This window comes from Schistocerca cancellata, chromosome 8 (assembly GCF_023864275.1).
Source record: "Schistocerca cancellata isolate TAMUIC-IGC-003103 chromosome 8, iqSchCanc2.1, whole genome shotgun sequence".
In the NCBI taxonomy this organism is placed as follows: domain Eukaryota; kingdom Metazoa; phylum Arthropoda; class Insecta; order Orthoptera; family Acrididae; genus Schistocerca; species Schistocerca cancellata.
The window spans coordinates 418181211-418253299 of record NC_064633.1 but is presented as its reverse complement, the minus strand read 5'-3'; positions in this window follow the sequence as shown (position 1 = coordinate 418253299).

Below are 72089 nucleotides of genomic sequence, written 5' to 3'. Positions count from 1 at the left end.
CATGGTGAGCGCTCGGCTTACATTAACGTCACTAGCTCCGCAAGGCGAATACATAGAATTTATCTACATCTACATCTACAATTATACTCCGCATGCCACCCAACGGTGTGTGGCGGAGGGCACTTCACATGCCACTGTCATTACCTCCCTTTCCTGTTCCAGTCGCGTATGGCTGGTGGGAAGGACTGCCGGAAAGCCTCCGTGCGCGCTCGAATCTCTCTGATTTTACATTCTTGATCTCCTCGGGAGGTATAAGTAGGGGGAAGCAATATATTCGATACCTCATCCAGAAACGCACCCTCTCGAAACCTGGATAGCAAGCTACACCGCGATGCAGAGCGCCTCTCTTGCAGAGTTTGCCACTTGAGCTTGCTTAACATCTCCGCAACGCTAGCACGCTTACCAAATAACCCTGTGACGAAACGCGCCGCTCTTCTTTGGATCCTCTCTATCTCCTCCGTCAAGCCGACCTGGTACGGATCCCACACTGATGAGTAATACTCAAGTAGAGGCCGAACGAGTGTTTTGTAAGCCACCTCCTTCGTTGATGGACTACATTTTCTAAGGACTCTCTCAATGAATCTCAACTTGGCACCCGCCTTACCAACAATTAATTTTATATGATAATTCCACTTCAAATCGTTCCGTACACATTCTCCCAGATATTTTTCAGATGTATCTGCTACCTTTATCTGTCGGAGGGCCTACGGGTGCATGTAACGATGGATGTTATTGCCTCTGTCGATGTCTGCGATTACTGCGTCTGTCATACCTAATAAAACAAACAAACAAACAAACACTGTCCGGTCAGGCCCTGAAGTCCCAACAGTACTGACTGGCAGCCGTGTCATCCTCAGCCTTAGGGGTCACTTGATGCAGACACGGAGGCGCATGTGGTCAGCACACCGCCCTCCCGGCCGTTGTCAGTTTTCGTGACCTGTGCTGTTACTTCTGAATCAAGTAGCTCCTCAATTGGCCTCACAAGGGCTGAGTGCACCCCGTTGAGCCAGCCGAGGTGGCCGAGCGGTTCAATGCGCTCAGTCCGGAACCGCGTGACTGCTACGGTCGCAGGTTCGAATCCTGCTTCGTGCATGGATGTGTGATGTCCTTAGGTTAGTTAGGTTTAAGTAATCAAAATATCCACGGGTGTGCTGCCGGTCTATAGTGTCCAACGGGCACAATATTTCGGCGATCATACATGTCGCAGTCATCAGGTGAACTGACGGACTGAGCTCCTGTGAACGTGCCGGCACGGAGATCTGTACGCTATGGCTGCTCAGAGGGAACTGGGTTCGCTCGCGGCGGCGGCCGATTTAAATACCCTCCGCCCGCGGCGCGCTCCCTCCGCCGTCCGCGCCACAGTCGCGCGGTGGAACAGATTGCGACAGCGTCTGAGATGACGTCGGTGTGATGGCTCTGTCCGCCGTGGTCGTCACAACTATAGTTTGCTCGATTTACTCTTGATTAACCCAATCGCTGGTTCCCAAGCCTTGCTAAGATTATAGCCACAGTCACGGTTTATGAGGTCGTCGTTGGTGCGAATTTCGATGGCCTGTCTAACAACGCTGTCCCAGTATCTCGACGTCTGTACCAGAATCCTCGTGCGGTCATACTCCATGGCGTGATTTTTTGACAAACAATGTTCAGCGACCGCCGACTTGCTCGGATACATCAGTCGATTGTGCCTCTGGTGTTCACGGCATCGATCCTCGACGGTACGCATAGTCTGACCAATATACGACTTGCCACATTGACACGGAATCTGGTACACGCCGGCCTTCCTCAAACCGAGGTCATCTTTGGTGCTCCCCACCAGTAATATGGGCTTGGTAGTAGAAATGAGAGAAAGACTAACTGAGTTCTGCAATAAATTTCAGCTAGTAATACCGAATACTTCGTTCAAGACCCACAATAGGAGGAGATACATTTGGAAAATGTCGCGAGATACGGGAAGATTCCAGTTAGACTACATCGTGATCAGACAGGGATTCCGAAATCAGATACTGGATTGTAAGGCGTACCCAGGAGCAGATATAGACTCATATTCTAATTTGGTAATGATGAAGTGTAAGCCGAAGTTTAAGAGACGAATCAGGAAGAATAAATATCCAAAGAAGTGGGATACGGAAGTACTAAGGAGCGAAGAGGCTATGGATACTGAGATAATGAATAGCTTAGTAGGGGCCAGCCGTTGTGGCCGAGCGGTTCTAGGCGCTTCAGTCCGGAATCGCGCTGCTGCTACGGTTGCAAGTTCGAATCCTGCCTCGGGCATGGATGTGTGTGATGTCCTTAGGTTAGTTAGGTTTAAGTAGTTCTAAGTCTAGAGGACTGATGACCTCAGATGTTAAGTCCTGCAGTACTCAGAGCCATTTGAACCATTTTTTTTTAGCTGAGTAGGGAGTTCAGTTGAAGAGGAATGGAAATATCTGAAAAGGGCAATTGCAAAGAAAAACATATAGGGTGAAAGTTCTTGAATTATATGAAATAAAATCGTCATAACTTCTGAAGGGTTTGCGTTGGCCGCGGGGCGTGATGGGAATTAGTTTGCGCATGGCCACTCGGTTTAGCGACGAAGCCCATTTTTATTTGGATGGATTCATCAATAAGCAAAATTAGCGCATTTGGGGGACTGAGAATCCGCATTTCGAGATCGTGAAGTCTCTTCACCCTGAACGGGTGACTGTGTAGTGTGAAATGACCAGTCACCGAATAATCTGTGCGATATTCCTTGATGGCACGGTGACTACCGAACGGTACGTGAAGGTATTGGAACATGATTTCATCTCCATTATCCAAAGTAACTATGATTTCTACAAGATGTGATTCATGCAATATGGAGCTCGACCCTATCGAAGCAGGAGAGTGTTGGATGTCTTGGAGGAGCGCTTTGTGAGCACTTCCTGGCTCTGGGGCACCCAGAGGCTACTGGCAAGGGATTCGATTCGCCGCCATATTCTCTGGATCTGAACACATGCGACCCCTTTTTTGGGGAGGGGGGGGGGGCTGTATTAAAGACAAGGTGTACAGCAACAACCCCAAAACCATCGCTGAGCTGAAAACAGGTATTCAGGAGATCATCGACAGCGTCGATGTTCCGATGCTTCTAGCAGGTCATGCAGAATTCGCTATTCGTCTGCACCACAATATCACCAATGATGGCAGGCATATCGAACATGTAGTATCTTGAATGTGATTATCTGTAGTGACGTTTAAATGTTGAATAAAGTGTGTGCACGCCGTAGTTTGTAACTAATTTACGTTTTTTTGATATAGTTCAGTAATTGTCACCCTGTAGGTACAAGACAGGTAATTGCGAAGAAACCACGGGTAACAGAAGAAGTAATTCAGTTGATCGTCGAAAGAAGGAGTAAAAAGACGTTCAGGGAAATTCAAGAAAACAGAAACACAAATCCTTAGGAATGAAATAAACAGGGAACCCAAGGAAGCTAAGGCGAAATGACTGCATGAAAAATGTGAAGAAATCGAAAAAGAAAAAATTGTCGGAAGGACTGACTCGGCATACAGAAAAGACGAAACAACCATCTGTGAAATTAAAAGCAAGGGAGGTAGCATTAAGAGTGCAATGCGAAGTCCACTGTTAAATGTGGACGAGAGTGCTGGTAGGTGGAAAGAGTACACTGAAGGCCGCTATCGCTATGAGGGGCGTGGGTGGGGGGTGGGAATTATCTCATGACGTGATGACGTGATGAAAGAAGAAACAGGAGTCGACAGGGAAGATTAGGGGAAATCATTATTAGAGTCAAAATTTAAAAGAGCTTTGGAAGAATTAAAAACTAGTAAGGCAGGAGGGATACATAAATTTCCACCAGAACTTCAAAAAACATTGGGGGAGTTGGCAACAAAACGACTATTCACTCTGGTGTGTTGAATGTATGAGACTGCCCGCATCTCGTGGCCGTGCGGTAGCGTTCTCGCTTCCCACGCCCGGGTTCCCGGGTTCGATTCCCGGCGGGGTCAGGGATTTTCTCTGCCTCGTGATGGCTGGGTGTTGTGTGCTGTCCTTAGGTTAGTTAGGTTTAAGTAGTTCTAAGTTCTAGGGGACTTACGACCACAGCAGTTGAGTCCCATAGTGCTCAGAGCCATTTGAACCATTTTGTATGAGACTGGCGATGTGCCATTACACTTTCGGTAAAATATCATTCAGACAATTCCGAAGATAGCAAGAGCCGAGAAGCGCGAGAATTATCGCACAGTCAGCTTAACAGCTCATACATCCAAATTGCTGACGAGAATAATGTACAGAAGAATGGAAAAGAAAACTCAGAATTTGTTATATAACAATCTTTTTGGCTTCAGAAAGGTAAAGGTACCAGAGAGGCACTTCTGACGTTGCAGTTGATAACGGAAGCAAGATTGAAGAAAAATCAGGACAAGTTCGTGTGATTTGGAAAAATGTTCGACAATGACAATGGTGCAAGATGTTTGAAATTCTGAGAAAAGTTGGGGTAAGCTATAGGGAAAGACAACGTTGAAAATAATTAAAGATTTTGATAATATGTACAAGAACCAAGAGGGAAAAAGAAGAGTGAGAGACTAAAAACGAAGTGCTCGGATTAAAAATGTGTAAGGCAGGGATGCAGCCTTTCGTCCCTACTGTTCAATCTATACATTGAAAAAGCAGTGATGGAAATAAAAGAAAGGTTCAAAAGCGGAATTAAAATTGAAGGTGAACAGACATCCATGATAAGATTCGCTGATGATATTGCTATCCTCAGCATAACTCAACATAACTCAACATCAAAATTAGTGATCAGGAAGTAGACGCAGTTAAGGAATTCTGCAGCTTACCCGGCAAAACCATCCTTGAAGGAGACTAGTGCTGGCAAAAAGGGCATTCCTGGCCAAGCGAAGTCTACTATTATCAAACATAGATCTTAATCTGAGGAAGGAATTTCTGAGAATGTACCGGGTGATCAAAAAGTCAGTATAAATTTGAAAACTTAATAAACCACGTAATAATGTAGATAGAGAGGTAAAAATTGACACACATGCTTGGAATGACATGGGATTTTATTAGAACCACAAAAACCAAGTTCATACAATGTCCGACAGATGGCGCTGGACAGCAAAACGTCAGTGACTGCTCATGACAATCGTGTATAAAAGGAGCTGTAAAGAAAGAGAGAATCAGATGCATACCGAGTTAGTATTCGCTGCTCGACTCGCTGCGACACATTGCTACTGTCACCGCGCACGTCACGCTATGGCTGTACAGCAGTTTGCCGCCGCACTCGACGTTCTCCTCCACGCGTTGGGGTTCACCGGCCGCCGCCCACGTCCGCCACGGCGCAGGCGAACGCAGCAGCATCGGATGGGCCTCCAGTGCTACAATTGCCAGCAACTGGGGCATGCCGCGCGGGAGTGCACGAACGCCGTCGCGTGCTTGAAGTGCGCGGCGGCTCACGACACTCGCCGCTGTACGAAGCCTCGAGGTTCGGCCAGCAGGTGCGTGAACTGTGGCGGGTCGCACGCCGCAAATTCGCGTAGCTGCGGCTACCTTCGGGAGTTTCGCCGTCTGTCCGCCGCACCACGTCCTGCGGCGGCGTCCACGACCACGTCGGCCGCCCCGCCCCCCCGCTCCGGCGTGGGGTGCGAGCCGCGCCGTCTTGAAGCCGCCACCGACCACGCTATGGCCGGCTTCCAAGCCGCCTTTGCGGCCGAACGGGCCGCGCTGAAAGAAGAGCTCACGGCCGTCCATCGCCAGCTCCAGCAGCTGCGCGATGAGCTGCGAGCCGTCAAGAAGACGTCGGCGGTTTCCGCCGCCGCCCCCCCCGTGCCCCGGCCGGCGGGGGTCGATGCGGCCACGCAGGCACCTGCCGACCCGTCCCCTGCCGCGACGCAAGTGGTTGCGCCTATGGACACCGAAGATGTGCCGCCGCAGCCGTCCCACTCAGTTCCGACGCCTGCCGGCCACCGTGCTGTGACAATGACCGACTCATCCCCTGTGGAGCAGCCGCTCCTCAAGAGGTTGCAGCGCCCCAAGAAGACGTCGGCGGTTCCCGCCGACGCCCCGCCCGTGCGTCGGCCGGTGGGGGTTGATGCGGCCGCACAGCCGACCGCCGCTCCGTCCCCTGCCGCGCCGCAAGTGGTTGCGCCTATGGACACCGACGATGTGCCGCCTCCGTCGTCCAACTCAGTTCCGCCGTCTGCAGGTCAGCGTGCTGTGGCAACAACCGACTCCTCCACGGTAGAGCAGTCCATTATCCAGAGGTTGCGGCAACCCCGCTTTCCATCTGACCACGAGTTGCAGCCTTTCCTTCAGGGACTAGTGACATCGCTCCAGGACGGGTCTTACCCCTTCTTTGACCACCCGTACCCCTACTCTCTGACACGTGTTCGGCCTCCCCTCCCCCATCACCCTAATCGCTTTACCCAGTATCAGCTCAGGTGGCTCAATTTCTTGACCAAGAAGGAGTTACTCCTCATTGACAAACATCCCATCTTCTCGAACGATGAATGGCAACTATTGGCCGAACTCTCGGAAATCCATGTGACGGGCCGTCTCCCCGCCAGGTATCGCCAGTACTGCGGATAGCCCTGCAGTGCGAGGTCATCATCATCATCCGTCAGCGTGAGTCATTCTCCCCTCCGGCCAGCCATTTCGGCCGTTCGTTTTCCGCCTCTCTAACTATTCCTCTGCCTATTCTTTCGTCTTTCGCAAAAAAAAAAAAAAAAAAAAAAAAAAACAAAAAAAAAAAAAAAAAAACCAGCACAAGTCACGTAGAAGAAACACCCGCCATGTTCTCCCTTAGCATCACCCCGCCATTTCCGAAGGAGAAGCGCGTACGCGCTAGAACTTCGTTCCCTGAAGAGGGTCCATCCCTCAGCAATGTGCGAAGTGGCTGAGAGAATCAGATGCGCCAGCAGTCGCAGCATGTTGACGTTACCTGAAAAGGCGATTTTAGTGAAGCTGTATTATCACAATAGGGAATGTGCTAGTTCAGCGTTACGATCCTATCGCCATAGGAAGGGGATTCGAACGGGTAAAGGTCCGTTGACAAATGCAGCTGTGGCGAGAATGATTTCGAACTTCGAAGCCACGGGTTGTTTAGACGATAGACCCCGTAGTGGCCGACCGAGCACAAGGCGTAATGCTGCTGAGACAGTTCAGGAAGAAATGGAGACAGTGGCGGGTTCGTCTATGCACGGGGAAGCCAGCGCTCGTGCAGTCGCACGTCGCACCGGCATTCCATACACTACTGTTTGGTTGGCACTTAGGCGTACCCTCCGATGCTATCCGTACAAAATCCATCGGCATCATGAACTGTTACCTGGCGATTTAGTGAAGCGGAGGGCATTTGCAGTCTGGCCGTTTCAAAAGATGGCGGAAGATGACGATTGGTTGGGTAACGTGTTGTGGACCGACGAAGCTCATTTCACGCTCCGAGGGTCTGTCAACGCCCACAACTGTAGAATTTGGGCTACCGAAAATCCTAGAACTGTCGTGGAAACTCCACTGCACGACGAGAAATTCACGGTATGGGTTGGATTTACCACATCTACCGTTATCGGGCCTTTTTTCTTTGAGGAAATGCGTGATTCTGGTTTTGTAACTGCTACCGTGACGGGTGAGAGATTCGCCGATATGTTACAGAAGCGCCTGGCTGATAAACACCTGCTGGAACGTACGATGTTTATGCAGGATGGCGCTCCACCCCATATTGCTAGACGCATGAATGATCTCTAGCGCGCGTCGTTTGGTGATGATCGTGTGCTCAGCCGCCACTTTCATCATGCTTGGCCTCCCAGGACCCCAGACCTCAGTCCGTGCGATTATTGGCTTTGGGGTTACCTGAAGTCGCTAGTGTATCGTGATTGACCGACATCTCTAGGGATGCTGAAAGACAACATCCGACGCCAATGCCTCACTATAACTCCGGACATGCTTTACAGTGCTGTTCACAACATTATTCCTCGACTACAGCTATTGTTGAGGAATGATGGTGGACATATTGAGCATTTCCTGTAAAGAACATCATCTTTGCTTTGTCTTACTTTGTTATGGTAATTATTGCTATTTTTGGAGACATTTTTTGAACTTTTGTATTTTTTTGGTTTCAATAAAATTCCATGTTATTCGAAGCATGTGTGTCAATTTGTACCTCTCTATCTACATTATTCCGTGATTTATTCAGTTTTCAAATTTATACTGACTTTTTGATCACCCGGTATGTCTGGAGCGCAGCATTGTATAGAAGTGAGACATGGACTGTGGGGGGACTGGAACAGAAGAGAATCGAATCGTTAAGTTGTGGTGCTGCAGAAGAATGTTGAAAATTAGGTAGATTGATAAAGCAAGGAATTAGGAGATTCTCAACAGCATCGGCGAGGAAAGGAATAAATGGAAAACACAGACAAGAAGAAGGGGCAGGATGATGGGACATCTGTTAAGACGTCATGTAATACCCTCCATGGTACTTGAGGAAGCTATAGAGTGTAAAAACTGCAGAGAAAGATAGAGATTGGAATACATCCGGCAAATAATTGAGGATGTAGGATGCAAATGCTGCTATGAGATGAAGAGGTCAGTGCAGGAGAGAAATTCGTGGCGGGCTGCATCAAACCAGTCGGAAGACCGATTGCTCAAAAGAAAAACAAAAAGAATATTTTCAGAGTCAATTTCTACTAGCGTGTCTTCGAGACAACGTTGAAAATAATTGAAGATTTTGAGGCTCTCCTATGTCTTGGATTGTGATACTCCGAGACTATAAAAATCGAAGCAAAAGCGGACTTGCTACGGACGATTTGGCCAAAACACGAGCGACATGGAAAAAAATCACACAACTTAAAATCACAGTTCAAAAGAGATGACAAGAAGTGTGCGAGTCAAAAACAAATGGTGAAACATCCCCTTAGAACAATTGTACATGACTGCTTAAACTGACACACAATATTTTTTTTAGCGCAACGCAATCTGACTTTCAAAAATCCCTACAAAAGAATGGCCCTGACTATAACATTAACCTATACCTTTCACAAATCGCTTACCTCACAAAAATCTTGGTTACTCGAACTACTGCAATACAGCGAGCGCCACTACTGCCAGCTAAATAAAAGATTCAAACTAAGGAAGGCACTAACTACTGATAGGCATAGTTAGCAAATGAAAGATTTAATAGAGAACAAATACTGTATTTACCTTAATAATGTTGAAAAATCATAATATACATAACAGATCATGACATCCAGTCTTAGAAATTTCCAAACTCCGCCTTCTCTCTCCCCACATCCACCACTGCTGGCGGCTCACCTCCAACTGCGCAACGCTACGTGCTGTTCACATCCAGCTGCCGCTGCCCAGCACTACAATGGCAGACAACAATGCAAACTAGCCACAGACTGCACACAGCACAGCCAGTGATTTTCATACCGAGCGCTACGTAACGTTGCCGATAAGAAAACATAAACAGCCTACTTACATAGCCCCCATGCTCCCCACAAAAAATTTTAAAAATAGTTTTGGGCAGTGGCCAATAATGATTTGATAAAATTTTTCATAATTATAATAACAAAGAAATCAAATGCACACACTTATTGATACAATGTTGGTCAAAAGCTAAAATTTTCTCACAGTCCATAAAGACAGTCCTGATCATTCATCATAATAGGAATTACAGTTTTTTTCACAAAGTCTCATTAGTAAAAGAAATTGCACACAGAAGTAGTGGATTTCCATGCAGTCTTGAAGAAGTAGTGTTGTCCTTCCAACAGAAAGACAGTGCTGACTCTTGACACGCAGACAGGCAATGGGCCACAACAGCGCAAACCCACAGCAGAGTCATTCGACGTTTTGAAGAATATTGGTAGGTAGGTCATCACAGAGTAGACCCACTGTAGTCCTGGTAAAGATTACGGTATTGGTGGGCCACCAGAGGCGCAGACCCACTGCAGTCCTTGTAGAAATAATGGTACTGGTGAGTCAGCAAAGGTGTAGACCCACTGTAGTCCTTGTAGAAATAATGGTATTGTTGGGTCTTCAAAGATGCAGACCCACTGTAGTCCTTATAGAGATGGCCAGCAGCCATCTGCTGCGACTGTGCAGGTGCACAATCACCATCGAAGAGTCCTGCAGAGAAGATAGCAAGTCCATGAACCACCACTTGTGCACTCACAAAGTTTTTGGAATTGTCCTCAGAGCCAGCAATGCTGTTATCCAGTCCCTTGCTGAATTATTAACACACGTGCAAACACTATCAGTCCCTACTTCTCACATATTGTGCATTACTATGACCAACAGAAATGTGTGCAAAGAAATGAATGCTTACAAGTTACTTAATTTGATGAACTGGTGTCAATTACAATTTTATAACATAAGAATACAATTACAAAGGTGCAAAATACATCATTAAAGAACATAACAATACAGATAACATTTGTGGTACAGGCTTTACAAAAGAATAGAAATAACATATACATCAGTGTTACAGGAATTATGACATGAGTACATACATAAAAGATCAGAATAACTTTCGAAACATCAACTTCACACATGAGCATTAAAACAAAACAGAATAAATAATGTCTAAACATCTTTACAAAGTAAATAACATATTATTAATGTCAGTTATATTTGAGGATAACAGTATTCCTCCTCATAGTGAATGTAGCTTAGTATTAGAAGAGGAAAAAAATTCTATGGAACAGTACACAGAGACAGGAAGAAAACAAATACACAAGGGTACACAAACACATAGTGGGATAACACAAAAGGAAAGGACAAGGTTTGTTTTCAGTGCAACATTTGGTACTGCAGTCCAACCCAAAACTTCATTCCATAGATCTTTCGTCTTATTTCAACCTTTGCTTCCACAAAAAAAATCCTATCCAAGCATGCTTTCTGTATTTTTCTCGCATAACCTCTCAATTCATTTCTTCAAATTCCTCAAAACTCATTCTCTTATAGGCTACCCCCTCTTAAACTAACTTAAATATACTGAGCTCAGATGCTAAACTAAGGAACGAGGCAATGCAGCAGCACAAAACAATTAATACAAACATCAATGACAAAAAAATTTAAATAGGCAAAGCAATTGCAATATTACAACTAATATAAGGCACTGTGCAGCAAACAAGAAAAATAAATCAGTAGTAAAACTAGCTTAACAGAGTAATACAAAGTCAAATTCAGTAACACTATGCCTGGCAAACAGCAGTAACTTATACCTAAACATGACATAGCTCAAGCAGAAAAAAATATTACAGTAAAAACAATAATGCAGACAAGGGAAATGTATATTCACATCTTAATGTCTATGTAATTAAATGGTGCACCACAAAAACTAATTCTAGAAAAAATTACCAAGTACTTGAAAAGAAAATTATAGATGCAGTTACTGTTATTAGTCCCTTCTTATTGTTCTCTCCATTCCAAGGGCTCCTTTTTCGAAGAATGTGGATCAGAAAATAATTATTTAATAAATCTGTTGACAGAAAGTGTTCACATTAGCAGATGCATTTAAGTTTATTTTATAAAACCAATGCTGCAACACAGCTGGAAAACAGGTATCAAATGAAATAAGCAATTACGCAAACCAAAGCATAAAAACATCATTCAATAGCTATGTGGCATTTCGTAAGTCAGTAGCTCTCAACTCTCATAGAAAGACACTTGTCATACTCAGGTGTGCAGATGTACGAATATTTCCCATCAATTCATAAGCATTTCAGTAATTAGCACAAAGTACAAGTAATCATATGTTTTCAAGTAATGAGTGTGTCATATTTGCGATGCTTTCTACATAGGAATGTCAATAGTGAGGTTAATGGTCTCTTTTCTTTTTCTCCACCTCTGCCTCTGAAAGGCGCACACACTAATGGCTTTCTTTTGTCAGACAACTACCTCTCAGCTGGGCGCCCAAAACGCATTACGTCAAGGTCACTTACCTTTCTTACTGAAATATTTATGACAGCAGTTTCCGCTACAGTGGCAGTCTCATATAAAAAAATTTCACCGGTCAAGAATTTACGTTGCAAATGTGTAGAAACAAAATACTATGAATATAACAGTGTTCAAAACGTTTTCGTCGGCATTGTGATGCATTTACGTATGTAACGTCCCCTTAGAAAAATTGTACACGACTGTGCTTAAACTGACACCCAATATTTTTTAGCGCAACGCAATCTGACTTTCAGAAATCCCTACAAAGGAATGGCCCTGACTAACATTAACCTGTACCTTTCACAAATCACTTTAAGGGGACGTTACAATGGTTCTTGTCCGAAAACTTAAACTGGTTTGGTTACTAACAGTTACAATTTTCACTGCAAGGCATGGAGTTCGGGAGAAGTAGGCATACAAAGTGCGATGAAGATAGACTCTCAGTGACGGAAGTACATTTTATTTTATTTCACAATTTATATAGTCTGGCACACCGATTTTTACCTGTAGCCACTACGTATAATGGGAAACATTAGTTATGTATGTATGTATTATTTCTAATTCTGACTAAAAATTATAGTATATAAATATTCTGAAATTAATGCTCCCTGATCCGCATGGTAATACCACATGCTGTAATAGATAATTTGATGTTGTTTACTTGATCGTTGCCGCTTGATTCCAGTGAAAACCCGTTTCTTTTAACATTTGCCGATTTCTGTAATGCAACTGACTTCGAAGGTGTGGAAGCGTACTCTGTATAGGGACTGTTATGATGCAGTGTATCGGGACTATCCATGTGTAACGTCCCGCGACTTGTTCGCTAGGTGTGTAGGATACATTATTATCGTGATGTCCAAACCTAGTGGCGTTACACGAAATGTTGAAGTGAGCTTTAAAAAAGATTTTGGCCGAGTGTCGTCTCATACCTTGTAATTCGTAAATTTTAGAATTTCCTAGTGGTCAGCATGTGATTTCTGTCTCCCCTGGTGCTACCACCTGCCAATACCAAACAATAAGTGGCCTTGTGAGAATCACCACAGCCTGTGCAAAAGTCTTGAACGTCCATGAGGGACGCTGCTAATAATGGTTAATTTTGAATATCATCTTTTCAATCAGTAGGCCTAAGGACTGGCAGTTGTCTAGCACGAGAACATCTGAAAATGAGAGTTGCAAAATTTTCGAATGTTCCGTTACAAAGGAAAGCTATGGAGTATTAGCCCAATTTAAATCTTGTACCACTGAAAAGATGAGTGAAATGCACAGTCCAGTTACATTAACGTGACCACCTCCTACGTTCGATGTCAAAGTCCAACAGCAACTCTCAGATGTCAGGTGGTAGCACTAGCAGTGGAGGGTATACTCGTGTAAGGCGTATCGGGGAGATATGGACAACAGTGCAGTCATTGTTGTAATTTGGAAACGGGGCGATTTATCTAGCCGGCCGCTGTGACCGAGCGGTTCTAGGCGTTTCAGTCCGGAACCGCGCTGCTGCTACGGTCGCAGGTTCGAATCCTGCCTCGGGCACGGATGTGTGTGGTGTCCTTAGGTTAGTTAGATTTACGTAGTTCTAAGTCTAGGGGACTGATGACCTGGTAAGTCCCATAGTGCTTAGAGCCATTTGAACCATTTGATTTATCTACGTAACCAAAGGTCATGATCATTGGATTTCGAGTCAAGGGTGGAAGCATTTCCGAAACGGTTCTTGAAAACTATTCGCCTGCAGCCGTGGTTGAAGCATACCGTGCATGGCAAAATAGCGCTATCCAAAAACGGTACTGAAGCAACACGGGCTATAGATGACAAGAGTGAACGGCGGTTGCGGAGATGTGTGCGGGCGAATAGACGTGTAACTGTTGAGCAACTGGTTGCCCAGATGAACCAAGGGGCTACCAACACTGTCTCCTTAATGTCGGTACAGCGAACGACTCTGCGTATGGGCCCCCACAGCAGGTACGTGGTTCGTGCACCCATACTGACTGCGGGTCATCAGCAACACAAGGCTGGAATTTGCACGCCAGTACCGCAACTGGACATCCACAGATGTCCTTTTAGGATGAATCAATTTTTTTGCTCCACGGGACAGATGGCCTTTTGCATGTACTGCGTGAAACGTCTGAAAGGAAACGCACTGCAACGATCGTCGGAAGGGTTGTAACGGTACCACTGGCCACCTTAAAAGGGCAATCGATGCTAACGTTAAACCTCTGCGAGGAAGGAATTTTTGAGAAAGTTGACCGTGAGATAACCTAATGGAAACAGAACATCAAACTGGGATTCGTTTCCGAAACACTCCAGCAGAGAATAAACAATAGTAAACGGTGGTTCTAGAACAGACGTTCTCTTATCACAAAAGCAAATTGTAACATTACATATTAAAACAGGTCGCTAGCCTAATTAGGCGTTCTTGTGTCAAGAAAAATGATAAAGCAGAAGGCAGTGCTAAGGCTAACCTAACCTTCCTTGACACACACGCTAAACTCTACCCATATATCAGTTCACACTAAAACACAGTAACCTAACCTTGCAGATAAATGTGCTACCAACTAGTAAGTCAGATAAGCAAATGGCCAATGAGATAGTAAACAGCAACATGTGCATCTCAACAAGACGTACCTTAAATGAACTAAGTGGAAGAGTTTATTAAGCCAATTACCGACACACATGAAATTAGTAGCGATACTGAACAGGGAAAAGCTTGAAATGATTCCGAATTTAAATGGGGCGATCTACTAATGATCATTATCTATAACTTTTATTACCTAATACAGGGTCTCTATGGCTGTGCATTAACCAACTTGCATTAGAGTAGATAACACAATAAACAGTTCTTTCTTAAACTCGGTTTGAAGCAACTAAACAGAATGCAAATCTAACAACACTGACTCTGAAGGAGCCTTTGCATTGCTTCATTAAATAACTAGACTGGAACATGAGAACCCTTCAAGTTTCATGCTTTGGAGAACCATGCTCATTGACAAAACTGCACCAGTATGTATGAGAAAAGATAAGTATTCTTATCATTGAATATTACTTAAGTAAAGCTCAACAATCTACAACTTTTTAAATAACAAATGTGCTTTCATAAGCAGTCTTTTGACCTACTCAAAATTATAATTGGCTGTGTAAATGACAACGCAATGTAAAATTCAAGTTCAGTCACTTTCTCATAATAAATTAAGAAACTCGGAATTAAATTCACTAGGATACGAATCCTGTACAGGTTTGTGATTTGGGATAATCATGGGTGTAAGATAGAGTTTTTAGTAACACCACAATTTTTATTAAAATCGAGCGAAGTTCACAAATACTTGGTCCATTTGCAGAGTACCAAATACAAAACAATTTAGTGGAAAGCTGGTGGCACTGGTGACGCAATTTGCAGTGGCTACTAACCTGACGGCGATGCAGTCATGGCAGTACTGTTGGCCTCGCCCTATTACTGATCTTCTTGGCGTCGAAATAATCTTTTTTTAGGGCCGAAGACCATGCCATGATAATGGTATAACCAAATTCAGCATTGAGGCCCATAAATACTGCCCTTAAGCTCTTCTGGCCTCAAAAATGGAAATGAGGCGTACGGCATTGTGGGCTGGGAGTCCCCCATTTGGGGAAGTTCGGCCGCCGAGGGCAAGTACTTACTGCATTCGACGCCACATTTGGCAGCTTGCGCGTCGGAGATGGGGATGAAATGATGATGAGGAGACCACAACATCCAGTCCCTAGCTGGGAATCGAACCCAGGCCTCTTGGCGTGGTATTCCGCCGCGCTGACCACTCAGCTAACGGGGGCGGACTCAAACGCCAGGAATATGAGCCACTGTGATCCGCTGCTGCTAGCGAGGTGTTAGCCACAGCACTGGCCAGCCCAGACTCCTTACTCGTCACAAAGGAGGAGTTGCCACTTTCGCGCCAACCACACATTTTCCACTCCGCCAGGCTACTTCCGTAGCTGCGGGGCTTCCCTACATCTTTCTCACGTAACCCTACGTTCCCTAATTATCGACCAAGTCATTTATAGTACATTACATAACAATCATTTCCATAGTGATTTAAATTCACAAGCCTAATTTAAATAACAAAGTTCAATAGTTCCATAACTGGTTCAAAATGGTTCAAATGGCTCTGAGCACTATGGGACTTAACTGCTGTGGTCGTCAGTCCCCTAGAACTTAGAACTACTTAAACCTAACTAACCTAAGGACATCATACACATACATGCCCGAGGCAGGATTCGAACCTGCGACCGTAGCGGTCACGCGGTTCCAGACTGTAGCGCCCAGAACCGCACGGCCACTCCGGTCGGCTCCATAACTGGAACATGTATACATAATCAAAAAATTTCCAAGACAGATAGAACATTTTACATAAGCAATACTACAAATTGACGTAGAAATATCGATACCGATAGAAAATAGGTCAAAAATAGGAGTTACAGGGTCTAGACCGGAGGGCATTCCCTGGGTGATCTAGGGATTCTGGAAGGAACAATGGCTCAACATAAGTAAGCATCTATCCTTGTGAACCATGTCCAGCCCTACATGAAGTTTGTTTTTTCTCAGAATGGTGGCATCTACTAGCAGAACAATGCAATTTGTCACACAACTCGCAGTGTACTTGCGTGGTTCGAAGAGCATCAGAATGAGTTTGTCATACTGCCCTGGCCAGCAAACTCCCAGATTAAAACCCGTTCGAGAAAATTTGGGGTCACCTCGATTGGGCTGTTCGCACCATGGATCCTCCTCAGCCGAGAAACCTAGTCCAGCTGGCCACGGCACTGGCGTCGGCATGGCTCCACATCCCTGTCGGTACCTTCCAGAACCTCACTGACTCTCTTCGTGCACGTCTTGCAGCGGTCCGCGCTGAAAAAGATGGTTATTTAAGCTTTTGAATGTTGGTCACATTAATGCGTCTGGACTGTGTAGATATTAATGTCAGTGACTTGGAGAAACAGCTGAAATAGTTAAAACTGAAGAAATCTCCAGGGCCCGATACAGTCTGTAAAATGTTTCTAAAATGAATTTTCGTCTGAGTTAGCCCCTCTTTTAATCTATCGTAGGTCCCTCGAACAAAAGCCCACGGCCACTAGTGGGAGGAAAGCACACTTCACACCCGCCTACAAGCTAAGTACTAGTAGTGATCCGCAAAACTACCGTCCAGTATCCTGGACATCGATTTGTTGTGGAAACTGAGCTCAAACAAAATGAGGTGCCTCGAACAGACTGACCTCCTCTACAACAACCAGCGTGGATTCCGAAAACATCGATCATGTGAAACCCAACTCGCACCTTACTCACATGAGACTCTGAAAGCCATGGATCAAGGCAGTCACGTAGATATAGTATTTCTCGATTTCCGAAAAGCATTTGGCTCCACTTTTCCACTTATTATCAAGAGCACAATCGTATACAGTATCAAGCGAAATTTGTGACTGGACTGAGGTTTTTTGGTAGGGAGGACGCAGCAAGTTATCTTGGCTGGAGAGTCGCCGGCCATGTAGAAGTAACTTCGGATGTGCCCCAAGAAAGTGTGTTGGGACTCCTGCTTTTCATGTTGTGTACTGTTGAACTTGTGGAAAATTTCAATAGTAACCTGAGACTTTGAGAACATTTAACTGTAATAAGTACTGTCTGAAATAAGCTGCATAAATATTCAGTCAGATTTTGATGAGATTTCAAAGCGGTGCAGATACTGGAAACTTTTTTTAACATGTTCTGAAAGATAAAATTTTGTACTTAACAAAACGAAAAAAAGTAGTATCCTATAATTATAATATCAGGTATTAACAGCTGGAATCAGTCAACTCATAAAAATATGAGGGACGATCAAAAAGTTTCCGTTTGAGCGCACTTCTGCAGCTTATATGCAACATAGCGTGACTTCGATGAGGGTACGTAAACACCGACATGTAGGTAAGGGGTTAGTGTGACACTCATGTCTTTCCTACGTGCTTGCGGTAAATGTGGAAACGTGAACTATGGCGACGTTATTACTAAATGCGACCAAACAGGACCATGTTCTCTTTATGACTGCCAAAGGGCGATACCGGTAGACATGAATGAAGAATGTGTATGGGGCAGCGTGTCTGTCGAAAACCAACTGCGATAAGGGATGATGCTGCCTCATGATAACGCACGTCCCCAGATCGGAAATTTCGTTACACTTAAGTTATCCTGCGTCCGGCCATCCTGAATTAGGTTTTCTGTAATTTCCCTAAATCGCTTCAGGCAAATGCTGGGATGGTTCCTTTGAAAGGGCACGGCCGACTTCCTTCCCCATCCTTCCCTAATATGATGAGACAGATGGTCTCTTCCCCCCCAAATCAACCCAACTTAAGTTACGCCAACTCAAGTGGAAGACACTCCAGCGCCAGTCCTATAGTCATGATCTTTCCCTGTGCGATTACCACGCCTTCGGTCCCGTAAAAAAGGCCTTGAAGGGTTGACGAGTCCTGTCGAACAAGGATATTACGGACTTCTTCACGCAGCGTTTTACCAAACGGGTACCGCATCTTCAACCTGGTATGTCGGTGGGATGATTGCCTGACTGCTCACGGCGATATTGCTTAGTTGGCACACCGATTCTGGACTTTACGGTCTCCCAACGGGAAGTTTTTGATCGCCTCTCATAGCTTGGCGTAGCACTTTATAGAATATGAAATGAAATGATCACATAGGCTCAGTCGTGGGTAAGGCAGGTGGACTTCGGTTTTCTGGTAAATACTGGGGAAATGCAGTCAGTCTACAAAGTAAATTGCTAACAAATTACCAGTGTGACCCATCCTGTTGCTCAAGTATTCGGGACCTGTACCAGATAGTGATAACGTATATAGAGAAGGGCAGCACGAATGGTCCCAGGTTTGTTTGATATGTGGGAGAGTGTTACAGAGGTGATGAAGAACAAACTTACAAACTTACAAGAATTGGCTTTAAATGACGAGTCTAGGAATAAACTACAACGCTCTACGTATTGCTCCCGCAGGGATCGTGAGGACAGGATTAGATTATCTTGAATCATAACTGCTTCGCTGAACGACCAGTTTGGTAGCTTAGAGGCCACATCATCTGTTAAACTAGAAAAAAGCATTCGCTACAGTTGTGATCTATTATAGTTGCAATCAATAGTGAGAAATAGAGGAAATTACTTACATCTTAGATAATCACATTAAACTTGCGACATGGACGGGACCAAACATTCCTTTTCTGTGAGAAAATGACGCAATTATCTATTTGACAGGTAAGCAGGAGCACAGGTCCACGATTCGTAGTATCTCATTTTTATCACATACAAATTTCCTCACCAGTCATCGTTTTTGTATTGTTTTTACCACTAAGAGGGTTCTTGTCGATACTACCTACACTGTTTATTAATTTTTAGGCAGTTTTGATGGATTGTAATCCACGATCGAACGGTTAATCGGTTATATTCGACCTACTGTGTACCCTTTAACTTTTGGCTAGGTGTTCAAGCCCATTCTTGGTTTAATGTCACATTAGGCTGGGCGGATATTTCTTGACGATTTTTATACATTACTGTTTGTAAAAAAAGCGAAACACACAGAAGACGTGGGTAGCAACATACTATGATAAGAGGACGTTTAGAACAGTGGAACCATAATACACTCCTGGAAATGGAAAAAAGAACACATTGACACCGGTGTGTCAGACCCACCATACTTTCTCCGGACACTGCGAGAGGGCTGTACAAGCAATGATCACACGCACGGCACAGCGGACACACCAGGAACCGCGGTGTTGGCCGTCGAATGGCGCTAGCTGCGCAGCATTTGTGCACCGCCGCCGTCAGTGTCAGCCAGTTTGCCGTGGCATACGGAGCTCCATCGCAGTCTTTAACACTGGTAGCATGCCGCGACAGCGTGGACGTGAACCGTATGTGCAGTTGACGGACTTTGAGCGAGGGCGTATAGTGGGCATGCGGGAGGCCGGGTGGACGTACCGCCGAATTGCTCAACACGTGGGGCGTGAGGTCTCCACAGTACATCGATGTTGTCGCCAGTGGTCGGCGGAAGATGCACGTGCCCGTCGACCTGGGACCGGACCGCAGCGACGCACGGATGCACGCCAAGACCGTAGGATCCTACGCAGTGCCGTAGGGGACCGCACCGCCACTTCCCAGCAAATTAGGGACACTGTTGCTCCTGCGGTATCGGCGAGGACCATTCGCAACCGTCTCCATGAAGCTGGGCTACGGTCCCGCACACCGTTAGGCTGTCTTCCGCTCACGCCCCAACATCGTGCAGCCCGCCTCCAGTGGTGTCGCGACAGGCGTGAATGGAGGGACGAATGGAGACGTGTCGTCTTCAGCGATGAGAGTCGCTTCTGCCTTGGTGCCAATGATGGTCGTATGCGTGTTTGGCGCCGTGCAGGTGAGCGCCACAATCAGGACTGCATACGACCGAGGCACACAGGGCCAACACCCGGCATCATGGTGTGGGGAGCGATCTCCTACACTGGCCGTACACCACTGGTGATCGTCGAGGGGACACTGAATAGTGCACGGTACATCCAAACCGTCATCAACCCATCGTTCTACCATTCCTAGACCGGCAAGGGAACTTGCTGTTCCAACAGGACAATGCACGTCCGCATGTATCCCGTGCCACCCAACGTGCTCTAGAAGGTGTAAGTCAACTACCCTGGCCAGCAAGATCTCCGGATCTGTCCCCCATTGAGCATGTTTGTGACTGGATGAAGCGTCGTCTCACGCGGTCTGCATGTCCAGCACGAACGCTGGTCCAACTGAGGCGCCAGGTGGAAATGGCATGGCAAGCCGTTCCACAGGACTACATCCAGCATCTCTACGATCGTCTCCATGGGAGAATAGCAGCCTGCATTGCTGCGAAAGGTGGATATACACTGTACTAGTGCCGACATTGTGCATGGCCCGCATCTCGTGGCCGTGCGGTAGCGTTCTCGCTTCCCACGCCCGGGTTCCCGGGTTCGATTCCCGGCGGGGTCAGGGATTTTCTCTGCCTCGTGATGGCTGGGTGTTGTGTGCTGTCCTTAGGTTAGTTAGGTTTAAGTAGTTCTAAGTTCTAGGGGACTGATGACCTAAGATGTTAAGTCCCATAGTGGTCAGAGCCATTTTGTGCATGCTCTGTTGCCTGTGTCTATGTGCCTGTGGTTCTGTCAGTGTGATCATGTGATGTATCTGACCCCAGGAATGTGTCAATAAAGTTTCCCCTTCCTGGGACAATGAATTCACGGTGTTCTTATTTCAATTTCCAGGAGTGTATGTGATTTAAATGGCAGAGAGGTGGCGTGCACGTAGGCCCGACAGCGCCCTCTTTTGTGTGGCCGGGCAGCCCAGAGTTGAGTTGTGTTGAGTTGTTTGGGGTAGGAGACCAGACAGCGAGGTCATCGGTCTCATTGGATTAGGGAAGGATGGGGAAGGAAGTCAGCCGTGCCCTTTCAGAGGAACCATCCCGGCATTTGCCTGAAGTGATTTAGGGAAATCACGGAAAACCTAAATCAGGATGATCGGACGCGGGATTGAACCGTCGTCCTCCAGAATGCGAGTCCAGTGAGCCCAGAGTTACACAGCGCTCAGTTGGTGCGGAGTCGTCACACGAAGTGGGAACGCGTAACCAAATGCCACTACGCCTTGCCGACATCACGGAGTGGAATATCGGCATGTGAGTGCGTTAGAACTGGGCGGAATGATTGGTCTCCGTGACAATGCAGCTCGTACAGGGCACGCTCCATCAACAGTGGCGCGTATGTGGAACCAGAGGAGAGAAGAGGCCCCAGCGCTAGATGATCACCATCTTGACCACTTGGCCGTGGCGGAGAGACCAGCTTCAGCCTTCTTCCACAGTGTTGGCGTGATGCTGGAGCACCGAAACGGGTGTGATCGTGTCTGCGTTGATGTGCGGTCTGGACTGGTGGCAGGCATGCCATTGCGTCGGCTTCCACTGGCCAAAAAACCAATGACGTAGATTGAAATGGGCGTATAAACGCCGATATTGGTGCCCGTGTGACAAAATGTAGTATTTCTGGGTGAGTCTCGCTTCAACAGGCCCTACAGTAGTGGCCATATGCGCGTCCGATGTCGCCGTGATGAACGCAGTCGGGCAGACTGTATTGTTGAGCAGTATAGCGGACAAATGCCAAGTGTGCTTGTACCACGCGTTCTCGCTTCCTACGCCTTGAGGGCAATCTCAATAGCACAGCTACCGCTACATCAGGGAGATATTACAGCCTGAGGCACTGCACAACCTGCAGGCCGTTCTACACCCCATATTTCAGCAAGACAACGCCGGACAGCATGTGACGAGGAAGGTGCAAGCCTTCTTCGAAGAACGACGTGTACCACTGCTTCACTGGTGAGCCCGTTCGCCTGACATAGGCCCATCGAACGTGTCCGGGATATGGTCGGTTGACAACTTGTTTATTCAGGACCTCCTGTAGCCACAATTGCTGCCTCGTGGGCAAACCGCGTGGCAGAGTATTCCCCAGCAGAATATTCAGCCGCTCTCTGATTACACGCCACGACGCCTAGCGGCTCTGATGGCAGCACATCGTGGTGCTATTCCGTACTGAATTTCCGCAGCCACAGTGTATGTACAGGACTGTAATGCTAATTATTTGCGTAGTGTCATGTCCCTAATCGGTGGAATAAATTTCATTGTGATCACATCTCTCGGTCTTGGTGTCTCACTTTTCCCAAACAACAGCGTAGTTTACAAAAAATTCTAGGCACACTCGAGGAATCATGGACCCATGGTTTTTGCTTACCTGACGAATCGATAATTGTGTCACTTATTCATAGATAAGGACTGCCGCAAGTTTAATGCCCTGATTTAACGTGTAAGTAAATTACTGTGTTTCTGACTGCTGATCTCAACTGTAATAGACAACAACTGAACGAATACTTTTTCTAATTTAATAGATCTAACTTGATAATGTGGCCGCTAAGCTAAGAAACCGGTCGTTAGATAAACTATTTAGAAGGCAGCTAAGCGGTTATTACTCAATATGTTTACTAATGGCTAGATTTGGCCGTCATACAAGATAATGCGTAAGATTAGATAAATTGCGCCACGCACGGAGGCAGTTAATCATTCTTCCGGCACTCCATACGTGAATGGAACGGGCAAAACGCTAATAATTCATACAACTGAACGTACACTCTGCCACGATTTCACAGTGGTTTGCAGAGTATAGATGCAGATGTTGATCTGTACGTAGCATGTAATGTATATTATTAATAAACGAGTTAAACGAAATCAGATATGTCAGTATTGGTTATAAAAATGTGAATTGCACAGGTGTTCAGTTTATCTGAAGACATTAAAATATCTCGATAACTACAAATTGGATACAAAAAAATTATAATTAAAATGTGTTCGTCTCTGAGGGGACATCCACTGATCTAAATTCAAACCTCCACCCAACAGCGTGTGTGGGTACGGGAGGAGGCATCTTTGAAATCTTAAATGGAAAGCCCCATTTTTATTGCGGATTCGGATTCTTCGGACAAAAATACATAATTTTTGTCTGAAACATGTTTTCGTTAGGCGACAGATGGCGCTGTAATCGGAAGAACCAAATGGGTAGAAAATCATTAAGTTTCAACGTGCTTTCCTATGACACTTGAATTAAACCCGCACCACCACGCTGCGAGGGTAGAATAGGCAATTATTTCATAGCTTTTAATGGGTAACTCCACTCTCAATGTCGTATCCCTCGGACAAAATGAAAAGGGGACTTCTCGACGCGCCATTGTGGCCGTGCAGTGAACTAACGAACTGCGACTTAACATAACAGGCAGTGAACTCCCATTAACATTTATGAAATGAAATAACTGCCTGTCCTACCCTCGCACCGTGTAGGGGGGGTGGGTTTGTTAAGGTGTCATTGGACAGTATTTCGAAACTTAGATTTTCTACCATTTTGATTTTTCCGATTACACCGCCATTTGCCGCTTAACGATAAAAATGTTCCACAGAGAACTTATCTATTTTTGCCTGCAGAATCCTAATCTGGAATAAAAAATGGTGCTTCCCATTTAAGATTTCAAATTCTCCCTCACCCCCCCCCCCCCCCCCCACCTTCACACACGTTGTGGGGTGGGGGGTTGAGTTTGGTTTCAGTGGAGGTCCTCCTCCGAGACGAACAAATATTAATTATAATTTTTTTTTGCAAAAACAGACACAATGTATGATGGGATACCGGAATCACTGGTTATACAATGTCAGTTATAAGCCGTCTTGATGTGACGCAGCATGTGAAGGTTGCTGTAGAGTGGACGGGTTACTCTTGTAACCGAAACTGCAAATCTGAGGATGGTTCTAGAGGAATCGAAACCGGTCATGTGAATAAACATTTTTGCAATCAAGGTGGATTATAACTAACTTTGTATACATTTTTTGGGTCCAGTGTGTTGGTTTAGAGATACTTCAATGTCTTCAGATAAAATGAACACGCTGTACACCCGATATAAGAATCCTGAAGACAGCTGCCTATGTTTAAAAGCATCATGTGAGAATCAACGCGTAACTGAAACGAACAATGACTATTATGTTAGCGCACAAATTCATGCTGTTTCTGTTTTGCATGTTGGTGTTCCAGTTTCTGTAGGTTTATTTATTAACTGTATTTTTTATTTGTAGTTGACTGTTGCTATTTGAGTTGACAGATTGACATTTTGTCATTTGGAGATAGTGGAGTTGCGAACGCTAGAAAATGGAGTACCAAGTGAAGAACTAGGAACACTTCCGACGTACTCTTCTGTTTGAGTACAGTAGAGGTGTGACAACAGCGGAGGCAGCCTCAAACATTTATGCCGTGTATGGGAATAGTGCCATCGGACAGCAAAGCTAGAAAATGGTTTTCTCTTTTTAAGGGGAATCGTTTTGAAATTAGTTCAAATGAAATGGCTCTGAGCATTATGGGACTTTACATCTGAGGTCATCAGTCCCGTAGGACTTAGAACTACTTAAACCTAACTAACCTAAGGACATCACACACACCCATGCCCGAGGCAGGATTCGAACCTGCGACCGTAGCGGTCGCGCGGTTCCAGACTGAAGGGCCTAGAACCGCTCGATCACATGGGCCGGCTTGAAATTAATTTAGGAAAACTTTCTCCATTTCATAAAGATCGTTTAAACGCATTAATCTACAATGATCCAACTTTAGTGTACTCGAGAACTGACAAATGTGATGAGCTGTGACCATTCAACCAAAGAGCGACGTTCACATCGAATAGGGAAAGTTCAAAAGTCGGGCGTATGGGTACCGCATGCTCTAAGCCAAAGTCACACAAATAACAGGTGGCCATATGAGCATCTCTGCTTGCTAGTCATCAACTGGCTCGTGAACAACACCGACCATTCCTATCCTATATGGTTACTGGTGACGAGAAATGGTGTCTTTATGCTAAGACAAGCAAAAGAACGGAATGGTTGAGCCCAAACAAAGCACCAACTTCCCGTCAAAGACTTGCGCACCAGATTATGTTATACACCTGGTGGAACAGCGACGGTGTAGTGTACTACGAATTGCTTCCCCGAAGAGTTACGATCATTGCCGATATTTATTGACAACAACCGAAACGTCTTGCAGACGCAGTACAAGAGCAACGACCAGGAGGACTGCGTGAAGTGATGGTACTCCACATAACGCCCGCCCACATTCTGCTAGACTGACAAAAATATTATACAGGATTTGGGTTGGGAAGTCATTCCGTACGAACCATATTCACGTGATCTTGTACTCTTAGATTTTCACATTTTATGCTCTCTGTCGAACAACCTTCAAGCAATTCTTTTACGGATGAGAATTCACTCCGAACGTGACTTGACGAGTTCTTCGCCTCAAAACCACGTGATTTCTACAGTCGCGGAATCGAAAAGTTACCCCAGCGTGGCACATTGTTGTATGAAGTGAAGGAGAATGTATTATTAATGACTGAAGTCGCTGTTACTTGTATGCGTTTTGTTCATTAAAACGCTACGAACTTATGCAGCAACACAATATGTGTAAGTCCGATACTGAATACAAGATAATCTCGATGCAAAAGAGAAGCTAAAAGAAGATAGCTTTTCAATAAGAGCATCAAAAAGAAGCGATAATCCCTCACACATTGTTACTTGCAGACATGCTTGACCTTGGAACAAACCTAGCTACGTTTAGCTATAAACCACTAGTCTCAAAAACATACCAAGATTAACGTTGAAACGTCCTGGCATATTAAAACTGTGTGCAGGACCGGGACTAGAATCTAGAATCTTTGCCTTTCAAGGACAATTGGTGCACCGGCGGTAATATCCAAGTACAACTCACTACAAGCTCTTATAGTTTCATATCAACCAGTACTTCTTTCCTACCTTCAAAACATCGCAGAAGTTCTCCCGCAAACTCACGGGATTATCATTCCTGGAAGTACGGATATTGTGGAGAAATGGCTTAGCCACAGCCTTGAAGATTATTTCTAGAATGAATATTCATTCTGCAGAATGCTGTGGGTGGTTTGAAATTTCCTTGCAGATTAAAACTGTGTACTCGTGACTTCGTTGGGATGAGAACATGGGAGCTTTGCCTTTCAAAGACAATTGCTCCTCCGACTGAGCTATCCAAGTACGGCCGATCGCTCGCCGTGACAGGTTCACGCCGTCAGTCCGCTCTCCTCTTCCCTAAGGTTTGGAAGGTAGAAGAGCGGTGCTAGCAGAATTATCACTGTGAGAGCGAGTTGCAGCTCGTGCTTGGAGAGCTCCCATGCTGACGATACCAGTTTTATCGTAAGCAACGAGGAGGAGCTAGAGAAAGTTAAACAGATTGTCCAAGCATACACTGATGCCATTGAAGCTAGGATAGCCCAAGAAAACCCCAAAAAATATAACTAGTACTACCACCTAAGAGTTTCGAACAAAACTGGATCCGCAAATCAGGAAATAGGACACAATTAGGTTTGACAGTCTCGCCTAATCCCAGAGAGGTGATCGTTGACAGCTAGACGAACAAAATCACAGAAATAGTCAAATAACACAACCGAAGAACACTAGACAGACTACAAAGAGTAGAAGCATCAACCTCTCTGTACTTAGCAGATTCAGTTACCTAACAGCAGTCTTGATCACCAGGAAGAGTCGTGCAGTATCTTGTGGTGTGTCTTGCGACGGAACATCTGCAAAACCACATTTAAAACGGCTATTCTACGGCGATCTGAAACAAGTTTGAGATTTAAAAACGTTGTGACACAGTCAGTAGCCTTGTAGAGAGACATTTATAGTACTTCAAAATAATCACAACGCCATAACAAAACTTTTATTCACGTTATTGGCCCCTTCAAATACCCTCCCACTGATTAATGTCGGACTGATAAATTCTAAAGTTAAGTTATTAAATGGAACTTAAGCAACCTGCGGCAACTTCCTAAACATCCTGCCACAAAATTCATATACGAGGAACTCACAACAAACAAATGAATCCGGTAGGACAGAAACAACTCATCGCTAAGTATGTTGCACATCTCCTTCTAAACCACTGGATAGATTTCAACCAAACTTGGCACACGTATCACCTACCTTCTGGAAAGAATCGTTATGGAAGAGAGAACTGCCTACTTCTCAAAGGACGGGGGCAGGGGTGAAAAAGTAGTGTCCTTTGCGACACGAGAAATCCCAGACCTTTTTCACCCAATATTTGAGAGTGAGGGAGCTTTGTTACTAGCAACGAACTTTAATCATAATTTCACATCTTTACGAAACTTTTTCTCGCTGACAGTCCCACAAAATGGTGAAAGAAAAAATTTTTTTCGCTTACCACATTTTCACTATCCATGCAGTAAAACTGCCGCATTAAGCATGATCCGCATGAAGCATGACGACCCAATTTATTACTTCTTTACTACTAACTGTATATGCGACACACTTTTCAGAAAGTATTTTCATATATCACGGAACATACCTTCAAAATTATGTCACTATACGACACATAGTTCAGCAGATATGACGTCATGAACACGGAGATACGTAAAAAATGCCGCATTAAGCATGACGTTTATTTTTTTTACTTCTTTGCTACTAACATTATTCGCAACACATTTCACGCAGTATCCTTATATGCCGCTGAAGGTACCTACAAAATTATATCATTGTAGGACACATCGTTCAGGAGATATGACACTAAATATTGAGCTGCTGTACAGGTGAAATATGTATGCAAGTATGTGTGAAATATGTTAAATATATGTGAAATAAATGTAACATGTGCGTAAGTGTGCAAAGCCAAGAATAGTGAGAGTACAATGTTTCTACCAGAGGAGGCAAGAAGGGTGTCACACTGGATGTCTGACTCAAGGAGTGGTCTTCTGCCTGGAGGTTGAGGCCCGAGGCCGAAAAATACGGCAAAGCCCCTTCCCCTCCCCCCCCCCCCTCCCCAAGCCTCTACTGAATTCACAATTACAGACACTGACGGGAAAAAAAATCGTAAAACCAAAAAATAATTAATGTAGAGTAATGAAATTTCGTTGCAAAATGGATGAAATGGCTCTGAGCACAATGGGACTTAACTGCTGAGGTCATCAGTCCCCTAGAACTTAGAACTACTTAAACCTAACTAACATAAGGACATCATACACATCCGTGCCCGAGGCAGGATTCGAACCTGCGACCGTAGCGGTCGTGCGGTTCCAGACTGTAGCGCCTAGAGCCGCTCGGCCACTCCGTTCGGCAATGAAATTTCGGGAATACATTTATCTAGGTAAAATATTTAAGTGATTCGCATTACAAGATGACAGGTTACTGTAAGCGCGAGTTAAGCCGTTTGCAAATGTGAAATGCTGGTACATTAATAATCAGTGTAACCGTCAGTGTGTTGAATGAAAGCATGCAAACGTGCACATATTGTGTTGTACAGGTGCGAGATGTCAGTTTGTGGGATGGAATTCCATGCCTATTGTACTTGGTCGTCAATAGAGGGACGGTTAATGGTTGGTTGGTTTGGGGAAGGAGACCAGACAGCGTGGTCATCGGTCTCATCGAATTAGGGAAGGATGGGGAAGGAAGTCGGCCGTGCCCTTTCAGAGGAACCATCCCGGCATTTGCTGGGAGTGATTTAGGGAAATCACGGAAAACCTAAATCAGGATGGCCGGACGCGGGATTGAACCGTCGTCCTTCCGAATGCGAGTCCAGTGTCTAACCACTGCGCCACCTCGCTCGGTGACGGTTAATGCTGTTTGAGGATGACGCCTGAGTTGTCGTCCGTTGTTGAACCCGTATGTGCTGGATTGGAGACAGATCTGGTGATTGAGCAGGCCAAGGCAACATATTGACACTCTGCAGAGCACTTTGGGTTACAACCGTTGTATGCAGGCGAGAGTTATCCAGCTGGAAAACACCCCCTGGAATGCTGTTCGTGAATGGTAGCACAACAGGTCGAATCACCAGATTAACGTACAAGTTTGCAACCAGGGTGCGTTGGATAATCTCGAGAGTGCTCCTGTCATACGAAATAGCACCCTAGACCATAGCTCGGAATGTGGATACAGCGTGTCTAGAACGCAGAGAGGTTGCCTGGACACCCTCAACTGGGTTGCTTCTAATAAATATACGATCGTCACTGGCACCGAGGCTGAACCAGCTTTCATCAGAACACACAACAGACCTCCACTCTGCTGTCCAGTGAGCTCTCGCTCGACACCACTGACGTCACGGTTGTTTGGAGTGTGGTTCGGAGCTGCCGTTGAAGTAACCGATTTATAACAGTTCGTGGTATCACTGTGGAGGCAGCTACTGCTCAGATTGCGCCAGAGCCATACACCGAACACGATGGTCTTCCTTCTCGGTGGTGCCACCTGGCCATCCGGAGGCTCGTCTTCTTGCGACCGTACATTCTTGTCACCACCGCTGCCAGCGATCACGTACAGTGGTTACATTCCTGCCTAGTCTTTCTAGAGTATAACAGAAGGAACATCCTGCTTCTCATACCCCTATTACGCAACCTCGTTCAAACGTACTGAGGAGTTGATAATGACATTTTTGCCCCTTTAAGACATTTCTAACATCAACTCATCACTTTAGATCTCAAAGGTAACTAACGCTCACGACCTCTATAGTGCGTATTTATAGCAAACCTGATCTGCATCCGCATAGTGGCGCTACTAGCGCCATTCTTGTGCGACTAGCACGAAATTTCAACAGATGTCATCTTTCAGAACTAGAAACACGCATGCCAGCTTTCGTTTATGTAGCACAAGTACTTCTTGTTATCGCGATTTTTTTCTGTCGGTGTAGATACCAACTGGACATAGTTCCTGGCTTCCGGAGCTAAGCAGACTCGGAGTTTGCGGACACCGGAGATTTGCAGACACAACCAGTTTATGGAAGGAAGCGGAGTGAATGTTGCAGTGGTGGAAAATCAAAACTTTGTGCTTACTTTGTTTCCTAAGTAAGGGCTGGACATAGTGGTGTGTAGCATGAAAAGGAAAATAGTTCTAATATTAGCGTGTTTTTTCTACATGGTAAATGTATACAACATTATAAAACATGTAGCATTGTTCGACTTCCGAATACAAATGAAACAGCAGTATATGCAAGTAGGGGGACTACATTCGTGTCACCCCAAGTCCCGTTATCCAAGATGGCGGCGATGACATCATCCAAGATGACAGCCATGACGTCATCCAAGATGGCGCTCGTGACGTCATCCAAGGTGGCGGATATTGGTGGGAAGATAGGTCAAATGGGTTATCTCTACTAACCTAAGAAAATGGACTACCTCCACTTACCTAACCCCCATCCCCTCCCCCAGAAATATGGCGGCAAATTCAAAAACCAACAGGATAATGCATCACACCACAGTTATCTCTACTAACCTAAGAAAATCGCGGGGAGATAGGTCACTTGGACTACCTCCACTAACCTAAGTCATCCAACAGCCACTTCATCCTAGGAACTGGCGCCAAGTTTAGATTTTGGTGGTAAAGAAAGTTCAATTGGGCTATCTCTACTAACCTAAGAAAATGGTGGGAAAGAAAGATCATCTCCACTAACCTGACCGCCACCTCTTCCTAGGGATTGGTGGGAAAAGTACCCAGCCAGTGCTGAACATAAGTCTTTATTATTTTGCATGCAAAATTTCATTTAAACAATTAGAGTGCATTACCACCATCCAATGTGGTCGCCATGGGGTACAGACTCAAACTGACCTAGTACACAGTGCCACCACCAGAGGGTGCTGTCATCCATTCCATGACATAATCCAAGATGACGGCCATGACGTCAGCAGATGATACAAGTACCATTATCCAAGATGGCGGCAAACAGTGTGCTCACCATGAGGTCTAGTACACAGTACCACCACCAGAGAGCGCTGTCATCTGTTCAGTGACATAATCCAAAATGGTGGGGGGAATGGTGGGAAAAAATGTGGCTGCCATGGGGTCTGGAGTCCAACTAACCTAGTACACAGTACTGCCACCAGAGGGTGCTGTCATCCATTCTGTGATGTAACCCAAGATGGCACTCTTGGTGGGGGAAAATGGTGGGAAAACGACTCTGCCTGTGCTGGACATAAGTCTTTATTTTGCAGGCAGTGTCTCCACCACGAAATTTAGAGTCCAGCTGACCTACTACCCACTACTGCCACCAAAGGGTGCTCTCAAACCTCCTGTGACACAATCCAAGATGGTGGTCTGAAGGGGGAAAATGGTGTGAAAATGACTCAGCCTGTGCTGGGCTGCTGGAGAGAGTAAGGAAGGAGTGTACTTTATTTAATTTGGAAGAATTTATTTAGGGATGGAGTATATTTATCACACTGATACAGAACACACGCCCTGACATGCTTGGGCTCATGCCACACAGCCCACTGATCTGTAAACTACTCCTAAATAACGCTCTGTAGACATGCAAAGAACTCCTAAATCACCAAAATAATTTCAGTACAGACATGCAATCTCCTCCTAAATAATGCAGCACACAGATATGCAAACACGAAATCAACTTGTAAATTGTCCAAATAGCGCATAGCACAGCTTACAAATCTGCTCACAAAATAATACAAGAGACACGCAATCAACATGCACAAGCACCGTCCGCCACCCCCCGTCCAGTAGATCGCACAGGGTGCTAAATGCAGCCCTGTGATGTGACGCGGCCTTTAACTGTCAAACCACACACAGGAGCCCTCAAGCATGAGGTGGCGACATCCCTTTCATACTTGGCACCTGCGAATTTCCTCTCGAGATACATGTTCATCTAGGCACTGTTCCTGACGTGACTGGATGAGAGTGCAGACGCTCCAGGGTTACGTGCGCTGAATCGGCTGTGAGCCACCGCCGGAACCATTGCCCTCACGCTGCTGCAGGGGAAAGTTGCTTCTATTTTCGAGAGTACAGTCAGTGCTATACTGACATCACAGAACTCAAAGGCACGCTCACGTGACTCTCATATGCGAGACACCTCCGGGCGGCACGTGTGTTTATCATTGATAACAGAGTAGCACAGTGCAAATTGTTCCTAGCTGGACATGCGAGCTGTATCTAACCATGCTTAACTGCCCAGCATGACTGACGCAACGCTGCAAAGCGCGTGTGCATAGTTACAAACCATCGCAAGCGCATCTAACAACCTTCTCAATCGTCACATGACTATGCAAAATCACAACCGAGTCGACCTCTCAGAAACTGTATAGTGTTCCAGAAATAATTAACGCTCGCTTTCTTGATGTCTCAGCTTGTATGCATGGAAATTCTTGCTCTAACAGAAGCTGTTTACGAAAATAGCAAAGAATAACATCGAAATCAGTCTTCCTAGTTGTCCTAACGTGGCATCCCCTCCATCACATGTTACACTTACTGCGTTCAACACATACATAAAAGTTCCCTCTGCTATGTAGAGACTCCTATATCCCAGCACAAAAGAATGTCTCGTGAATGAATCGAGCATCATGATTGGCTCTTATCGAATTTACCTGCTGTATTACTGATGCCATCGGTGTGGAAGCACAGCCTTTTCTTTTTCTTTCTGCAGGTGAGACTTTCAGCGCTAAAAACCTGTTTTACACTGATCGACATATTGCATCGAGAATTAAACCCTGCAAAATGTCCTACATATCGTCAAATACGGAAAGACCTGTACTCAATTACACTGCTCTCCCAGTGAGGACAGGAGTTTGAATATTAGAATGTGAAACAGATCTCCGACCCATCAATATATCACCACGTATCGTGCAGATGTAGTAAATATACAATTCCTATCCTGCGCTATACAAAGTCAGTCCTTTTACATCATTTGTACATATACAGCGAGGACAGACAGCACAGTACGTATACTCGCAGCACTAGATATCCCCCTGTGAGGTTGAGAGATCATCCAACCCCAACGGGTGACGAGAGCACCCTCTGTGGATTGAAGTCACTCTCAGAACTGTTCTACTAATTCGGGCTGGTTCGCCTCGGCATAAAAGCGTTACTGTTTCTGGCCCGAATCTGCTTGCTTACTTGCTTTTTTGCACCCATCTCCATACTCTGGGATTACAAGACCACAGGTATTTTCGCATGGTTTGCACACAACAGTAGCCTACCGATCGCTCCCACAACATAATTCCGAAGATATAGACTGAAATTGTTTCTCCAGGAACCCAAAACTTTAGCACTTATCCTGTCTGCGAAGACCTTTACGTGGGAACTCGAAACAAGTAGAAGAAAGAAAGCGAATACCGATGTCGGTGATGTAACATATTCCAAATCATCGTTATAATTTACAAAATCAACTAAGGTGTTTCTCATGTCTAGAGAACAAGCAAACGTCTCTTTAACCTGCTAGATGCACACACCACAATCGATGTTCCATCAACTAAATAAAGGTGCGAAATGTGCAGAAGCAGTCACCCAAACAATTTACAGGAGAGGGAATAGTTGCAAAGCAAATGCACCTCCATATTCAATCTTCTCAAATTTCCACGCGATCAGGAAAGCTATCCAACACATTCTAAGTATTAGTTCACTATTCTACCGTCTAGAGGACGGCAAAGTTAGTACATACCTGCATTCCAACAGGCCATTGCATTCGGACGGCTGCTGCTGTTAATGGGAAACGTGAAACAATCACGTCACCTACACTGCATACTGAGCACACATAGGCAGAATCATCATCCTAGGAAATCGTTCACATGCATGTTTCATACCTGTACTTACAACTAAGTGTTACCATTGCAGTCTCAGTTGAATGACACTCGACAATGGGCAAAGTATCAGAAATACACCCTGCAGACGGCTGCGGCTCTGGAAATAGAAAAATCAGTACCCCTCAGCTAGATATTTCTATAGTACTTGTAATGTATTCGACATGATACTATATCAGAGGTTCTTCGCTATATCCACTGAGTAAGAGGCCATTGAGAAGGAACACAAACAGTTAGTAGTTGATGATGTGCTGATTGAGGTTGTAAGAAAATGTACACCAGCTTTTCAGATCTCTGGTGTTACACTATCTGCTATAAATGATTTTATTATTTGGAATCAAGTCTTTCTATTCAGCCACATACCTGCGTTGGATCACACCCACAAGTAATCATATTTCTGGCACTCTCATATCTCGAAACGAGACACCTTTCTCGAATATGTCTGCTACAGTAAAATTCCAACCCGGTTTTAGTCAGCCTCTACGCATCTTGCAACTGATCCCATTTCTACAGCTTAGCGCATGTGGTTATTCCAATTTAAGCTGGAACTGAGCAGAAGTAGGAGAAAGCCATATCCACCACCTTTTGCAACCCATGTAGGAACAGATCGGCCTATGTTACTGCAACGGGACTGTGTTTTGACCATCTGGTGGAAATGCGCGCATTGTGGTGTGTCCCCAAACAATATACAGATACTACACTCCGAAGCAGATCTGCGTCCATTCAAATCTATCAGCCCAACATGTTATCATCATTATTTCTACCCCCCCCCCCCCCCCCCAACAGAGAAAAATTAAGAACTATAGAAGCTCCACTAACTTTTTCCAATATAGAACTCACATAGGCACCATTGCTCGTGCAATGACGCATAGCTCTGGTGCAGTCCGACACGGATAGAGAGATTTCGCAATGCATCCCAGAATAGCACAGCTTGCATACCTCCTAGCATTCCTAATGGAAAGCCCCATCCCTCACTGAATTTACCTCTCAAACTGCTGCTGTTGCCTATGCGGGATGATCCTATTAAATATACAGCTTTTGATCCATTGCTGAGTGCAGTTTAAGGTTTCATCACCCATACTCTAGGATGATAACCAGATCCCACAGACTATATTGTAACTCGCAAGAGACGCTCACTGTGACCCTGTGTCGTTGTTTAAAACATTGTTTTCTAACGCGGTTTGTACACTGCCATACATTCATACATTTTGTTTTTCTGCCATAACTTTGAGGTCTGTGCCAGGTCCTAACTGACATTAAGGCGCTCTCACCCATGGCCTCTCGCAGAAAACTAGACATTGCATGGTGTAAATCATTTTGTTACTGCGGCTACCATAACACGCGACACATGGTGGATGATTTTAAATAAATGACAGTTACAGCATAAGGAAGCTAGAAGAGTTTTATGCCATTGGCATAGGTCTTCAAACTACATTTAAACTCATATGACATAGTCATGGAATAGCTTATGACTCTGTGTTCCGTTTCGACTGATTCAACATATTTCAGCCATGTACGTGATCACTGTTTTGGTGCTATCCACCCCAGAAGGTGCTGTCGATCCACTAAAACTCTTTCGCCAACTCAAAAAAGCGATATCAGTCAATCATTATGTGATAACCAACAGCGTGCCAGTACTCAGATGGGATGGAAAAGGCACCATCGATGTACTCTAATAACAAGCACCACAGTTGATAGTGTGAACATTTTAGCAATTTTACAGTAATTTCAACACCGACCAATGATGTGACACCATGTTTCCCAATTTCAGTATCATAGCTAAACCAACCCTTCTCGACTTTGAGAGTATCATTGCAAATGTGGATAGATGACTGCGCAATATCTCCTTTCATTGGTAATTCTCGAACACATACACAATCAAAGTATATCAGACAGCGCTCTACATACTGTATTTCTAACACCTAGAGCATAGTGCTTAATTTACGATCTATCTCTCTGAGTATGGGAGTCACAGAGCATTCTCGCTGTCTTAGGGTAAAATTACAGAGTGAAAGATCCTCCTCACACTGCCATTGACCAATCAGCCCTGCAACACCGTTACCGATTTAACCTGCAACCGACCAGAAGAAGACTGCTACATTCCATGTCGCGTGAATGAATGGAGTTTTCCTAGTCCTCACCCATCCAAGTGCATAAGATTTATCGAGATGCACCCATGTTGAGGAGGTTAGTACTACTTATCAATGTATAGTAGCACATTTCAATGTGTCGTGATGTAATAGCAGACGGTTAAGAAGAACAAGAATCGCATGATTTCTATGCGCGATGGAGCTCCAGAAGGATTGAAATCGACGCATTTCTACGTAAATCAACCAAGCTCTCAACTGTAAAGTATTGTTCTAGAGTCTAGAATCCGTAGCTGGAAGGTATTGGTAAGAGAGAACATAAACACACACACTCCTAAGGCTACAACGTTCTGCACTTAAAACGGGCTATAAGATTCCTTGCGTTTCCGACCTATCAGTCGTATGGAACGTAGTGCTGTTAATATACCAATGTATGAAATATATTTCAAGCTGATCACATACATCCTTCTTCCCGGTTTCTCTATGATAAACTATTTTATCGAATCGTAAAGCGAAAAAACTACTGTCTTAAAATATGGGCTCTGTGATACGAGTACAATATAGCTTTCCGGATATGTATACAGCCCACTGCGCACATCCGATCATGGTTCTGAAATTATACTACGCCTCATCATTAGTAACAGCAAATACCTCTTACAAGGAAACAGATAAACACATAGCAAAAGCGTCCGACATGTCATTCCGTCACTAACGCTGTGAACAGCACATCTGTCAGGCAAATTTATACACGAGGATTGCAACGCCTCACAAACACCTATCGCTAGCTTAGTTATGAAGCTGAAGCCTTGATTTTACAACCAAGATGCGACAGGGGGATGGAGTACAACACATAAATCATAGTTCGTTTAGAGGAATGTGCCACATTTCATCACACATGCAACGGATGCCCTCTGATGACCGCCAGGCTTACCGTTTACGATAACAAGTAGACAGTGCTTGAAGCGACATACAGAACATGTGGCTGTATACGAGTCGAATGCAAGCTATGTCACGCGACTGATGCATCCTGACAGAAAAGTGGAATAATTGACCTGCAGCAGCTTCCCCCTCGCTAGAATGCGTCATCAGTCTACCATTAAATCGTACTTCATTACAGCTCCATCTCAATCGATCACCCCATACCCTCTCTGTTATCCTTTAACATGGATGCATGTAAGTTTAGAGGTGGATGGTTCTCTGTCTTCGCCGGCTGCTGTGACCGAGCGGTTCTAGGCGCTTCAGTGTAGAACCACGATGCTGCTACGGTCGCAGGTTCGAATCCTGTCTCGAGCATGGATGTGTGTGATGCCCGTAGGTTAGTTAGGTTTAAGTAGTTCTAAGTCTGGGGGACTGATGACCTCAGATGATAAGTCCCATTGTGCTTAATGCCATTTTACCTCTGTCTTCCTGAAAAGTGTCAAATGCAGTAGACAACTCGCGTTTATCACCGCTACATCAATAAACATACAGTATAAAACTGCCTCGATACAGAAAAAATCGACAGCTCCCCTGATTCCCTTTGCTTCCATGGCGACGTTTTCTCGGATTCCTCTTGATGTTGCATACTCGTCCCCATGTACAAATTGTACGAACCAGAAGACACGCAAGTACTTCCTCAATTTCCCCACATTTCGGTGTATATTTGGTCAATTTATACCTATTCCCCCGTCATTATTCGCAATTATATCGATTTTCCTATGTCTGTTCTATCCATGTGATCATGACATTACCTCTCGTCCTGTGTCCGAAAATTTCTTCTAAATATAGCACAGCATCAGTAATTTGGCAAGTAAGTTCGATAAGAGCCAATCATAATGCTCGATTCATTCACAAGACATTTTTGTGCAGGGATATAGGGGTCTCTACATACCGGAGGGAATGTTTGTGTATGTGTTGAAAGCAGGAAGTGTAACATGTGATGGAGGGGATGCCACGTTACGACCGCTAGGAAGACTGCATTTGACGCTATTCTGCACTATTTTCGTAAACAGGTCCTGTTAGGGCAAGAATTTCCATGCATACAAGCTGAGACACCAAGAAAGCGAGCATTAACTATTTCTGGGACATTAGAGAATTTCCAAGAGGTCGACTCAGTTGTGGTTTTGCATAGCCATGTGACATCAGTCTAAGATTGAGAAGGTTGTTAGACGCGCTTGTTATGGTTTGTAGCTACGCACACGCACTTCGCGGCATTGCATCAGTCATGCTGGGCAATTAAGCATGGTTAGATACAGCTCGCATGTCCAGCTAGGAACAATGCACATTGTGCTACTCTGTCATCAACGGTAAACACAAGTGCTGCCCAGAGGAGTTTAGCATATGGGAGCGGCATGAGCGCTCTCTTGAGTTCTGTGATGTCAGTATAACACTGACTGTACACTCGAAAATAGAAGCAACTTTCACCTGCAGCGGCGTGAGGGAAATGGATCGTGCTGGCTTGCGTCCAGTGGTGGCTCGTGGCTGTGTCTGCGGGGCTGCATGCAGCCTCCTGTGCAATCTACTGGACAGGGGGTGGTGGATGGTGCTTGTGCATGTTGGTTGTGTGTCTGTTGTATTATTTTGTGAGTAGGTCTGTAGGCTACACTATGCGCTATTTGAACAACTTACGAGTCGATTTCGTGTCTGCACTTCTGTGTACTGCATTATTTAGGAGGAGATTGCATGTCTGTACTAATATTATTTCTCTAATTTAGGAGTTTCTTGCGTGTCTGCTGAGCGTTATTTAAGAGTAGTTTACAGGTCTGTGGGCTGTGTGGCATGAGCCCAAGCGTGTCAGAGCATGTGTTCTTTATTCAGTGTGATAAGTATACATCCCTAAATAAATTCTTCCAAATTAAATAAAGTACACTCCTTCCTTACTCTCTCCAGCAGCCCAGCACAGGCTGAGTCATTTTCACGCCATTTTCCCCTTCCAGACCTCCATCTTGGATTACGTCACAGGAGGGATGATAGCACCCTCCTGTGGTGGTAATGGGTAGTAGGTCAGTTGAACTCTAGATCTTGTGGTAGAGTCACTACCTGGAAAATAAGGACTTATGTCCAGCACAGGCAGATCGTTTTCCCACCAATTTCCCCACCCCAGACCACCATCCTGTGTTACATCATAGAATAGGTGACAGCAGCCTCTAGTTGCAGTACTGTGTACTAGGTTAGTTGGACTCCAGACCACATGGCAACCACGTTGTTTCCCACAATTTCCCCTCGCCATCTTGGATTATGTAACTGAATGGACGACAGCACTCACTGGTGGCGGTACTGTGTACTAGACCTCGTGACGAACACACTGTTTGCCGCCATACTGGATTATGGTACTTGCATCATCAGTTGATGTCATGGCCGCCATTTTGGATTATGTCATAGAACGGATTACAGCACCCTCTGGTGATGGCACTGCATACTAGGTCAGCTGGAGTCCAGAGCCCATGGCAACTACACTGTTTCCCGCCATTTCCCCCCCACCACCTTTGCATTACGTCACACTATGCGTGAGAGCACCCTCTGGTGGCTGTAGTCTATATTAGGTCAGTTGGACTAATGACCCCATGGCGATCACCCTGGATTGTTGTAGTGCCTCTAATTGTTTAAATAAAATAGTGCATGTAAAATAATAAAGACTTATGTCCAGCACAGGCTGGGAACTTTTCATACCAATCCCTAGGAAGAGGTGGTGGTTGGGTTAGTGGAGGTGAACTTTCTTTCCTGCCACTTTCTTAGGTTAGTAGAGATGGCCCAACTGAACTTTCTTCACCACCAAAATTCAAACTTGGCGCCAGTTCCTAGGATGAGGTGGCTGTTGAATGACTTAGGTTATTGGAGGTAGCCCAAGTGACCTATCTTCCTGCGATTTTCTTAGGTTAGTAGATATAACTGTGGTGTGATGCACTATCCTGTTGTTTTTTGAACTTGCCGCCATATTTCTGGGGGAGGGGAGGGGATTAGGTTAGTGGAGGTAGTCCAGCTGCCCTTTCTTTCCCGCCATTTTCTTAGGTTAGTGTAAGTAGGCTGTTTACGTTTTCTTATTGGCAACGTTACGTAGCGCTCTATATGAAAATCACTGGCTGTGCTGTGTGCATTGGCTAGTTTGCATTGTTGTGTGCCATGGTAGTGTTGGGCAGCGGCAGCTGGATGTGAACAGCGCGTAGCGTTGCGCAGTTGGAGGTGAGCCGCCAGCAGTGGTGGATGTGGGGAGAGAGATGGCGGAGTTTTGTAATTTCTCATGAACTGCTATATATATTATGACTATTAAGGTAAATACATTGTTTGTTCTCTATTAATATCTTTCATTTGCTAACTATCCCTATCAGTAGTTAGTGACTTCTGTAGTTTGAATCTTTTATTTAGCTGGCAATAGTGGCGCTCGCTGTATTGCAGTAGTTCCAGTAACGAAGATTTTTGTGAGGTAAGTGATTTGTGAAAGGTATAGGTTAAAGTTAGTCAGGGCCATTCTTTTGTAGGGATTTTTGAAAGTCAGATTGCGTTGCGCTAAATAATATTGTGTGTCAGGTTAAGCACAGTTGTGTATAAATTGTTCTAAGGGGACGTTTCATTAGTAGAGGTAACCCAACTGACCTATCTTCCCGCCAAAATCCGCCATCTTGGATGATGCCACGGCCGCCATTTTGGATGACGTCATCGCCACCATCTTGGAAACAATACTTGGGGTGACATGATGGTAGATCCCTATTCATGCATGTACACATGTCTTCATACTATACATTCAAACAAAGAAAAAACCTAGTTCTTCACACTGAATTTTTTGTATAGTATTTTAATACAAAATTCCAAGGTAGCATACGTTCATGAATAATGATATTTAACATGTCAAACATGGTTTATAAATAATTGTCTGGTTATTATTTTCTTTTTAAATATTAAAACACAGTATTAGCTTGTTGAATTAAACCTCAGCAGTTTTCTACATTACAGTTAAGGAAAACTGTTTCCACTTTGACATCTGTAGAATAACTAGTAATCTGTAAAATGCATGTCGGTATCACAAAATTATCACAAATATTTAAGAAAATGGACATCTGGCTGTAGCAATAGTTAGTTACGTGCTGATAAAAAACTAAATCTTTAGATATTTAATATTTTTATTCGTGTATGTTTTTATTTTCACATTACGTGGCAGTAGCACTGATCATCATGCAATGTAAAATAATATTTTTATTCGTGTATGTTTTTACTTTCACTTTACTCGGCAGTAGCACTGATCATCATGCAATGCAAAATAATAATCACGAAAGAGAAAAAAAATTGTTTCTTTACTTTATTGTGTGACAGATATAATTGATTTGCAGGTTTTCACGATTATTGTACTGTTGGCGTTTTCTGATATTTCACACTTGAAAGTTGGATGTCTATGATTCTGCTGTGTCCAACACAAACTCTGAGTCTGAGATATTATTATCGCGAGTAGTAGAGTGAGCAGTTGTTGAGAGGAGTCGGAAGTGGTCGGACACAGCGTACGATGGAGAGAAGCCGTGCGACATGAGAGGTCGCAGCCTACCGTGATCGTGCTAGTAGCGTCAGAGAAGACTTTGGTGTTAATTGAGGCTTTTGTGGTAATTGGCCTTTTTGCTGCACTGTTGGGATTTTGTCAGATTTGTGTTTCCATACATTGAGAGTAATATTCGTATCTTTGTTGTGGGCAGAAAAGTGTTTCTTCAGTATTTACGTTGTGGGATAATTAAAAGTGTGTGTAAAGTTTGTCAGTGTTTAAATAACTTATTGCGAGTATTATACAATATAGACTTAATTGGTTTCTTTCATTTTCTTTACACCGTTTAAGGTTAGTTGACCAAACCCGTCCTGATAATTCAATCTCTATGTTTAAAACTATAGCAGTAGTTGTTGCAATTAGTCCATGCATTACACTCTGCGTTGATCACAGTACTGCTTTTTGAAATACTTTAGCCTGTTGCAGACTACGCAGCTGCAGCGGCAAGACGAGGTAAGTTGTCTCTTGCGTACAGGAACATCGCAGAACAGTTGTTATAAGATACGAGTCGTTAGTTAATATTTTAAAACTCGCAGTTAGATTAATGAGATTTGATTTAGTTGTAATTCGTAGGAGAAGTAATTGATTTCTGTTTCTTTTTGTTCTTATTCAGAATTCCATTGTTGTCAGAGACGGAACGTCGAGCACACATTTACGCACGTCCTTTTAAAATAATTACGAAACATAGGATTGCATAGTTTCACGACGATATGTACTAATAAAGGTTTCGTTTATTAATTACGAAACAGATTCACACTCACTTGACCTTCCTGCTGCCAGAAACTTCAGTTACTCCTATCGGTTTTTCCACTGCAATTTGCTGTCCAATTACTGTGTTCTCTTTCTCGATTTTGTTCCGTGACATCATTTATAATTTTTTGTAGCCTACTTGAGATATTGGATTTCATGGTGTAAGTTGTTCTGTTTTTCTCTTTTTTCTTTTATCGTTGTTTCTTTGACAGTCACAGTTAATAAAATAGCAACAAACACGTAATCATTCTCTAATCGTTCTTCGACACTTGGTTTCTTGAAATCGCAGCTCTAAATGAAAACGCTGACATATTTATCGATAGTATACTTCAATATGTTCAAGGACTGACTATAAAGTACTGATAATAAATAGCCAAACGTGGAGGCTTCTGATGTACCTGCGGTATCGGGAAAGATGTGGACACGACGGTTGGAAAGAGGAAATCTGTGGACACCACCCCTTCGAAAAAGGCCTTCCCCCGTCACGAGAGATCGGAGCCCAAACTACCTGGCACAGGTGGTGTCCGCAAATCTTGGGCGATCACAGCTGTCTACATATCTCCATGTCCGCATTTCTCCGGCATTCCACAGACCCATCAGTTATTGTTGCGTTGCAATGATAGCAGACATTCGCATGTTTATAGGGGTATTTCAGGAACAGAGATTGCAATGACGCAGTATATTCAAGAACTTGACGCACAATTAATTTTTGTTTCACTTCATTCTCAATTTATTACGTAGTTTACTTTGAAGCATCTAAGTATATATACTCTAATAAGTGACAAAAATAACAACCAGTGCCACATGTTGGTTTAACTATTTCATGTTTTGTACTTTCTCAGCAATACATTCTCAGTTGTTTTAACAAAGATTTACGTGAAGTGAAAATAGTATGAAGGACAATGTTCATTTACAAACAATTTGAAAGAGAGCTATGCTATGTAGAGCAAAAACATTATTTATTGTTGAGCAAGAAGTCAGTGGTCGGCAGCGTGCGTGAGCAGTCACAATTTGTGAAACAGGAGGGTGAAACTCATATAGGGACTTCCAGTAACACAACCTTGGTTCGCTACCAGGCCACTTAGACCGCTGCAGTTTTATCAGTTCATCATCTCGTTTCCTTATTAGGTGATTTAAAGTTGTTCAAATTTGTTTTCATTTCATAGAAAACAATAACCGATTTCATCGTAGTATATTCTTGATTACGGCTTCTTCTGTGTACTACACTCTTTGAATTGCATCGTGAATATGTTAGTCACATTATACTTCATGTTTGCTCACATCCATAATATTATAGGGGGGAGGGTAAATTACTCTATGTTTGTTTTTGTTTGATGAAAAAAGAAGCTTAGTGTGCTGTGAACTCATGTACGTTTGTTACTGCGTACGAATTCACCGTTTTTAGTACTCAACACAAATGGCATACTAGGAATAAGTGTACCATATGGAACTTTAGCTAAGAGTCCTGTTGTCTCAGCTATACTCCAAGTCTTCCAAGCCAAAATGTTAGCCTCTGGAAATGCTTCAAGGCCACCATAATCACAATGATTACCCCACACTACAGCTATTGTCAACCCTGTACTACCTCCAAACAGAGCTTGTACATCACATGTGAAGTTCAGGCGGAGTCCTCGAAACACATTTGGACCTCAAATCAGTTGTTGTTTATTAAACTGTCCAGCCAAATCAATATCAATAGCCTTCAAAGCACGATACACAGGAACGCTGCGCCGCAAGCGACGTCGCCATGCACGTCGCCGAGGCATTGCTGTGTCTTGATTGGGCCCCATGTTCTTCCACCTACGCTCAATGGAGCACGTTATCATGATTTCATACGGGATACTCTACCTGTGCTGCTAGAACATGTGCCTTTACAAATACGACACAACACGTGGTTCATGCACGATGGAGCTCCTGCACATTTCAGTCGAAGTGTTCGTACGCTTCTCAACAACAGATTCGGTGACTGATGGATTGATAGAGGCGGACCAATTCCATGGCCTCCACGCTCTCCTGACCTCAACCCTCTTGACTTTCATTTATGGGGGCATTTGAAAGCTCTTGTCTACGCAACCCCGGTACCAAATGTAGAGATTCTTCGTGCTCGTATTGTGGACGGCTGTGATAGAGTACGCCATTCTCCAGGACTGCATCAGCGCATCAGGGATTCCATGCGATGGAGGGTGGAATCATGTATCCTCGCTAACGGAGGACATTTTGAACATTTCCTGTAACAAAGTGTTTTAAGTCACGCTGGTACGTTCTGTTGCAGTGTGTTTCCATTCCATGATTAGTGTGATTTGAAGGGAAGTAATAAAATGAGCTCTAACATGGAAAGTAAGCGTTTCTGGACACATGTCCACATAACATATTTTCTTTCTTTGTGTGTTAGGAATGTTTCCTGAAAGTTTGGCCGTACCTTTTTGTAACACCCTGTATACTTACAGTGCATTTAAATAGAGCAATTCATACATGGATTCGTAAGCAGGAAAAAATGTGTATGAGTTTACAGCATACTAAGCGTCGAAACCAGCTTCTGTTTTGTATGAGACAAAAACAAATGCGGAATCATTTAAACCATACATTATTATGGATGCAAGCAAAAGTGAAATAGAATATGAGCAACATATTCACAATGTAATTCAAAGAGATCAATACATGCAAGAAGCCGTAATCAGAAACATAACACGATGAAACCAGCTTATGCTTAATGTCATGTTAGATGATTTTTTGGTTTTGATAGTTACTAAGGCTCAATTAGTTCCATTTGATAATGGCCACGTAGTATAAATTGCAAGTTGGGTTTTACAAGTAAATAAATTTACAGTCAAGAGGCGATCATCACAACACTTACAAAATGTTAGTATTGAAATGCGATTGCTAGAATATATAATTTTTACAGATCACAAAATTCTTTCTGTTTCCAGGCAGGTACTTCATTATTACACTGTAAGGCCCGCTCATAAAGTATAAATGAAAAATATAGTTATCTAAATCGCAATTTTCGAATTAAAAATACGTATTAGCGCGCACAATTTTCACGTATTCAAAGTTCACTGCCAGGTCACAAGGAGCGCTACTGTTGTTCTCGACTTCTGTACCGTAACATGAGGGGCCTTGCATTACTTATATTTTGATGTCTATGTTACGAACGACGGTGGCAGATGGCAAGATGGAACACTGAATTCTGGCGCTGAAAATAGCATGGAGGCTTGGATCGCCATCATATTGATTTCATATAACGAAGCCAGTTTTTTACATGAATTGCCAATACATACGAAGTCTTTGACGTAATGCTGTGAGAGCATTATCTAACAATGTGCCAGCAACACACAGTTCCTCATGGACATCGACAATGCAGTGAACTACCTTACAGCTAAATAACATTTTGTAGTCAGTTTGATCTCTGGATTGAAGACCTTAGTGTAAGAAGGGAATACATCCACTTTTCTGGCTTTAACCACTTTTTTAATGCTGTGAAAAGGGAAGAAATTGCTCTTCTTTCGGTAGAAGGAGATATCTCATACGCATATTCCACCCTCTATAACTTTTATAATATTATCTCTTATATTATTTTAGTGAAAGAAAGCGGTAAATCCTGGAGGTATCCCTATTTTTCTCCGAACATAGTTTTATGAACTTTTGCAAGAAGGCAGCACTTATCGTTTGATGTGATGGTGCAAAGTACTGACGAATTTATTTATTTCGAGATTTCTGGAAGTGAATGTATTCCATCAGAAATGTTCAGTGATTCAGAAAAATGCACAGAGCAGAAGTGTAAGAAAAGGAAAAGAATCCTAGTGCTTGAAAGAAAAATATTGTTAAATTTAAACATCCTCATGGTATTGGATACATAGAAAAGAAAATTCCAGGAAGAAAACCAGCTAACAACTGTAAATGTAAGAACTATCTATGTAGTCTTGGTGATAAACAGAAAGTTTCGTTTCTAAGATCTTTCAACAAATTGTTAGATCAGAATTTGGATGATTCTTTTTAGTTGAAAGCTAAGATTGCTGCCCTTAGCAAGACGGAGCGGAATGTGGCGATAAGACTCCACAAGGTTTTTTGTTCAATTCAATTATATTTCGTAACAAATGTTCTCTTTACTCACGCGCTTAATACACAAATGGTGTACATATTCTCTTTTTTAGATTAGAGATAGCTCAAGTGTAACAGAGCTTTGCAATGAAGAAGACCGTAGTCAGAGAGATTGTTTTGGGCTTTTGAAATTCCTTTATTGCGCCTCTCCACCATGAGTCGTTACAAGCATCAGCAATGTGGCAGAGGCATCCAGTTGCCTCCTGCACGTGTGTGCATGACGTCTAACAGTGCTGACAGCGTGCAGCATGGCCGAGTGGTGGCGTAACGCCACTGTTTCTGTTAGCGATGTTCCCGACAAGGCAGCTGCGACAGCGGTGGCCGAGTCGCGGTTGATTACTCCAGCTCTGCCCAGCTGGAGGCGATGGGTGACCCAATGACCGTGAGCCATTGGGCAGAAGCGCTGTGGTCAGCACAGCTGGAGCCGCGGCAGGCTGTCCTGATTAGAGATGGGCAAAACTGTTCTTTTCAGAGATTGGATCAAAACTGTTCACTCCCTGAAATGAATTAGCTCTTTTTCATGACTCACCACTCATTTACAATAGAAAATAAATGGAAGGCACATTGCCCTTTAAACTTGGTTTATTCCAGTACTATACCTGTATTTTGATCTTATTTGATCCTATTTTGAAGTAACACAGATAATAAGTAAGAATTTTGTATTGTTTATTGAAATTTCCACGATATGACAAAGTTTTTGATTATTGATTTATTTTGCACTATCGTGGTTTTCTGGGTGATCGGAAAATGTTGTAACTTGAGATTTACATTAACAATATATTTGGCTATAATGTATTAAAATTTCATTAACCTCATACAAATACATCGCAAGCCATATATTTTTAAAGTGAACGTTTCCTTCCGAAGACGCCTAAAATCGCAAAATCCGTACCAGAATAAGAAAAAAAATATAAATTTGACTGTAAAACGAAAGTGCTGCATATAGCCTTACGCAGAATAAAACAAGGAAAATATTGGTGTATCACATTTTGCGATACGTTTATCGGTTCGCTCGTAATTAAAGCGTAAATTCGAGTGTCCATAATAAAAATCCTATAGTAAGAGGAGTCATCAGGAACCTAATCTAATCAGTTTAAACAAATAAAAATAAAATAAAAACAATTGATGTATACATAACATAATAATGTAATATACATAGCGGTATTACTACGAAGAACAATATCCAGTAGGGACGAACTTCGATGCAGAGGCGCTGAGTCGAGCAGGTCGAGCCGCGAGCTGTATTACTGCGTGAGCTGAGACCGCAGAGACCAGAGTGATACCTGAGTCGCTTTGCTCAACGCTCTGGCTAGAGTCGAGACGGTGGGGTGAGCGTTGAGCGGGTGAGTTCCGAGGGTGGGGGGAGCGGTGAATTCACCCGCTCTGAGACAAATCGTCCATTCCCTTGCGAGCAGGTTGTTGCAAGTAGTTCCTATGTTATCCGCTAGATGGCTCTCTGTCCTGTTGCTCGCATCAACTGCCCAGAGGGCAGGACGTGCGACTGAAACGATCGCCGACAGAGTGCGATGCGAAGTTAAGCTGCGCCAGACACTGCAAGCGGCAGACGACGCACAGAGGCGGCACGGCATATGTGAAACATAAAATCCAATGGGGCACTGCACAATGCAGGCAGCCAAGGTAGAAGCAGGGCAGAGGCCGGCGCTGGCTGTGTTGTGTGGCGTGCACTGTGCTCTGACCAGCAAAGGTGCTGCTGATATGCTCCGTCTCTCTCTCTCTCTCTCTCTCTCTCTGCCGTGGGAAACGTTTGGAGCTATCGTTCTTTTTTTCTGAATCACCGATTGTTCACTCCTTTGAAAGATTCAACTCTATGAATTAGTTCAAGAGCGGATCCCCCATCTCTAGTCCTGATGCGGGGTCGAACTGCGGGTCCCGTATAGCATTCCGGCTAGTGTCCCAAGTGTTACAGCCGTGTACTGGCAGTGCTGCTATACTAATATAACACGATTTCAGTACAAAAGTAACACTGACACCGTTGCTATTGTCGAAAGGCTTCCATCTTCTTCCACTTAGGTGCTGTCTCAACTATTTCCACACCACACTTGGCCGTCTTGCCTATGTTATGCTTTTACGGCATAACATCTGTGCTCGTCTATGGCTGGCACTGCATTTGTAACCTAATATGGTCTGTGTGCAACAGCAAGATGGTGCTTTGTTTGCTGTTTGGTGTCGGCAAGAAGAGAGTCCAGGAACTGTATGTCATGTTGCCACTGACTTAACTCCTTAAAGTGATGGAAGGGGAAAACATATCAACAGAGCCAACACTATTCCAGGAAATATAAAACAGCAGATCGACAGTCACATCAGGAATTTTCCAAGGTGTCTTCACATTACAGCACGAACGAGAGCATCAAATATTATCTCTTTCCATTATTAAATATATCACAGACGTTCAAGATGTACCTTAAAATGTATGAACCTAAAAGCGCATCAACTGCAGGAAAAGGGACAGGAAACTAAGCGTATCGTGAGTTACGAATTTTATCACAGATATTTCCAAATCTTTAACTATTCATTTCGTAGTCCCCGAAAAGACAGGAGCAAGACGTGATACATTGGGAAATCAGGTTGCCAGGCCAGGACTGGAAGACGAAATGGTGAAATTAAAAGTAGGAAAAATGGTACATATAACTAAAGCAGATATGTTTTATACAGACATTTAAAAAATGAAGCCGAAAAAAATAAAAATAGACAGACTGTTTTTGACAAACTACTTTATACTCCGGGCAACCGCAGCTGTTAAAAGGCGTGATGTTAGGGAGAATACCGCTAACAGCTGGTAAAATTGTTGTTGATTAAGACGCAGCCGATTTCGCGGCCTAAAGCCGCATCATCAGGGGCAACCTACGTGGTAAAAGCAAAATACAGTGTCACCACATTTTGTGGATATTAAAATTAGTGAAAGAATGCCTAAAATATACTCAGAACGTTAAACGATCATAGGCATACTCATAGCTCCTAGCGATAGGACTATGGCGAGCTAAAAGTGACGAAGATGTTCTCCATATTCGATTTTTACCGAAAGCCAATGAATACACAACACGACAGATCTTTCTGTACAGAGGTAGTCGTGTTAGTCAATGAAATGTAAGTCCCGTGCCATGTTAAACTGTCTGTATGAAGTGCCCTTACTAGTGAAGCTCAAGTGGCTGACTATGGAGTCATACAGTACATAGCGTATCAAAACGGTTACGATCCTGAATCTGTCAACGCAATATTGAAAAAGAAAATTCGTCCGACCTATTCCGGATCAGAGTTAGATTTTATAAGGCTAGAGCGGCCGAGCAGACAGTGGAACGCTCTATTTTCTGTAGAATACCATATCTGCGTGCCGTACCTGAGAAAACTTCGAGACATTTGTGACCTAAAAACATTGTTCCAGCGTATATTACATTTTCGGATCTAGGCAGAAAACTCAGGCACATGGAAAAAGCTGTTGTAAACAAATATAATGAGGTGGGTGTACATTGCATTGCATGCAATGATTGTCCTAAGAAATAAACAGGGCAAACTGATAGGTCATTTCGAATGAGATTTAAGTAACACTTAACATAAATAACCCACGATCTGCAATAACAAGAGGGGCAAAGCATCACCAGCCCTTCGGAAAATTAAAAAAATACTTCATAAAAAAGAAAAAAGCCGTATTTTGAATATATTAGAGGAAGTAGAAACTTTTATGTATAAAAACGAAAACACTCAGCTCACGGGGAATAACAAACTGAAATTAAAGCACCACAGCATTCTGGCTAATTTTGTTTCTATGACCAGGTGTTCATACGTAATAAAATTCTGTATTATTCTTGGTTGTGAAGGTGGCGACCCAGCGCTCCTAGTCATGAGTATATGACGCCACAGTGTCCACATGGATAGCTTCCTTTCTCTTTGTCGTTCGTGCGGGCCTCTTTTGCCTTCTGCCCTGCCGTCACACCGGTAAGGCACTGCCACCTGATACATTACACACGGTGAAGTGAAATATCGTGAGCCGGCCGGAGTGGCCGAGCGGTTCTAGGCGCTACAGTCTGGAACCGCGCGACCGCTACGGTCGCAGGTTCGAATCCTGCCTCGGGCATGGCTCTGTGTGATGTCCTTACGTTAGTTAGGTTTAAGTAGTTCTAAGTTCCAAGGGACTGATGACCTTAGAAGTTAAGTCCCATAGTGCTCAAAGCCATTTGAACCATTTTGAACTATCGTGTGGCTAGGGCTTCCCGTCGGGTAGACCGGCCGCCTGGTTCAAAATGGTTCGAATGGCTCTGAGCACTATGGGACTTAACTTCTAAGGTCTTCAGTCCCCTAGAACGTAGAACTACTTAAACCTAACTAACCTAAGGACATCACACAGATACATGCCCGAGGCAGGATTCGAACCTGCGACCGTAGCGGTCGCGCGGTTCCAGACTGTAGCGCCTAGAACCGCCCGGCCACATCACCCGGCGGCCGCCTGGTGCAAGTCTTTTTAAATGACGCCACTTCAGTGACTTGCATGTGGATGGGGACGATATGATGATGAAGAAGACAACACAACACCCAGTCCCTGAGCGGAGAAAATCTCAGACCCAGCTGGGAATCGAACCCGAACCCCTTTGCACAGCTTTCTGCCGCGCTGACCACTCAGCTACCGAGGCAGACATTATATACGCTAATATACCTAGTGCCGTGATAATCAGGTTAGCAGTGACAATTTTTTATCGGCAAACCGCCGTTTTTTTTAAACTTTTAGCGTCCGCTAGCTATAAAATATTTTCCATTTCTTTTTAGATGCAAGCAAACTCTAATGAACGGAGCATATCTTCGTTACCTTTCGCTCGCCATAGTATTGACGATATTCTCCGAATAATAAATTTTTACTAGGAGCGATGGGTGTGCCTATGATCTTTTAACGTTGTGAGTATATTTTAGACATCCCATTATCAATTTTAATATCCACCAAATGTGCTGACATAGTGCTTTGCATTTACCGTGTTGGTTGCATCTGATGACGCGGCTTTCGGTCGCGAAACCGATTGTGCTTTAATAACCAACAATTTCACCAGTTGTGTCCTCGTGCTTAAGCTGGTAACGTGTTTACCTACCATGCAGTGGGCCGAGGTTCGATTCCCGGCCGGATTGGAGATTTTCTCCGCTCGTGGAGTGGGTGTTGTGTTGTTCTCATCATCATTATTTCTTCATCACCGACGCGCAAGTCGCCCAATGTGGTGATACCTGAAATAACAATTCCCCGAAAGGGCCTCCCGGTCATCAATGCCACAAGATTCATTTCATTTTTCACTTCCTGACATTACACTTTCTTTTACTATCGGCAAAAAATGTCATCCACTGACGCCTTTTTTTCTCGTCAGCAAAAAATAAAACTACTCCTTTTTATATGTATAGTTGCAAAGCAAAGAAAGGATCAAATGAAGTCATTACTTTCTTAAAGCGTTATTTTGATAATGTGCTTGCGCCATCTATAAAGTCTCATACTTTTTCCGACGACTGCTGTGTACATAATAAAAACTATGCTTTGGAACAGTTTGTTTTTTCTTGTATAAGGTAGGGGAGATTTGAAAATACTGTATACTGATTTTTAGAACCAGGCCATAGCTTCCTGCCTTGCGACTGATGTTTTGGTCGCATTGAGAAGAACATTATGAATTTATTAACCTGTGGAATATAAAAAACTTGTTAACAGAACATCATCAATAAAGATCAGGGTCAGTGATGTTGAACAGGATCATGCTCGAAACCATAGCAGTCATCTAAAGCCAATTTTTCTTAACAATGTTAAGAGTAAGACGAATGAAAAATTTAGTGTATATAGATATCGTGTTTTCCGCTACTGAAGTACATCAGAAGCCTTGCAGTGTTTTGACCAGCAGAGTCGATATTCTATGAAGAATTTTATTTGATGAAGCCTGAACAGCAACTAACACAGACTGTTAGCCGGCCGAAGTGGCCGTGCGGTTCTAGGCGCTGCAGTCTGGAACCGCGAGACCGCTACGGTCGCAGGTTCGAATCCTGCCTCGGGCATGGATGTGTGTGATGTCCTTAGGTTAGTTAGGTTTAACTAGTTCTAAGTTCTAGGGGACTAATGACCTCAGAAGTTGAGTACCATAGTGCTCAGAACCATTTGAACCATTTTTGAACCAACACAGACTGTTAAGCCTGCAATAACAGTAACTGTCCCATAAGGGGTGCCAAACTCAAGGGTACAATGAAACATGCATCACAGTGTGTTTGTAAGAGTGACATGTGGTACTATGAATCTCTGCGGGATCGGGTTTGTGTTTCAAAACTGATGCTTCTTCTTTTACTTAGAGATTATTTTGAAAGTGATGGAGAGTAGTTTCAATGTTGCTTCTCATATTTAAATGTGAAAGGCAATATTTCAGGCACAAAACTATGTTAATACAATTTTCAAAAGATTTTCTATGATAATTTTCATTTATAATAATATGTGTGTGTATTTATAATAAAAATGCCTTACAGTGTGTGTATGCGACTCTTAACAACTGACAGTTCCATTAAAGTAGACTGAAATGAGCTATTAGTTATTTTTTCACACTTCAGAGCCAAAAAGGGATAAGTTCATTTTTTTAATTTGTTAATTACTTAAAACTATTACATTCATTTTGTTGCTTTTATCCCTGCAAATCAAACTTCAGGCGCTCAAACAACCTGCGTAAATGGTAGTGCGAAATACTATTCTGGGCCCTTTAAATTAGTTTTTCTTCTTGACAAATTTGTAAATTTTGAGTTATCCACTTCTTGCGCCTAGATCTTCAATTTTGGTTTGCATACAAGCAAATAAACTATTAAAATTTACTAGTATTTGAGAATGTTATTGTAAGTAGCTGACTCCGCCTATTCCCATCTACCATTTTATAGAGGAAGAGTGTTTGCAATGTATACGGAAATGAAACAATATATTGTTGCGGGATTGCAATGAACTACCAACACGTTGCAAGATTATTTTATTAAAAGAATGCGCTTACAGTAAAGACGGCTAAAAGTGATCGTCATTTTGAGTGAAGCCAGTTCAAATGGAAATAATTAACACGTCAGTACTCAATCTGTGCGAAGTTAATTGTTGAAGGCCCTGAAAATTTTTTCATATGAAGACTGAATATGAAATGCGAGTACAGAATATTGTGTTCGTTATTAAATTACAATTATTGATACTAAAATTCATGTCAAGTAATCACTATTTTCATTTCAAGTAATGGATGGGCCTGAAGGCCATCACAATCGCCTCTAAGCAGCACATAAACTACAAAATATCTCCCACAATGAAGTTTTCACTTTGCAGTGGAGTGTGCGCTGATACAAAACTTCCTGTCAGATTGAAATGATAATTAAATCGACAACCTAGCTGCAAACAGGCGTTGATATATATTCATCGTTGAGGACATGTTGAAAAAGTATGCCTCGGCCGAAACTCGAACGCGGGATCTCCTGCTTACATGGCAGACACTCTATCCATCTAAGCCACCGAGGGCACAGAGGATAGTGCACCTGCAGGGACTTATCCCTTGCACGCTCCCCGTGAGACCCACATTCCCATCATGTCCACACCACAACATTCGTAGTGCACCTAATAGATGTTTGCCCATCACACTCATTACTCGTGGTAGATTAATCTACCAAGTCCCGTACGAGTTGGGGCACAGCGTGTACTTTCGCAGAAGAAGGTCAATGGCAGGGTAGCCATATTTTAACTATATATGAAGGTAGTATCTGTTCCCGAAAGATCAGATACCATTGATGACCGTGCTGCTTCTCTAGAATGAAATGATAATTAAATCGACAACCTAGCTGCAAATAGGCGTTGATATACATCGCTGAGGACATGTTGAAAATGTGTGCCCCGGCCATTGACCTTCTTCTGCGAACGCACACGCTGTGCCCCAACTCGTACGGGACTTGGTAGATTAACCTACCACGAGTAATGAGTGTGATGGGCAAATATCTATTAGGTGCACTTCGAATGTAGTGGTGTGGACATGATGAGAATGTGGGTCTCACGGGGAACGTGCAAGGGATAAGTCCCTGCAGGCGCACTATCCTCTGTGCCCTCGGTGGCTCAGATGGATAGAGTGTCTGCCATGTAAGCAGGAGATCCTGGGTTCGAGTGCCTGTTAGCAGCTAGGTTGTCGATTTAATTATCATTTCATTCTAGAGAAGCTGCATAGTCATCAGTGGTATCTGTTCTTTTGGGAACAGATACTACCTTCATATACTGTCAGACTGAAACTGAATGGCAGAGCGGTACTTGAACCCAGGACCGTTGTCTTATGCGGGCAAGTGCTAGACCAACTTTTTCCCTTTTTTTAGCCCTCTTTCATTCGATGTGTTCCTTTGTTGTTTTTCGTTAGCGATTCTATGCGGATGTCGCGTGACATCTTTCATATTCTATCCACGAGAACTTCACTCAGTTTATTTATTTATTTATTTATTTTTTATTTATTTTATTTTATTTTTTTACAAGTGCTGTCGAGTCCCGTGACCGAAAACGCTGAGCTGTCATGCTGGCTCCGAGCTACCCGAGCACGACTCACGATACGTACCCACAGCTTTACTTCCGCTGCCGGCCACTGTGGACGAGCGGTTGTAGGCGCTTCAGTCCTGAACCGCGCTACTACTACGGTCGCAGGTTCGAATCCTGCCTCGGGCATGGATGTGTTTGAATTCCTTAGGTTAGTTAGGTTTAAGCAGTTCTAAGTCTAGGTGACTGATGACCTCAGATGTTAAATCCCATAGTGCTTAGAGTGATTTGAACCATTTGAACTCTACTTCCGCCAGTTGCTTATCTCCTACATTCCAAACTTTACAGAAGATCTGCGAAACTTACAAGACTATCACTCCCCTGATGAAAGGATAATGCGGAGACATGGCTTAATCACAGCCCTGGGGGGATTCCCGGGTTCGAGATCCGCACCGGCAACACAGGAAGTTTCACAAAATATATCCATTATTATATTACCTGTGAATTTTTTGTGCATCCTAATAAAAATGTAGTGTGCATGAGTGTGTGTAGAAAAGCTCTTTCGTTATTTTGTTTATACCATACACGCAGTGCAGGTATTTCTTGTACTAAATGGTTGATCATAACTTCGTCACATTTTATTATTTCATTGAATTATTTCATTTCCGAAGCAGACACATAAAAATGCAGTAATCGAACTACTTGTGTTTCAAAATTGTTTTAACACGACTTTTCGGTGTCCGACTAGTCCATGCTTAACATCTCTCAAGTATAAATGTATTTACACAGCAAAACCCGAAGGCTATGTGACAACCAGAGGTTGTACAGAGTTTCAGGGAGAGCATAAGGAAACAATTGTCACAAATAGGGGAAAGAAATACAGTAGAAGAAGAATGGGTAGCTCTGAGGGATGAAGTAGTGAAGGCAGCAGAGGAACAAACAGGTAAAAAGACGAGGGCTCGTAGAAATCCTTGGCTAACAGAAGAAATATTGAATTTAATTGAAGAAAGGAGAAAATATAAAAACGCAGTAAAAGAACCAGGCAAAAAGGAATACAAACGTCTCAAAAATGAGATCTACAGGAAGTGCAAAATGGCTAAGCGGGGATGGCTAGAGGACAAATGTAAGGATGTAGAGGCTTATCTCACTAGGGGTAAGATAGATACTGCCTACAGGAAAAATAAAGAGACCTTTGGAGAAAAGAGAGCCACTTGTATGAATATCAAGAGCTCAGATGGAAACCCAGTTCTAAGGCAAGGAGGGAAAGCAGAAAGATGGAAAGAGTATATAGAGGGTTTATACAAGGGCGATGTACTTGAGGACAATATTATGGAAATGGAAGAGGATGTAGATGAAGATGAAATGGGAGGTACGATACTGCGTGAAGAGTTTGACAGAGCACTGAAAAACCTGAGTCGAAACAAGGCCCCGAGAGTAGACAACATTCCATTGGAACTACTGACGGCCTTGGGAGAGCCAGTCCTGACAAAATTCTACCATCTGGTGAGCAAGATGTATGAAACAGGCGAAATACCCTCAGACTTAAAGAAGAATATAGTAATTCCAATCCCAAAGAAAGCAGGTGTTGACAGATGTGAAAATTACCGAACTATCAGTTTAATAAGTCACGGCTGCAAAATACTAACGCGAATTCTTTACAGACGAATGGAAAAACTGGTAGAAGCTGACCTCGGCGGAGTTCAGTTTGGATTCCGCAGAAATGTTGGAATATGTGAGGCAATACTGACCCTACGACTTATCTTAGAGGAAAGATTAAGGAAAGGCAAACGTACGTTTCTAGCATTTGTAGACTTAGAGAAAGCTTTTGACAATGTTGACTGGAACACTCTCTTTCAAATTCTGAAGGTGGCAGGGATAAAATACAGGGAGCGAAAGGCTATTTACAATTTGTACAGAAACCAGATGGCAGTTATAAGAGTCGAGGGGCCTGAAAGGGAAGCAGCGGTTGGGAAGGGAGTGAGACAGGGTTGTAGCCTCTCCCCGATGTTATTTAATCTGTATATTGAGCAAGCAGTAAAGGAAACAAAAGAAAAATTCGGTGTAGGTATTTAAGTCCATGGAAAAGAAATAAAAACGTTGAGATTCGCCGATGACATTGTAATTCTGTCAGAGACAGCAAAGGACTTGGAAGAACAGTTGAACGGAATGGACAGTGTCTTGAAAGGAGGATATAAGATGAACATCAACAAAAGCAAAATGAGGATAATGGAATGTAGTCGAATTAAGTCAGGCGATGCTGAGGGAATTAGATTAGGAAATGAGACGCTTAAAGTAGTAATGGAGTTTTGCTATTTGGGGAGCAAAATAACTGATGATGGTCGAAGTAGAGAGGAAATAAAATGTAGACTGGCAATGGCAAGGAAAGCATTTCTGAAGAAGAGAAATTTGTTAACATCGAGTACAGATTTAAGTGTCAGGAAGTCGCTTCTGAAAGTATTTATATTGAGTGTAGCCGTGTATGGAAGTGAAACAGGGACCATAAATAGTTTGGACAAGAAGAGAATAGAAGCTTTCGAAATGTGGTGCTACAGAAGAATGCTGAAGATTAGATGGGTAGATCACAAGAGGAGGTATTGAATAGAATTGGAGAGAAGAGAAATTTGTGGCACAACTTGACTAGAAGAAGGGATTGGTTGGGAGGACATGTTCTGAGGCATCAAGGGATCACAAATTTAGCATTGGAGGGCAGTGTGGAGGGTAAAAATCGTAGAGGGAGACCGAATACACTAAGCAGATTCAGAAAGATGTAGGTTGCAGTAAGTACTGGGAGATGAAGCAGCTTGCACAGGATAGAGTAGCATGGAGAGCTGCTTCAAACCAGTCTCAGGACTGAAGACAACAACAATGTGACAAGATGACTGAAGGACATGCCCACAGGACTTAGAGATTTACAGGAATTGGAGAAACTCTGCTTGCCTTAACAAAAAAAAAAAATATATATATATATATTCCAAGAAAACCTTTCTTCGTGAGCATATGCGGCCTTTTTACTGTGGCAGATGAGGGCTGTGCTCAACAATTGTGACTTGGGCTGTCACTGAAACGTCCATAGGAATCTTTACAGAAGGCCATGAAGAGCACAGGGTGCAGCCAGCTGCAGGTGGTGGCCCATGTCGGCACTAATGACGTGTGTAGCTTTAGATCTGAGGAAATTCTCTCTGGATTGCAGCGGCTATCTGATTTGGTGTAGGCTACCGGTCTTGCTTACGAGATGAAGGCAGAGCTCACCATCTGCAGCATCGTTGACAGAACCGACTGCGGACCTTTGGTGCAGAGCCGGGTGGAGGGTCTGAATCAGAGGCTCAGACGGTTTTGCGACTGTGTTGGCTGCAGATTCCTTGACTTGCGCCATAAGGTGGTGGGGTTTCGGGTTCCGCTGAATAGGTCAGGAGTTCACTACACTCAGCTGGCGGCTACACGGGTAGCGGAGGCTGTGTGGCGTGGACTGGGCGGTTTTTTAGGTTAGAAGGCCTTGGGAAAGTACGGAGTGGGCTGCAATCTCATAGGGTGCATGGAAAATACAGGACGTGCTTGGATCAAGGAACAGTCGGAATTGTAGTTGTAAATTGTTGTAGTTGTGTTGGGAAAGTCCCTGAGCTTCAAGCGCTAATAGAAAGCGCAGAAGCTGAAATCGTTATAGGTACAGAAAGCTGGCTAAAGCCTGAAATAAGTTCTGCAGAAATTTTTACGAAGTCTCAGACGGTGTTCAGGAAAGATAGATTAGGCAGAATTGGTGGTGGAGTGTTTGTGTCTGTCAGTAGTGGTTTATCTTGTAGTGAAGTCGAAATAGATACTCCGTGCGAATTGGTATGGGTGGAGGTTATACTTAACAGCCGAACTAAGTTAGTAATTGGCCCCTTCTACCGACCCCCAGGCTCCGATGATATAGTTGCTGAACAGTTCAGAGAAAATTTGAGTCTCGTAACAAATAAATATCCCACTCATACGGTTATAGTTGGTGGGGACTTCAACCTTCCCTCGATATGTTGGCAAAAATACTTGTTCAAAACCGGTGGTAGGCAGAAAACATCTTCCGCGATTGTCCTAAATGCTTTTTCCGAAAATTATTTCGAGCAGTTAGTCCACGAACCCACGCGAATTGTGAATTGTTGCGAAAACACATTTGACCTCTTAGCCACATACAATCCAGAGCTAATAGAGAGCATCATGACTGATACAGGGATTAGTGATCACAAGGTCGTTGTAGCTAGGCTCAATACCGTTTCTTCCAAATGCACCAGAAACAAAGGCAAAATAATTTTATTTAAAAAAGCAGATAAAGTGTCACTAGAAGCTTTCCTAAGAGAGAATCTCCATTCCTTCCGAACTGACTATGCAAATGTAGACGAGATGTGGCTTAAATTCAAAGATATAGTAGCAACAGCAATTGAGAGATTTATACGTCATAAATTGGTAAGAGATGGAACTGATCCCACGTGGTGCACAAAACAGGTCCGAACGCTGTTGCAGAGGCAACGGAAAAAGCATACGAAGTTCAGAACTCGAAATCCCGAAGATTGGCTAAAATTTACAGACGCGCGAAATTTGGCACGGACTTCAATGCGAGATGCCTTTAATAGGTTCCACAACGAAACATTGTCTCGAAATTTGGTAGAAAATCCGAAGAAATTCTGGTCGTATGTAAAGTACACAAGCGGCAAGACGCAGTCAATACCTTCGCTGCGCAGTGCCGATGGTACTGTTACCGACGATTGTGCCGCTAAAGCGGAGTTATTGAACGCAGATTTTCCGAAATTCCTTCACCAGGGAAGACGAATGGAATATTCCAGAATTTGAAACACGAACAGCTGCTAGCATGAGTTTCTTAGAAGTAGATACCTTAGGGGTTGCGAAGCAACTCAAATCGCTTGATACGGGCAAGTCTTCAGGTCCAGATTGTATACCGATTAGGATCCTTTCAGATTACGCTGATACAATAGCTCCCTACTTAGCAATCATATACAACCGCTCGCTCACCGATAGATTTGTACCTACAGATTGGAAAATTGCGCAGGTCGCACCAGTGTTTAAGAAGGGTAGTAGGAGTAATCCATCGAACTACAGACCTATATCATTGACGTCGGTTTGCAGTAGGGTTTTGGAGCATATACTGTATTCAAACATAATGAATCACCTCGAGGGGAACGATCTATTGATACGTAATCAGCATGGTTTCAGGAAACATCGTTCTTGAGCAACGCAGCTATCTCTTTATTCGCACGAAGTAATGGCCGCTATCGACAGGGGATGTCAAGTTGATTCCGTATTTCTAGATGTCCGGAAAGCTTTTGACACCGTTCCTCACAAGCGACTTCTAATCAAGCTGCGGGCCTACGGGGTATCGTCTCAGTTGTGCGACTGGATTCGTGATTTCCTGTCAGGAAGGTCGCAGTTCGTAGTAATAGACGGCAAATCATCGAGTAAAACTGAAGTGATATCAGGTGTTCCCCAGGGAAGCGTCCTGGGACCTCTGCTGTTCCTGATCTATATAAATGACCTGGGTGACAATCTGAGCAGTTCTCTTAGGTTGTTCGCAGATGATGCTGTAATTTACCGTCTAGTAAGGTCATCCGAAGACCAGTATCGGTTGCAAAGCGATTTAGAAAAGATTGCTGTATGGTGTGGCAGGTGGCAGTTGACGCTAAATAACAAGTGTGAGGTGATCCACATGAGTTCCAAAAGAAATCCGTTGAAATTCGATTACTCGATAAATAGTACAATTCTCAAGGCTGTCAATTCAACTAAGTACCTGGGTGTAAAAATTACGAACAACTTCAGTTGGAAAGACCACATAGATAATATTGTGGGGAAGGCGAGCCAAATGTTGCGTTTCATTGGCAGGACACTTAGAAGATGCAACAAGTCCACTAAAGAGACAGCTTACACCACACTCGTTCGTCCTCTGTTAGAGTATTGCTGCGCGGTGTGGGATCCTTACCAGGTGGGATTGACTGAGGACATCGAAAGGGTGCAAAAAAGGGCAGCTCGTCTTGTATTATTGCGTAATGGGGGAGAGAGTGTGGCAGATATGATACGCGAGTTGGGATGGAAGTCATTAAAGCAAAGACGTTTTTCGTCTCAGCGAGATCTACACTCCTGGAAATGGAAAAAAGAACACATTGACACCGGTGTGACAGACCCACCATACTTGCTCCGGACACTGCGAGAGGGCTGTACAAGCAATGATCACACGCACGGCACAGCGGACACACCAGGAACCGCGGTGTTGGCCGTCGAATGGCGCTAGCTGCGCAGCATTTGTGCACCGCCGCCGTCAGTGTCAGCCAGTTTGCCGTGGCATACGGAGCTCCATCGCAGTCTTTAACACTGGTAGCATGCCGCGACAGCGTAGACGTGAACCGTATGTGCAGTTGACGGACTTAGAGCGAGGGCGTATAGTGGGCATGCGGGAGGCCGGGTGGACGTACCGCCGAATTGCTCAACACGTGGGGTGTGAGGTCTCTACAGTACATCGATGTTGTCGCCAGTGGTCGGCGGAAGGTGCACGTGCCCGTCGACCTGGGACCGGACCGCAGCGACGCACGGATGCACGCCAAGACCGTAGGATCCTACGCAGTGCCGTAGGGGACCGCACCGCCACATCCCAGCCAATTAGGGACACTGTTGCTCCTGGGGTATCGGCGAGGACCATTCGCAACCGTCTCCATGAAGCTGGCCTACGGTCCCGCACACCGTTAGGCCGTCTTCCGCTCACGCCCCAACATCGTGCAGCCCGCCTCCAGTGGTGTCGCGACAGGCGTGAATGGAGGGACGAATGGAGACGTGTCGTCTTCAGCGATGAGAGTCGCTTCTGCCTTGGTGCCAATGATGGTCGTATGCGTGTTTGGCGCCGTGCAGATGAGCGCCACAATCAGGACTGCATACGACCGAGGCACACAGGGCCAACACCCGGCATCATGGTGTGGGGAGCGATCTCCTACACTGGCCGTACACCAATGGTGATCGTCGAGGGGACACTGAATAGTGCACGGTACATCCAAACCGTCATCGAACCCATCGTTCTACCATTCCTAGACCGGTAAGGGAACTTGCTGTTCCAACAGGACAATGCACGTCCGCATGTATCCCGTGCCACCCAACGTGCTCTAGAAGGTGTAAGTCAACTACCCTGGCCAGCAAGATCTCCGGATCTGTCCCCCATTGAGCATGTTTGGGACTGGATGAAGCGTCGTCTCACGCGGTCTGCACGTCCAGCACGAACGCTGGTCCAACTGAGGCGCCAGGTGGAAATGGCATGGCAAGCCGTTCCACAGGACTACATCCAGCATCTCTACGATCGTCTCCATGGGAGAATAGCAGCCTGCATTGCTGCGAAAGGTGGATATACACTGTACTAGTGCCGACATTGTGCATGCTCTGTTGCCTGTGTCTATGTGCCTGTGGTTCTGTCAGTGTGATCATGTGATGTATCTGACCCCAGGAATGTGTCAATAAAGTTTCCCCTTCCTGGGACAATGAATTCACGGTGTTCTTATTTCAATTTCCAGGAGTGTATTTACGAAATTTCAGTCATCAACTTTCTCTTCCGAATGCGAAACTATTTTGTTGAGCCCAACCTACATAGGTAGACATGATCATCAAAATAAAATAAGAGAAATCAGAGCTCGAACAGAAAGGTTTAGGTGTTCGTTTTTCCCACGCGCTGTTCGGGAGTGGAATGGTAGGGAGATAGTATGATTGTGGTTCGATGAACCCTCTGCTAAGCACTTAAATGTGAATTGCAGAGTAATCATGTAGATGTAGATGTAGATGTAGATGAGTAGAGAGTGTGACACTCGACTGTTAGACCTGAGAGTAGAAACTTGATGAGACACATTTACGTCTGCCGCTAAAGCTTCACCTCTTCGTAAGACCTTAAAAAATAAGTCTAAATATAGTGATCGTTAAGTGTTTTTTTTTTAAATGAGTATCACATAGACATTCCTCTGAATCAGCAATAAATTTCTGAATCTTATTTCAGTGTAAAACGATAAAAGAGGAAACAATTAATTTCCATCTGAGGTAACTCCTGAGATCTTTGAAACATTTAGCGAAGGAGAAAGAACTGAAGCTGTTGCACTCGTATTATTACAGTTTTCTTTTTAGTTTAATAATGGAACTTCTTAATTCTACAATTTTAAAATTTTTTCACTTTATATGGGAAAAAAGTGAATTGGAAATACAAAAAAAAAAAAACATCTCATTTCTTATTGACGTGTTAAACATAAGACAAGTTTAACTACCTAAGGTGGTTGTTACACGTATAGACAATTTACTGGCAAGTAGCTAAATATAAGAGAATTTGTCTCGAAAAAGTAGAAAATTGTTAACATGGCCAAACTTCTAAAGTATTCAATTGAACAGGAGAACACAAATTTGTGTTTGATACGAAAGAGAAATATTCTATTAATGAAGTAATTAATAACTCCTTCAATGGCTCATTACGGAATATGTAGTGAAATTTTTTTCTCTTATAAAAAATATTATATTGAAAATATTCTAGCCTTAAGCTAAACAAAGTTTTTCAAAATATAATCTGCATCTAATGACTTGCATGTTTCGCTAACAGTGGTTACAGCTCACTGTCCACACATTTGTTCTTGAGAAAGAGTTGACCTAATCTCCTATGTCTTTATGAACTTGAGTTTCGAAGACCTCCTTTCACTCCTAGCTTGTACAGGTAAAATCAGAACGATTCAGAAGTTTACAAAAGTATTGGGAATAATGCCAGTAAAACTTCTTTTTCTAATTTAAGACAACTACCTTGGTGGAGATCTTCCATCAAGAAGTATGAAAGCTAGATAAAAATTTCATTCTTTCGTTCTTTCTTGTTGATACCACATTCATTATCGTCATTGAACAGTTTCAAGATCATCTATGCTGTTTTGTATTGCACCATCCCACATCTTCAGATCATGATCATCGTTTAGAATTCTGAAGCTCTTCTATGACTGTCCATAAGCTCAAATCTATATCTCAGTGAGCAGCCAGGTGTGTCAACGGCAACGCGAGAAAACTTTTTCTTACAGGCGTCTCCTACTTCGCCTAAAACAAGACATTCATTGTTAAACTAGCAAGTAAATTTCGTCTTCACTCTCCTGAGCCTAATTTTCTTACTTTTTCGAAAGCTAAATGAGATATAATTTGTCAGGAAGCGTTTTTGCATCCATTATCATACCCATAACACCTTCTTCTGATCTAATCGTTTTTAAAAAACTGCCAACACTTGCATCCCCGATCCACAAAGTTTCCAGTAAGTTCTTGGAGATATTTGCTAACATGTTAAATAAAATTTCATTTCAGAATAATGTAAAACAAATAAATTTGAATTCTTGTAGCTTTCTCGCAAAACTTTCACAGTTATCCTGCAAACGTTTCGTTTTCAGATCAATGTGTACTCGTAAGTTTTTGCTTCTGTTATCGGGTACTTTCACCTGTGTCATTTTTCGTTACTAATTATGTTACATATCATATCAGCTCTTCGCCATACACTGCCTACTGACGGCAAACACGCAAATACTTCTGTCACAATTCACTTGCCAGTTCTGTTTAATTAACAGTAACAAGTACTAAATACCGCCTAATATCTGTGAGGGAATTTTATTAATATAATAGGCATATAATTGAAGTATTATTTCGATAGGAGAGATGGAAAATTGTGTAACAGTGATTTGTCAAGGGTAACCAAAGTGAATATTCATGGTTCCAACATGGACGTCAGCGAGAAATTTATCCAATAGTGAGCAAAATTCTATAATCGTGATTTCTGATACAACTGATTCCTTAAGTTGGGGAACGAATAGTGCCCAAAAACCAAAAGCTGGATTTGATGGGAATTATAGAAAACGTATTGTGTCTAAAACTAAGAACAAGCACATTAATTTGATAAGGAATTGAGCAGCATATTTAATTAGTATAAACTAAGTATGTATTTTCGTATTATTAATATGAATATGAATTCCGCTATTTTGATTCAACGATCAAAAATTACTAATTTCCTACGACTAAATCCATAGAATTCAGCGACTACGTAAAAAAAATTGTCCCATACCAATAAAGTTAGATGTTGAGGAAAAATTAAAGATGTCGAACAGAAAAAAATTCATAATCATCGAGAAAATGCTGTTGTACAGCAACAAAAAATATCAGACGAAAATGAAAAATTATTATTATCCAAAGCATAGAAACACGAGTAACCTTTTAAAAATCACGGAAATTCTCATCACGATTGGCAATGCTAAATATCCAATTTACTAGAATCGCAGGGAATCAGTGCTAGAACTGTACCTTCAGATTCCAAGAGGGGGCAAAAATCTCCACTTTTAGACAGAATTTTTTTGCAAGTTCATGTTTTTATCGAGAAAGAAGAATTCCACCCTTCTGATTTCGTTGCTGGAGAGCAGATCCATAACGGCAGAGGATAAAGAATATATTTGATAGTAAGAAACGAATTTTATTTTCAAGATCAGTGCCTTTTTTAAGGGGCGGAAATTATATATTTGTTTTAAGAAAGGAAGAAGTTTTATTAATTTCACATAAGAAGAAATTTACCTTTAAGGTTTGCATTATAAAAAAAAGAAAAAATATAAAACAATGAAGCGAACAGTAGAAGGAAAAGTAGAGCGAATGAGTGGAATATAAGGGAAATGAGAGGACCGATAAAAAAATTAAATAAATACAAAATACAAGAGCATTGCGCGTGAAAGATGAGTTACTACGTTAGAATTGCGAGCAACACAGTTTGAAGTTGCCAAGGCGTTTCACCATCAGTTTTTTTTCCGTTCATAGAGTTGGTTCGCCGAGAATTTATCTATTTAGTGAAGACATGTTTATCTTAAATTTGGTCAGTTGTTTTGTATTTTGTTAAATTTTTCACGTATGCAACTTAACATTTGACTTACTGTGATAGGTTTTCAGTTTAATACTCCTCAAATTGAGACGGCCTTTACATATTCCAATAATGCTTCTGAAACTGGGATTGTTCTCATATACTCAAATCAAGTTTTCCAGTAATTTACGACTGGTTGGTTTCATATCGCTCAACATAGTGCCGCTGAGGAATTCGCCCCACAATTGATGTTTGCTTGTTCAAGCCTACTCATTGAGGGTTCAGACGGTCACGAATGTGCACGTTGATATATTTGCAAGAGTTTGCATGAGTGAAAATTGTTCAAACCAGAAACAGATAGAACAGTCCGAAGACTTGCGCGCTAATACCCGATAGATAGTCAAATAAGTTTTCTCAAAGCGCTTGATCATACTCAGGCTGCAGTTGCTTGTGTAGACACTTTGAGAAGATATCAGCGAGTGTCTTTGCTCAGCTGCAATGTTTGCCCCGCTCGTGTAATGATCTTTGATTTCTGCCGGTGACGTGCCCCTACGGCGGTCGGCGTTGACCATTACCGTAGAGTAAACAGCAGGTAGGCAGACGAAGCAGGTCTGGTAGACAGCGACCCCTCCCTGCAGAGACAGAAGATATGGAGTACGCACTTGAGGAAATGGGAGGTGGGTAGGCTTTTTTTAAAAGTGAGAACTAGCGGGTTGCGCATCATTGAAGACTTTTCAGCTTGAAGATTTCAGACAAAAAGTGTTAGCTAAATGTTTCCGATATTGCATTTCGTTTAACTGCAGACTGTCAGCTTGTCTTGGAATACTATGTAACGTTCCTAATATGTTGGGGAGAGGCATCTTTGGAAGTGATGTTAACGTCGGCAGTAATTAAAGGCAGGGAATATTCTCCCACCTATCCCCATCGTTTCATATGGACAGGGAGTGTGCTGTCAGCAGTAGGAGCTACCGCTGTTCACCCAAACGACACAATGACATAGTGTCAAGAGAGACGCGACAGCTATTTTGTTTTAATATTTATTACGATAGTCTGAGTTGCAAATAGTGACTTGGTAATCAATTCTGATCGCATTTAATCTTTAGGTACGATTAATCACGAAATGCGAAACGGCTTCAAAAAAATTCACGTTCCACGACCCATAAGTAATCGGCTTTGAAAATTATTAAATGTAATATCAACTAGTTATGAACTGTCTGATTGCAACTGAGTGTAAAACAAATATTATAAAAAAAGCTGAAAGATGAAATATCTACATATGATTTTAAAATTTGTGAAAGGGTGGATCAAACTGTTTTAATTGTATAAAAAAACTTTATTTTCTTAGTTGTTGAAAATAGAACTGACAAAATAAAATCGTACGTTTAAAAGTTTGTAGGAAGTTGTGGATAGAAATACAGGCGGTCCAGTAGGTATCATTGACGGAGGTTTGTTGGGGTGTGTATTCGAACGTCAGGAAATAAATAGTCGTTGGGGTTGAGGGTAGGCCGCAATACCAAAAGGGGTAGCGAAAGATTGTTTTTGAATGGGAAAGAGTGAGTCCATGGAGGAGGAATGAGTGGGGTGGAGTTGTAGTATGTACGACGAGTAAATATCGGGACGGATTTAGTCTGCAAAATGGAGGCCTCTTTGGAAGACGGTGTGGGGTTGTAAGGTTGGTGTAATGTGTCGGTACATCCCAGCTGCAGCGACGTACAAGGAATGGAAACTGGAGAAAAATGATTATTGGAGTTGGCGTATGTAGTAGGTTATTCAAGGTGATGTGTGAAGACGTTGGAATTTGAGATGGATCAATGTGGGGAAGGTAAAAGGATGCGGAATGGGAGAATTGCCTCACGATCGAGGATTCGAAGGGAGTGATAGAATTTAGGTGGAGCGGATATCCCTCGATGGGAGAGGGACAATTGTACAAAGGTTTCATTGCATTGGGGAGGTGTAATCCTTAAGTTCAGCCAGTTTTAGTAGTAAGACAGGGCTGCTGCCAACGCTAGAGTTCAGCTGTTGTTCAAAGCACAATAGAAGGTAACCGATCGTTGTTACGTCGGTGGCTGAAACGTTCCGAAAGGAAACGTTGAATCTTATGCCTGGTACGGGAAGTGGTGTGTGGACGTGCTTCGTATGGACTATATTGCGCGAGTTTCCCGCGCAGATTTTGAATCGCGCGCCCCGGTATGGTTTTTTCAAACCACACCAACCGTAGTTGTTGACCCAGAAAACAGGAGCTGATTTGAAACTCTTGTAAGAGGATTGAATTACTTTAGGATTTGGCGAAGTTGAATGGTGCCACAGAATTGGCTATTTTGATTCTGGATTAGTATAAAGTAATAGCTCATCTGTAACAACGTTGGAGAACCTTGTTTCCGATCCAAAACGCTTTTTTTTTCTTTTTTGTGAAATCAGAGTTCTTCGGTGACGTTTGTGTAAATGGCGATATGTCCAGAAAGAAAAAATCATGAGTAGCAATCGTATATTATATCTCAAGCATGGGACTTGATTCGTCAATCTGGATACTGCACGCGCATCTTTGTTTTTAATCGTGCATTGCATATAAAAAATGACAATTTTTAAAGCCCTTACATTAATAATCCCTTTTCATTAGTTATTGTAATACCATTAATTAGGAACATCTGATACCTGAATGGATTTAAATCCTTTTGTGCAAAAAGTTTAATTAGTGCACGCAGGAGCAACGATTTTCGAAGTTTTTTGATACGCTTTCACCCAAATTCAGTGCACTACTAAATGAAAACGAATTCTGTGAGTCCGTAAACAATAGATGACATTGCATTTGTGTAAATTTGCTTTGAGCTGTAAACATTTGTGTAAAGGTACTGCTCTCCGTCTCAAAATACGTCCCGTAAAAACGGCCTGAGGCTGTTCGCATACGATGTAATTGTATACAGCGAGGTGACATCGCTATTGCTAGGTGCCGACTTTTGGGTCTCCAGTGCCTGCTGCAAAGATTGACAAATGCAGACATCTGTAAGTGTCTTTCGCGTAAATAACCGAAAATATCCGATACGTTTGACTGCACGGTCGGCGATTTGTAACGCGGATCAGTTAAAACTTTGAAATATCTCTAGACTTATGTCTAGAGCGAGTTTGAACGATTACATAAATTTAGCTGCGGAAATGGTAAGCTTTGTCATATTTATTGGTATAATCTAAAGAACGTATAACTGGAGGCTGTTAAAGCTCTTTGGATAAATTTGAGTTTTCCTCAATATCTGACGCTTTGTGATTTGGTGTAAAGGACCCTACACACGTATCGACCGACCGTCGAACATTCCTTGTCGGGATACCGATCGGGTAGGGCCACGCGTCAGCCCCCCCCCCCCCCCCCCCCCCCCCCCCCCCTTCCAGCTACCACTCCACCAAACAAATTTTCGCGTGTCGTGCTAATGTGCCAACCTTCATACAATAATCTTCGGTCACTGCGCGCGGGTTTAAATGCTGTTCTAATATACGTGAGTGTGCGAGGCAGATGAAACTTTGAGTTTATGGAGAAATTTAGACTGCAGATGTTTGTGGCAAACGACGTGCAATGTGTAGCATTATAGATATAGTGGTTTCGAGTGACTGAGGGAATAAGTCCATTGACCTGTTTGTTTTCAAGTTTTATTTCAGATATCTGCCGGAAACAAAAAAACAAACTAAATATCGCCATGCAGTGGGCATTAATTCAGAGTAGACGTCCTTCATTGTTAAGTTTTCAACTCCAGCATCTATCCAAACCCTCTGCTATGAGTAGTAATATGTGGGATACTTTAGAGATGTAACACTTGCTAAATGCTTCATTTATTATGCATCTGTTATTATGACAGCATGAACACCATGTGTGGTCTTCCTCGAATTTTAAGTTTCTTAAACCTACAGCTCATCTTATCTTTTATGTTACATATGTAAATTACCGTTTACATGAACGTTCGTTTAACCATGACGTATATCCTCAGTTAACTATGCATCACGATGCAGATTGCAGGAATCATTGTAGTTAATATTGTGGGATAAAAGGCACTGAATTTGATGTCCTCTTACTTCTGCCAGTGTCTAGCAATTATATCGTAGCCAAGTCTCTCTTCGTAGCTAACGAACTCACTTCTATTCTTTGTGGTCAATATTATTCAGCGGTTCCGAAATGTGATCTATCCGTTCTTTGATAATTACAAAAATCATCAGGTAAAGTTTAACAGAACGTAGGTGAATTTTTTCCTTGTATTAGCCACTTCTTTGCAAATAGTATTCACTCGTCTCTTCTTGGCCTTATCTCTGAGGCCGTAAAAGGCAAACCCAAAGGGTAAAACGAAAGGAATCTCCTAAGACACTCAGTGAACTTAAGATAGTCACATGGCGGTGCTCTAATGGCTGAGTGCAGCCAGCTGGAACGCGTGTAGTGCTGTGAAATTGATCTGTCCGTCGGTCGGTCGATAAATTGGTGCGTGCAGGGTACTTAATGGGAGAGAAGATTCAAAGGCACCTACCTGCTCACTTCGGGTAGTGACAAAAACGCAAAAATTATAGTAAGTATAGTCATTACACCTGTGCCATTTGCGAATGATGTAAGAAGAAAAATTATGGGTAACTGAACATGGAACTATACATCCATTCCACAGCTGAGAGCGGCATTTTAGTGCCTGTTCGTGCTGTAGAGACCTGCTTGTTGCTGTGGCTGCAAATTTTGTGGGTGTTAAACTACTTGTGCTCTGGCATTTCAACCGCTTCAGATCACTATGGGGTGTATACCAACATGCCTGCGAAATAAATGACTTTTTAAAAGGATGTAAGTCAAGGTAACAACTTACTGGGAAATTAAACTTTCAGAAGAAAAATACCAGGAAATGCCTGGTCATGTGAACTAGTATAGGTGCCACTGATTAACGTAAACATCTTACATGAATAAAATGTTATGGACATATAAAATGTGAAAATATCTGCCCTAAAGATATCTGCCTAAAAGATAATAAATTGGTCTCGTAAGAAGACAAACAAAACGTTAATATTTGGCCACATCAGTGAATTGTTACAAAAATGGCTCTAAGCCACAGAATTGCATATGCTCACTTGGAATGTATTGCTGTATCTTTTCTAAGTCTTGAATTTTTTCATTTTAATTGAAACTAGTCCCGCTGGGCAGGCAGGGCTTGTTGCGGGAGGTACAGATTCTCGCTGATGTGACATGAAGAATCTCAGTAACCCGTTGATGCCCAACTCTGTCACTAGAATACACAGTGAAACTGCTGGTTGCAAAAATGTCGCAGCTCGGCTTCTTCCTTGTTTGTTCAGAAAATGTCTACCTGTTAAAGTATTTTGTTCACCAGCATTATCTTCTGTAATTATAAATTATCCATGTTTTGTGCCACCTTGTAGAATGTGCTACTTGATGAACAGTGAATGTCCTGTCATTCTGCCGAAGCTTCTTCGAAGTGATAGTCTCTATCGCACGGTAAAAACCTTCGTCTCCCTAGGAAATACTGTTGAATAAGAATGACACGTCCAGAATTTGTCAATGAAAGTAGGAATCTAGAGGTAGTTTGGTTTTTCTGACACAGAACGTCGAACAGAACGTACCAGCGTGACTTCAAAAACTTTGTTACAGGAAATGTTCAAAATGTCTTCCGTTAGCGAGGATACTTGCATCCACCCTCCGTCGCATGGAATCCCTGATGCGCTGATGCAGCCCTGGAGAATGGCGTATTGTATCACAGCCGTCCACAATACGAGCACGAAGAGTCTCTACATTTGGTACCGGGGTTGCGTAGACAAGAGCTTTCAAATGCCCCCATAAATGAGTCAAGAGGGTTGAGGTCAGGAGAGCGTGGAGGCCATGGAATTGGTCCGCCTCTACCAATCCATCGGTCACCGAATCTGCTGTTGGGAAGCGTACGAACACTTTGACTTAAATGTGCAGGAGCTCCATCGTGCATGAACCACATGTCGTATTTGTAAAGGCACATGTTATAGCAGCACATGTAGAGCATCCCGTATGAAATCATGGCGGTGAATCGAGGACGAAACTAAATACTGACGAAACTAAAATGAGCTCTAACATGGAAATTAAGCGTTTCCGGACACATGTCCACATAACATCTTTTCTTTGTGTGTGAGGAATGTTTCCTGAAAGTCTGGCCGTACCTTTTTGTAACACGCTGTATATATAACTTCTTTTGTCATGAATGAAGGAAACGCAGAATGAGGTCTTGGAGACAATAGATCCTGTACTGGTACATTTGGTGGGCTAATATTTTGCATGTAATTAAA